This window comes from Heterodontus francisci, chromosome 34 (genome assembly GCF_036365525.1).
Source record: "Heterodontus francisci isolate sHetFra1 chromosome 34, sHetFra1.hap1, whole genome shotgun sequence".
NCBI classification, from domain to species: domain Eukaryota; kingdom Metazoa; phylum Chordata; class Chondrichthyes; order Heterodontiformes; family Heterodontidae; genus Heterodontus; species Heterodontus francisci.
In genome coordinates, this window is record NC_090404.1 from 10158254 (window position 1) to 10230026 (window position 71773).

Genomic DNA, 71773 nt, shown 5'->3' on the forward strand with positions numbered 1-71773 from the left:
TATGGACTAGTGCAGAAATAACAGAGACAGAATCTGGTCAAATATAAACAGAGATATGGATTAGTGCAGTAATAAAAGAGACAGGACCTGGTGTAATGTAAACAGAGATGTGGGCGAGTGCAGAAATAAAAGAGACAGGTCCTGGTGTAATGTAAACAGAGATGTGGGCGAGTGCAGAAATAACAGAGACGGAATCTGGTCAAAAATAAACAGAGATATGGACTAGTGCAGTAATAAAAGAGACAGGTCCTGGTGTAATGTAAACAGAGATGTGGGCGAGTGCAGAAATAACAGAGACGGAATCTGGTCAAAAATAAACAGAGATATGGACTAGTGCAGTAATAAAAGAGACAGGACCTGGTGTAATGTAAACGGAGATATGGACTAGTGCAGAAATAAAAGAGACAGGTCCTGGTGTAATGTAAACAGAGATGTGGGGGAGTGCAGAAATAACAGAGACGGAATCTGGTCAAAAATAAACAGAGATATGGACTAGTGCAGTAATAAAAGAGACAGGACCTGGTGTAATGTTAGCAGAGATATGGACTAGTGCAGTAATAAAAGAGACAGGACCTGGTGTAATGTAAACGGAGATGTGGGCTAGTGCCGTAATAAAAGAGACAGGTCCTGGTGTAATGTAAACGGAGATGTGGGCTAGTGCAGAAATAACAGAGACAGAATCTGGTCAAATATAAACAAAGATATGGACTAGTGCAGTAATAAAAGAGACAGGACCTGGTGTAATGTAAACGGAGATGTGGGCTAGTGCCGTAATAAAAGAGACAGAATCTGGTCAAATATAAACAAAGATATGGACTAGTGCAGTAATAAAAGAGACAGGACCTGGTGTAATGTAAACAGAGATGTGGGCTAGTGCCATAATAAAAGAGACAGGTCCTGGTGTAATGTAAACGGAGATATGGACTAGTGCAGAAATAACAGAGACAGGTCCTAAGGTGAAACTAGAAAAAATATGTCTTTCTTTAATAATATTTGAAACAACATCTGAGGTGATAATAGTGCTTCTCTCAGAGGGACTAAAAATAATCTGTTTCTTCTTCTCCTTCTGCAGCTGTTCGCTATGTCTCAGTTGGTAACACTCTCACCTCTGAGTTATAACCTTTTGGGTTCAAGACCCACTCCATGGCTTGAACATGCAAATGAAGGCTGACACTTTAGTGCAGTAGCGAGGGTGCGCTGCATTGCCGGAGGTGTTGTATTTCAGATGAGATATTAAACCGAGGTCCTATCAGTTGCTCGGGTGGATATAATAGATACCATGGTCCTATTTGGGAGAAGAGCAAGGGAGTTATCCCCAGTGCCCTGGTCAATTTTTATCATTTAAGTGGCTTCTGCGTTTTCTCCATTACAACAGTGACTGCACTTCAAAAGTACTTCATTGGCTGTGAAGCGTTTTGAAACTTCCATTGGTTGTGAAAGTCACTTGCAGTGCAAGTCTTTCTTTTTTTTCTTTTTTGCAGTCGCCGTGTTACACAGAAACATAGGGGCTGGATCTGACAGTTCAAGAACAAAGAACAAAGAACAAAGATAATTACAGCACAGGAACAGGCCCTTCGGCCCTCCAAGCCTGCGCCGATCCAGATCCTCTCTCTAAACATGTTGCCTATTTTCTAAGGTTCTGTATCTCTTTTCTTCCTGCCCATTCATGTATCTGTCTAGATACATCTTAAAAGACGCCATCGTGCCCGCACCTACCACCTCCGCTGGCAACGCATTCCAGGCACCCACCACCCTCTGCGTAAAGAACTTTCCACGCATATCCCCCCTAAACTTTTCCCCTTTCACTTTGAACTCGTGTCCTCTAGTAATTGAATCCCCCACTCTGGGAAAAAGCCTCTTGCTATCCACCCTGTCTATACCTCTCATGATTTTGTACACCTCAATCAGGTCCCCCCTCAACCTCCGTCTTTCTAATGAAAATAATCCTAATCTACTCAACCTCTCTTCATAGCTAGCGCCCTCCATACCAGGCAACATCCTGGTGAACCTCCTCTGCACCCTCTCCAAAGCATCTCCAAAGTTCATCGAAACCAATGTTTTAAATCTTCTGTTTAAGGCACATTATGACTGAAAAGATAAAACTCCAAAACCTCACCAGAGGATAATTCAATGTTCACAAAAATGAGCGATCTGTCCAATTAATCACATTCCTCATAACGCTGCCAATTTGCTCCCCGCCAGGTATTTATCCAATTCCCCCTGAAAGTTACTGTTCAAACTGCTTCCAGCCTCCTTTCAGTGTGTGCATTCCAGATCACAACAAATCGCTGCGTTAAAACAAAATATCTTCTCATCTCCCCCTTGGGTTCTGTTGCCAAATATCTTCAATCTCTGTGTGCTCTGGTTACAAACTCTCCTGCTATTGGAAACAGTTTATTTACTGTATTAAAAATCCTTCCTGATTTTGCACACCTCTATTAAATCACCCCTTCGCCTTGTCTGCTCTAAGGAGGACAACCCCTGTTTCTCCTTACATAATGGATCAAAATCCTTCATTGTTTTGTACTTTTCTATTAAATAGGAACACACAAATGGAGAGAGATACACGAGAACGAGAGAAAGACTGAGAGAAAAACAGAGAGACTTTTAAAAAGGCAGAAACAGGAGGCGGTGAGCAATAAAAGCTGAGAAATAGAGGGAACAAGGAACACACAGAGAGAATGATATAAAATGAAAGGGAGCAAACCACCAGCTCCCGGCTTCAGAGAGCAGAGGGAGCTCAGTGGCTGATCCACAGACACTGCCAGTTATGTCCGAGAATGGAGACTCGAAATAGAAACAAAGGGTTAATTTGCAAATGTAACCACAATGTGATCTGTGTGACTCTGCACCGACTCTGTGGACAGATATAGGCCGCCTTGGCCAATGTTTCCACCAGATTGTGGCCCCTGGATTTATTTTCTGCTCAGAAGTGAAATGTGCGGTTTAGAACCGGCAGCAGAAAAACAGGAAGTTGTTTTGCCTGAGAATGAAATAGCAGCTGTCAGTTTCATGTTATCACCATGAACAGTCTTCCTGCCTGTGAGGATGGATTCACTCTGACAGCACCAAGAACCAGCACAAAGATTACTTCTGGTCTTAACATTGCATTTGTGATGAAACATAGGTATAATAAGGTTAATTAGATAGAATTTAGATTTAATTAATACATTATACCTTTTAGATTTAAAGATTGAATAAACGGTCAGTTTTCAAGACTCACTGAAATTCCCTTTAAAGGACAGAGTTACAAATCCACAAACATCCCTGTTCTGATAAAATGTGAACCGGAAACACCTTTTAAGTTGAAAATCTATTCCAAGGACTTCCAAGGTCTCTGCTACAATGAAACACACTGAGACATCTTATGTGAGGTCAGTACTGACAACTATAAACTTAATTAATTGATAGAGTTAGTGATATAGACAAACTGACTCAAGAGGATGGTACAAGGTACCATAAAAAGGCAATTACAGATGGTAAGTTACAAAATGAAATAGTACTTACAAAAACAGATACCAAGTAAACACAATTACAAACATTTTGACCAGATAAAAGCTCACAACTTCAAGAAAAGGTAATTTCCAGCAAATAAACTAAATGGGAATGGTAGCTAATGATATTACCATATATGGATATCAAAAGCAGGAAAAACACACAGAGAAAGGTCACACCTACATTCTAAAAGGCGCAGTGGTTAGCACCGCAGCCTCACAGCTCCAGCGACCCGGGTTCAATTCTGGGTACTGCCTGTGCGGAGTTTGCAAATTCTCCTTGTGTCTGCCGGGTGCTCTGGTTTCCTCCTACTTCCACTTGCAGGTTGATAGGTAAATTGACCATTGCAAATTGCCCCTAGTGTAGGTAGGTGGTAGGAGAATGGTGGGGATGTGGTAGAGAATATGGGGTTGATGTAGGATTAGTATAAATGGGTGGTTGTTGGTCGGCACAGACTTGGTGGGCCGAAGGACCTGTTTCAGTGCTGTATCTCAAAATAAAATAAATGGGATGATAGATTAGAAACAGTATAAGCATGAGAGTTTTGAATCAAAAACCCAGAAATATTGAATTCCGCATCTATGCTTCTCAACCTATGGCTGACTACATGACAAGAGAATTCTGCTCTTAACTGAGAATGTTTTGTCTTGTTAAGCAGGAAGGCTTACTCGAGGAATTCAAGGTAAAGGTTAACTTTAAATGTTGATGGATATTCTAGGATACTTTGTTGTAATATTGTCAAGGTGGAACTTTTGGATTCTATTTTAGAAATAAGATTATGTTTGATATCTCTGAATAATCTTTGATGTTGTAATATATTTAGCTGCTTAAAATGTATTGTATGTTCAACTTTTTAAAAGTTAATAAATCGTCTCATGTAGCATTCGGTATACAACTACAAGAACCCCCTCTCTGGGTCTCCTTAAGTGGGGAGATAATTATTGAAGAGAGTTTCCCAGACCCTATAATATCTGGGATATTTATAACTTGGCTATAATTATTTTAAAATATATAGCCTTTCCGAAAGATAGCAATATTCTCTGTTAGTTTTCTTTCTTTGAGGGAAGACTAGTTCAATTCTTCAGACCCAAACAAGTGGCTGTAGGAATATGTCTACTGTACTTAATTAAAGGAGACTCATAGGGATGTACGTTTGATTTGGTTCAGTCCCTATAAGGGGTTAAAGTTAGAAATCACTTCACATTCACCTCCATCTACATTTTACAGAGTAAAACACATGAATTTATTTAGGTTTTAACACATTTCCTGAAGGGGAGATGGATTGAGGAGAAATGAGGAGAAATTAACAAAATGGATTTTCCCCAAAGACAATTATTAGAAAATAGGAGATTTTAAGAGAGTCAGAGTCTGTCTGAGAGAGAGAGAGAGAGAGAGAGAGAGAGAGAGAGAGAGAAAAGAGTTTCAGTGAGCAAAGTCGGCGAGAGCAGAGAAAGGTTCAATAAGTTTGGGTGCTGAGAGAGGAGAGAAGTTCAGTGAGTTCAGCCTGAGAGAGAGGAGAGAGGTTCAGTGAGTTCAGTCTGAGAGAGAGGAGAGAGGTTCAGTGAGTTCAGTCTGGGAGAGATAAGTGAGTTTGGTGACAGACCTGCTCACCTGGGTAACGGAATGTTATGAGATCAGTTTTCTAACCAAGAGTACACAAAAGAATGGATTGTGAATATTTTTTATAGTTATTAAACGAGATGCAATGTTATTACGTCTTGAATAAATTGAAATTGAATAAAATGCTGAAAAACACTTAGTGGACATAATCACTTATCTTTGTGCAATGCATTGCAAGCATTAAGAATTATGTGTTCGAGGCATGCTGTACCCACACACGAACACACACTACATACACACACTACACACACACAAACATACACACACGCACATACCTTACACACAGCAACCCACAGAGCACACACACACACAAACACACATAACCCCCACACACAGCAACCCACAAGCACACCCAGACGCATACACAAACACATACACATACACGCAAAGCCCCACACACACGCAAACGCAGGCACACACATAGAAAGCATTTTGTGGGAGATGGTTTCAGTTGCACCTCTTAACCAGTTGAGAGATATATAATTGGGTGTACATTAGGACCTTACGGTAGCCAATCTGGTGGTGCTGTGAGGACACGGTTCCAGATCTAGACTCTGCCCAACATAAGCAGTGGGTCAGGCGAAAGTTAAATAAAAAATCCTGCAGAAAAAATCCTCAACATTAAAAAACTGTCAGCAAAGAACACAGTATAAAACAAGTATGAATTAGTAAATTTTAACATAACAGAGCTTGAAACTAAGTCGTGTAAAATGCAGTGCACTATTGCTCACCTTTAGTCCTGTCCCTCAATTTCTGGGAGATGGTTACAAGATTCATTCCATCCTTTCAACACAAATATTACCCACATAATACCGGAGTAATTATAAATTGCAGACAGCAGCCTTTCAATCAAAATGATTACATCCTCACACTCAAATGTGTATATTTAGTTAATATTAGTATGTACGACTCTCACTGGCTGTCTATCTATCTATTTGTCGATTAATTTGTTTGTTTATCTATTTGTCTGTTTATCAATCTATCTATCTGTCTGTATGTCTTCTGTCTGTCTGACTATTTAGCGAGCTGTCTTTCTATCTATCCATCTATCTATCTATCTATCTATCTATCTGTCTGTCTATCTATCTGTCTGTCTGACTGTCTATAATAAAATAAGAAATAGGAGCAGGAGTAGGCCATTTGGCACCTCGAGATAGCTCTGTCATTCAATTAGAATATGGCTGATCTGATCGTGGCCTTAACTCCACTTTCCTGCCTTACCCCCATAACCATTGACTCTCTTGCAGATCAAAAAAATTGTCTAACTTAACTTTGAATGACTCAGCCTCCACTGCCCTCTGGGGAAGAGAATTGCAAACACTAACGACCCTCTGAGAGAAGAAATTCCTCTTCACCTTCGTCTTAAATAGGAGACCCCTTATTTTGAAAATGTGTCCCCTAGTTCTAGATTCCTCCATGAGGGTAATATCCTCTCATCATCTACCCTGTTAAATTCCCTCAGCATCGTATATGTTTCAATAAGATCACCTCTCATTCTTCTAAACTCCAATGAGTTTAGGTCCAACCTGTTCGAACTTTCCTCATAAGACAACCCCTTCATCCCAGGAATCAGCCTAGTGCAACTTCTCTGAACTGCTTCCAATGCAAGTAAGGAGATCAGAACTGTATGGAGTACAGCAGGTGCGATCTCACCAATGCTCTGTAAAGTTGTAGCAATACGTCCCTACTTTTATACTCTCTCCCCCTTGCAATAAACACCAACGTTCCATTTGCCTTCCTTATTACTTGCTGTATCTGCATGCTAACTTTTTGTGATTCATGTACAAGGACACTCGGATCCCTCTGTACCGCAGTATTCTGCAGTATGTCTCTATTTAAGTAATATTCTGCTTTTCTATTCTTCCTGCCAAAGTGGAAAACCTCGCATTTTCCCACATTATACTCGATCTGCCAATTTTTTCCCACTCAATTAACCTATCTATATCTCTTTACAGACAGTTTGTGTCCTCTTCACAACTTGCTTTCCTACCTATCTTGGTATTGCCCGCAAGTGTGGCTATGATACACTTGGTCCCTTCATCCAAGTCATTAACTGTAAATAGTTGAGGTTCCAGCACTGATCCCTGTGGCACTCCACTAGTTACGGTTTGGCAACCTGAAAATGCCCATTTCTCACGGCTCTCTGTTTCCTGTTAGTTAGCCAATCCTCTATCTACGCTAATATATTACCCCCAATGCGGTGAGGTCTCACCTTGTGTAGTAACCTTTTGTGTGGCACCTTATCGAATGCCTTTTGGAAATCCAAATACGCCACATCTATTGGTTCCCTTTTATCCACTCTGCTTGTTATATCCTAAAAGAACTCGAATAAATTTGTCAAACACGATTTCCTTTCATAAAACCAGGTTGACTCTGCCTAATTGCATTATGGGGTCATAGAGTCATAACGACACAGAAGGAGACAATTAGACCCATCGAGTCCATACTGGTTTTCTGTAGACAAATCCAATCAGTCCCGTTTACTAGCTCTACCAATGTAGCCCTGCAAATTTAGTTCCCTCCAGTGCCCATCCAATTTCATTTTGAAATCATTCATCATCTCTGCTTCCACCACTCTCATAGGCAGTAGATTCCAGGTCATTACCACTCGATGTGTAAAGAAGTTCTTCTTCATACATCCCCTGCATCTCTTGCCCAAAACCTTAAATCTGTATCCCCTAGTCCTTGTACCATCAGCTAATGGGAACAGATTTTTCTTTGTCTGCTCTATCCAAACCTGTCATAATCTTGTACACCTCTATCAAATCTCCCCTCAATCTTCTTTGCTCCAAGGAGAACAACCCCAGATTCTCCAAACTAACCTTGTAGCTAAAATTTATCCTTTGTGGTAAATCTCCTCTGCACCCTCTCAAGGATCATTAGATCATAAGAAATAGGAGCAGGAGTAGGCCATTCGGCCCGTCGAGACTGCCCCACCATTCAAACTGATCATCTACCTCTATGCCATTTCCCCCCACTATCTCCATAACCCACTGATGCCGTCAGTATTCAAAAATCTATCGATTTCTGCCTTGAACATGCTCAATGATTGACCCTCACATCCTTCACATCTTTCGTAAAATGTGGTGACCAGAACCGGACGCAATACTCCAGTTGGGGCCTAACCAGAGCTTTATAAAAGCTCAGCAAAACTTCCCTGCCTTTGTACTCAATACCTCTGTTTATGAAGCCCACGATCCCAAAGGTTTTGCGAATTGTTCTCTCAATATGTCCTGCCACCTTTAAAGATCTATGCACATGAACTCCAGGTCCCTCTTCCCCGTACACTCTTTAACAATGTAGCATTTAGTCGATATTGTCTCTCCTTATCCCTTTGCCAAAATTTATTGCCTCTCATTTCTCTGTATTAAATTCCATCTGCCACTGTCCATCCGTTCTGCTCACCTATCTATGTCCTGTTGTAGTTGATTGATATCATCCTCACTGTCTGCCAAATGACTTTCTAAATGTCCTGCTACTACTTCCTTAATAATGGTTTCTAGCATTTTCCTAGTGACAAATAATAGGCTAAGTAGCCTATAGTTTTCTGCTTTCTGTTGCCACACCCCCTTCCACTTTCTTGAATGGAGGTGTTACAATTGCTGTTTTCTTATATCTATCTATCTATCTATCTATCTATCTATCTATCTATCTATCTATCTATCTATCTATCTATCCATCTATCTATCTATCTATCCGTCTGTCTGCCTGCCTGTCTGTTTGTCTGTCTAGTTATTTATCTACCTACCGGTTTTTCTAGCTCGCTGTCCGCCTAGCTATCAATATGAGATGTTTTACAGTGCAGCAATGAACAAGATAGGACCTAGTGTAATATAAAAAGAGACAGGATAGAGTGCACTCATGACTGAGACAGGGCTGCGTGTAAGATAACTTGAGTCTGGGTCTTGTGCAGTAATAACTGAGACATTGCCGAGTGTAAAACAAACAGAGACATGGTCTAGTCCATTAGTAATCTAGACATGTTTTAGTGTAATATGGACTCGCACTGGGGTGGCCTAGTGCAATATAAAACGAAACATGGCCGTGTCAATATGAAGTGAGTGAGGGCCGACTGTAATATAAACAGAGACATCTTCCAGAGTAATGGAAACACGAATGGTCTATTTTATGATAAACAGAGGCACCGGCTAGTGCAGCAAATACTGAGACAGGGCTAAGTGAAGCTAAGAGAGCTCCAGGACCTGGAATAAAAGAAACTGAGACAGGGCATAGTGCAGAGATTACTGAGACATAGTCTAGATTAATATAAACTGAGACAGGGTCTAGAGCAGGAATTACTGATACAGTGTCGAGATTAATATAAACTGAGAGAGGGTCTAGAGCAGGAATTACTATTACAGGGCTTGATTAATATAAACTGAGAGAGGAGCTAGAGCAGGGATTGCTGATACAAGGTCTAGATTACAATAAATTAAGTCAGGGTCTTGCATAATATAAAGAGAAACATGGTCTAGATTAATATAAACAGAAACGGGATCAAGTGTAATATAAACAGAGACATGGTAAAGAGTACTGAAGACTTGTGCTCCAGAACTAGCTGCACCCCTAGCTAAACTGCTCTAATACAGGTATAACACTGGCATCTACCCGGCATTGTGGAAAATTGCCCAGTTATGTACTGTGCACAATAAGCATGACATATCCAACCCAGCCAATTGCCACCCTATTAGTCTTCTCTCAACCATCAGTAAAGTGATGGAAGGGGTCATCGATACTGATGTCAAGCGGCACTTGCTCAGCAATAACCTCCTCACGGATGCTCACTTTGGGTTCCACCAGGGCCACTCAGCTCCTGATCTCATAACAGCCTTGGTCCAAACATAGGCCAAAGAGCTGATCTCCAGAGGTAACTTTTCCTGATATATATTAATGACCTAGACCTTAGTGTACAGGGCACAATTTCAAAGTTTACAGATGATATGAAATTGGAAGCATTGTGAATTGTGGGGAGGATCTTGTAGAACTTCAAAAGGACATAGACAAGTTGGTGGAATGGGCAGACAGGTGGCAGATCAAGTTCAATGCAGAGAAATGTGAAGTGATTAATTTTGGTAGGAATAACATGGAGAGACAATATAGAATAAAGTATACAATTCTAAAGGGGTTGCAGGAGCAGAGGAACCTGGGTGTATACGTGCATAAGTCATTGAAGGTGACAGGACAGGTTGAGAGAGTTGTTAATAAAGCATACAGTATCCTGGGCTTTGTTAGTAGAGGCGTAGGGTACAAGAGAAAGAAGTTATATTGAACTTGTATAAGACACTAGTTCGGCCTCAGCTGGAGGATTGTATCCAATTCTGGGCGCTGTGAGACTATTGGAGAGAGTACAGAAGAGATTCACGAGAATGGTTCCAGGGATGAGGCATTTCAGTTATGAAGATAGATTGGAGAAATTAGGACTGTTTTCCTTGGTGAAGCGATGGCTGAGAGGTGATTTAATAGAGGTATTCAAAATCATGAGGAGTCTGGACAGAGCAGATAGAGAGAAACTGTTCCCACTTGTGAAAGGATCGAGAACAAGAGGGCAGCGATTTAAAGCCTTTGGTCAGAGAAGCAAAAGTGGCATAAGGAAAATCTTTTTCACATCGCGAGTGGTTAAGGTCTGGAATCGGCTGCCTGAGAACGGTTAGTAAACGGTTATATGAAAAGGAATACAGTGCAGAGTTACGGGGAGAAGGCAGGGGAATGGAACTGAGGGAATTGCTCTTTGAGAGCCGGTGCGGATATGATGGGCCGAATGGCCTCCTTCTGCGCTGTAACAATTCTGTGATTCTGTGAGGTCTTTTTAGTTTAGTGATACAGCACTGAAACAGGCCCTTCAGCCCACCGAGTCTGTGCCGACCATCAACCACCCATTTATACTAATCCTACACTAATCCCATATTCCTACCACATCCCCACCTGTCCCTATATATTTCCCTACCACCTACCTATACTAGGGGCAATTTGTAATGGCCAATTAACCTATCAACCTGCAAGTCTTTGGCGTGTGGGAGGAAACCGACGCAGACACAGGGAGAACTTGCAAACTCCGCACAGGCAGTACCCAGAATCGAACCCGGGTCCCTGGAGCTGTGAGGCTGCGGTGCTAACCACTGCGCCACTGTGCCGTCATAGAGTTATACAGCACAGAAACAGGCCCTTCGGCCCATCGTGTCTGTGCCGGCCATCAAGCACCTAGCTATTCTAATCCCATTTTCCAGCACTTGGCCCGCAGCCTTGTGACCCTAGGTGAGGTGAGAGTGACTGCCCTCGACATCAAGGAAGCATTATACCGAGTATGGCGTCAAGGAACCCTAGCAAAACTGAAGTCAATGGGAATCGAGGGGAAACTCTCCGCTGGTTGAAGTCATACGTAGCAGAAACGAAGATGGTTGTAGTTGTTGGAGGCCAATCCTCTCAGTCCCAGGAAATCATTGCAGGAGTTCCTCAGGGTAGTGCCCTAGGCCCAACCATCTTCAGTTGCTTCATCATAAGGTCAGAAGTGGGGATGTTCACTAATGATTGCACAATGTTCAGCATCATTTGCGACTACTCAGATACTAAAGCAGTCCATGCCCAGTTGCAGCAAGACCTGGACAACATCCAGGCAGGGGCTGATAAGTGGCAAGTAACATTCGCACCACAAAAGTGCCAAACAATGGCCATCTCAAACAAGACAGAATCTAACCATCTCCCCTTGATTCTCAATGGTTTACCATCGCTGAATCTCCCACTATCAACATCCTGGGATGTTACCATTGACTGATGCTGAACTGGAGTAGCCATATAAATACGGTGGCTACAAGAGCAGGTCAGAGGCAGGGAATTCTGCGGCGAGTAACTCACCTCCTGACTCCCCAAAGCCTGTCCACTATCTACAAGGCACAAGTCAGGAGCGTGGTGGAATACTCTCCACTTGGCAGTTCCAACAACACACAAGACGCTCGGCACTATCCAGGGCAAAGCAGCCCGCCTATTGGCAACCCATCCACCACCTTCAATATTAACTCCCTTCACCACTGATGCACAGTGGCAGCAGTGTGTACCATCTACAAGATGCACTGCAGCAACTCAATAAAGCTCCATCAGCAGCATCTTCCAAACCTGCGACCTCTACCACCTAGAAGGACAAGGGCAGCAAATGCATGACAACACTACCATCTGCAAGTTCCCCTTAAAGCCACACATCACTCTGACTTGGAATTAAAGCACCATTCCTTCACTGTCACTGGGTCAAAATCCTGGAACTCAGTTCCTAACAGCACTGTTGGTGTACCCACACCCCAGGGATTACAGCAGTTCAAGAAGGCAGATCACCACCACCTTCTCAAGAACAATTAGGGATGGGCAGTAAATGCTGGCCTAGTCAGCGATGCCCACATCCCATGAATGAATGAAAAAACGGTGTAGTGTCATATAAGCAGAGACAGGGTCTCGTGTGATATAAACAGAAACAGGGTCTCGTGTGATATAAACAGAGACGGGTCTAGTATAATATAAAGGATGTTGTAGGTTACAGAGGGACATAGATAGGCTGCAGAGCTGGGCTGAGAGATGGCAAATTGAGTTCAATGCGGAAAAGTGTGAGGTGATTCACTTCGGAAGGAGTAACAGGATTGCAGAATACTGGGCTAATGGGAAGATTCTTGGTAGTGTAGATGAGCAGAGAGATCTTGGTGTCCAGGTACATAAATCCCTGAAAGTTGCCACCCAGGTTAATAGAGCTGTTAAGAAGGCATATGGTGTGTTAGCTTTTATTAGTAGGGGGATCGAGTTTCGGAGCCACGAGGTCATGCTGCAGCTGTACAGAACTCTGGTGCGGCCGCACCTGGAGTATTGCGTGCAGTTCTGGTCACCGCATTATAGGAAGGATGTGGAAGCTTTGGAAAAGGTGCAGAGGAGATTTACTAGGATGTTGCCTGGTATGGAGGGAAGGTCTTACGAGGAAAGGCTGAGAGACTTGAGGTTGTTTTCGTTAGAGAGAAGGAGGAGAAGAGGTGACTTAATAGAGACATATAAGATAATCAGAGGGTTGGACAGGGTGGATAGTGAGAGCCTTTTTCCTCGGATGGTGATGGCAAACACGAGGGGACATAGCTTTAAGTTGAGGGGTGATAGATATAGGACAGATGTCAGAGGTAGTTTCTTTACACAGAGAGTAGTAGGGGCGTGGAACGCCCTGCCTGCAACAGTAGTAGACTCGCCAACTTTAAGGGCATTTAAGTGGTCATTGGATAGACATATGGATGAAAATGGAATAGTGTAGGTTAGATGGTTTCACAGGTCGGCGCAACATCGAGGGCTGAAGGGCCTGTACTGCGCTGTAATGTTCTATGTTCTATGTTCTATAAACAGAGAAACGGTCTAGTCCGATATAAACAATGTCAGGATCTTGTGTATTATAAACAGAAACACGATCCAATGTAAAATATACCAGTAACAGTGTCTAAGCATGATATAAAAACAGAGACAGTGTCCAGTGCAATTTAAACAGACACCAGGAATAAGCGTAAGACAAACAGAGAAGGAGTCGAGTGTATTATAAACAGATACGGCGTCAATTGTAATATAAACAGAGACAGGGTCTACTTTAATACGAACGGAGGCAAGGTATGATGCAGTAATAACTGAGGCAGCGCCTGGTTCGTGTCAAGAATCAGGCTTTCACTGCCATCTGTTGGCAAGTCGTTGCCATTGCTCCTATTGTGAAAAAGTCGATGTTTGTTCCTGTTTCTCAGAGCAATGTATCAAGAAACAACTTGCACACTGATGTACCAGCTCATTAACCTCTCCGGGAGGTCCCAAAGGATTTAAAGTATAACTAATTCCAGATGAACGTGACCGATTTGTGCACAGAAACATCAGGAATGGAGCAAAGTGGTTCAATTCCTGTTAATGTATTTTTGTTGATCTTGGTTCAAGGGAGGAATGTTGACCAGGACACAGTGTGGAACCATGGGAGCGTTAATGTCCACCTCAACAGAAAAGGAGCGGGGAGAGATTATTGTTTCAAATTGTCCCTGGAAAGATAGTGTCCTTTCAGCACTGCATTAATTGGAAGTCTGGTTAATATATTCAGTTTCTGAAGCGATTTACTGATTCTGAAATCAGAGTCAAGTTACTTTAGCGAAGCTGCTACTGAAATATGTAATGTGACATTTTATATCTACATTGGTTAATAGCACTACTGTTAAGTTTCCGTATACTGATATCACAAATAGTAACTTCAGGATTACAATTACAAAACTGCTGAATTGAAATTCATTGAAATATGGAATCTGACAGCATAGAAGGAGGTCATTCAGCCCATCGTGGCAGATGTTCGAAAGAGCTATCCAATCAGTTCCACTCTCCTGGTCTTTCTCCAAAGTCCTGAAAATCTTACCTTTTCCAGTAATTATCCAATTCCCTTTTGAAGGTTACTATCGAATGTGTTTACACCGACCTTTCAGGTAATTCATTCCAGCTCATAACAACTCACAGCAATAAATAAAAAATCTCCTCATCTTCCCCCTTCTTCGTTTACCAATTATCTTAAATCTGTGTCCTCTGGTTACTGACATTCCTGCTCGTGGAAACAGTATCTCACTATCAACACTATCAAAATCATTCATAATCCATTAGTTCAATCAATTCACCCTTTAGACTCCTCTGTTCTAAGGGAAACTATCCCAGCTTCTGCAATCTCTCTACAGAACTGAAGACCCTCATCCCTGTCCCAATTCTATTAAATCCCCCTCTATCCCCTCTCCAAGGCCTTAAAATCCTCTCTGAAGTGTGTATTGAAATAAATTCAACCATTATTTCACCTTCAGATTATTTATAAAGCCACCTGGTCTCTTAGCATTAAGCTGTGCAGTAATCTGAGTATTATTAATATTGATACCAATAATCTTCCTTGCTCTGGCAGTGCAGACAGTGACTTACGTGCTCAACAACATCAAACTCTGTATCAGTGATCTTTCAGTAAGATCACTGTTGTTACCTGCTGATGGGACATTTCATTGTTTTAAAGGCTCTTTATAAATACATGTTTTTTATTCGTTCAGTCGATGTAGGCATCACTGGCTAGGCCAGCAACTATTGTCCATCAGTAATTTCCCTTAACAAGGTGGTGGTGAGCTGCCTTCTTGAACCGCTGCAGTCCTAGGGGTGTAGGTATACCCACAGTGCTGTTAGGAAAGTAGTTCCAGGATTTTGGCCCAGGGACAGTGAAGGAACGGCGATATAGTTCCGAGTCAGGATGGTGTGTGGCTTGGAGGGGAACTTGCAGGTGGTGATATTCCCTTGCATCTGCTGCCCTTGTCCTTCTAGGTAGTAGAGGGCGCGGGTTTGGAAGGTGCTGTCTGAGGAGCCTTGCTGAGTTGCTGCAGTGCATCTTGTAGATGGTACGCACTGCTGCCACTGTGCATCTGTGATGGAGAGGGCGAATGTTGAAGTAGGTGGATGGGGTGCCAGTCAAGCAGGCTGCTTTGTCCTGGATGGTGTCGAACTTCCTGAGTGTTGTTGGAGTTGCACCCATCCAGGCAAGTGGAGAGTATTCCATCACACTCCTGACATGTGCCTTGTAGATGGTGGACATGCTTTGGGAGTCAGGAGGTGAGTTACTAGCCGCAGCACTTCCAGCTTCTGACCTTCTCCTGTTGCCACAGCATTTATGTGGCTGTTCCAGTTCAGTTCCTGGTCTATGGTGACCCCAGGATGTTGATAGTGGGAGATTCAGCAATGGTAATGCTATTGAACTTTAGGGAAAGATGTTAGATTCTCTATTGTTTGATATGGTCGTTGCCTGTTCTTGTTCTTGTTGGAGACATGTCTCTGTTTATATTACAGTAGGACGTGTACTTGTTATTCGGAATGCAGAACATCTCTCTGTTTGTATTACACAAGGCTCTGCCTCAGTTATTACTCCAGACAATGCCTCTATTTATATTGCATTTAGCTCTATCTTTGTTGTTACTGGGCTAGACGTTGTCTTTGCTAATGTTACATTAGGCTTACTCTTAATTACACTGTAATAGACCAGGTCTCTCTTTATATTACACCAGGCCATGTTTCTGATTATATTACACTGCACCCTACCTCTGTTTATATTACACTGCACCCGACCTCTGTTTATATTACACTGCACCCGACCTCTGTTTATATTACACTAGACCCTGCCTCTGTTTACATTAATGTGCACCCTACCTCTGTTTATATTACACTGCACCCTACCTCTGTTTACATTACAGTGCACCCTACCTCTGTTTACATTACACTGCACCCTACCTCTGTTTACATTACACTAGACCCTGCCTCTGTTTACATTACAGTGCACCCTACCTCTGTTTATATTACACTGCACCCTACCTCTGTTTACATTACACTGCACCCTACCTCTGTTTACATTACACTAGACCCTGTCTCTGTTTATATTACACTGCACCCTACTTCTGTTTACATTACACTAGACCATGTCGTTGTTTACATTACACTGGGCCCTGCCTCAAAGAACAAAGAACAAAGAATAATACAGCACAGGAACAGGCCATTCGGCCCTCCAAGCCTGCGCCGATCTTGATGCCTGCCTAAACTAACACCTTCTGCACTTCCGGGGCCCATATCCCTCCATTTCCTTCCTATTCATATATTTGTCAAGATGTCTCTTAAACGTCGCTATCGTATCTGCTTCCACCACCTCCCCTGGCAGCAAGTTCCAGGCACTCACCACCCTCTGTGTAAAAAACTTGCCTCGCACATCCCCTCTAAACTTTGCCCCTCGCATCTTAAACCTATGTCCCCTGGTAACTGACTCTTCCACCCTGGGAAAAAGCTTCTGACTATCCACTCTGTCCATGCCGCTCATAACTTTGTAAACCTCTATCATGTCGCCCCTCCACCTCCGTCGTTCCAGTGAAAACAATCCGAGTTTTTCCAACCTCTCCTCATAGCTAATGCCCTCCAGACCAGGCAACATCCTGGTAAACCTCCTCTGTACCCTCTCCAAAGCTTCCACGTCCTTCTGGTAGTGCGGCGACCAGAATTGCACGCAATATTCTAAGTGTGGCCTAACTAAGGTTCCGTACAGCTGCAACATGACTTGCCAATTTTTATACGCTATGCCCCGACCGATGAAGGCAAGCATGCCGTATGCCTTCTTGACCACCTTATCCACCTGCGTTGCCACTTTCAGTGACCTGTGGACCTGTACGCCCAGATCTCTCTGCCTGTCAATACTCCTAAGGGTTCTGCCATTTACTGTATACCTCCCACCTTCATTAGACCTTCCAAAATGCATTACTTCACATTTGTCCGGATTAAACTCCATCTGCCATTTCTCCGCCCAAGTCTCCAACTGATCTATATCCTGCTGTATCCTCTGACAATCCTCATCATTATCCGCAACTCCACCAACTTTTGTGTCGTCCGCAAACTTACTAATCAGACCAGCTACATTTCCCTCCAAATCATTTATATATACTACAAACAGCAAAGGTCCCAGCACTGATCCCTGCGGAACACCACTAGTCACATCCCTCCATTCAGAAAAACACCCATCCACTGATACCCTCTGACTTCTGTGACTGAGCCAGTTCTGTATCCATCTTGCCAGCTCACCTCTGATCCCGTGTGACTTCACCTTTTGTACCAGTATGCCATGCGGGACCTTGTCAAAGGCTTTACTAAAGTCCATATAGACAACATCCACCGCCCTTCCCTCATCAATCATCTTCATCACTTCCTCAAAAAACTCAATCAAATTAGTAAGACACGACCTCCCCTTCACAAAACCATGCTGTCTCTCGCTAATAAGTTCATTTGTTTCCAAATGGGAATAAATCCTGTCCCGAATAATCCTCTCTAATAGTTTCCCTACCACTGACGTAAGGCTCACCGGCCTATAATTTCCTGGATTATCCTTACCACCCTTCTTAAACAAAGGCACAACATTGGCTATTCTCCAGTCCTCTGGGACCTCACCTGCAGCCAATGAGGATGCAAAGATTTCTGTCAAGGCCCCAGCAATTTCTTCCCTGCCTCCCTCAGTATTCTAGGGTAGATCCCATCAGGCCCTGGGGACTTATCTACCTTAATGCTTTGCAAGACACCCAACACCTCCTCCTTTTCGATAATGAGATGACTGAGACTATCTGCACTCTCTTCCCTAGGCTCATCATCCACCAAGTCCTTCTCCTTGGTGAATACTGATGCAAAGTACTAATTTAGCACCTCACCCATTTCCTCTGTCTCCACGCATAGATTCCCATCTCTGTCCTTGAGTGGGCCAACCCTTTCCCTGGTTACCCTCTTGCTCTTTATATATGTATAAAAAGCCTTGGGATTTTCCTTAATCCTGTTTGCCAATGTTTATATTACACAGCATCCTATCTCTGTTAACATTACACTAGACCATGTCTCTGTTTATATTACACTATACTCTGTCTCTTTATATACACTAGGTCCTGCCTCTGTTTATATTACACTAGACTGTTTGGTATCATATTTTGTTTCATAATGCTCTTGTAAAGCACCTCATAACGTTTTGTTCAAGTTGTTGTTGAACAGAACATCACACCTGAAAACCCGATTTAAATTTAATCTTAAATCTTCTGAGCAAATGTATTTAACAACAGACGAACACTTCAAAATAACCGGCAAAATACTCAGCGAGTTGCTGTGATCTGGAACGCACGGCCTGAAAGGACGGTGGAAGTAGATTCAATATTAACTTTCCAAAGGGAATTGGATAAATATTTAAAAGGAAGAGTTTGCAGGGCTCTGGGGAAAGGCCAGGAGAGTGGGACTAATTGGCAGCTCTTTCAAAGATGCTGCAGGCCCTACACTGCTGCTCTATATTGACAGGAGACAGTCTGATGTCTAACTCCCCGAGAATAAAGATCCAAACTCTCTAATAAATCAGCTTTATTTCAAACCATTTGCAGTAGGTTGGGCTCCAGTTGCTCTGCTCCCCTGTTCCCGGGGTACAAACACTGTGAGCTGCTGTGCCCTCTAATTGTGGCCCTAAGGCCACGCTCCCTGTTCAAAGCACTGCGGCTCTGCCTCCCTGCAGTTCAATCCTCTGCTGTCCCCGCACTCGCTTCCCTCCGTTCTGGAGATCTAACAGCTGTATAATTGCACCAGATTCCTGTGAAATCCTCCATCTGCTCTGCTCATGCAGACTTCAGCCAATTTATTTGAAACAGGCTTCAATTAAATGAATCAACACCTGCCTAAAAATGGTCATCTCAGGACTGTCACACTAAAACGTTAACATTTTTGTAGAATTATTAAGAATCATTTTCAGATTGGAAACCCTAAACCTGCCGTTTCACTTTCAGTCAGGAACCGATCACAGTTTTACACCAAGCTCTGATTTGACAGCACGTTTCCAGCATTCACCGTTGTTCTTCCTGACTCGAAACACAGTTGTAAAGGAGCCTTCTGTTCCGTGCCCAGGACCGCTGAACCATGGAAGAGAGCGGCTGGGACACATTTCTTACACGCCTCAGGATTAACACGGGGACTTTACTCTGAGTGAAGAGAGAAGAGTAAGACCAAAGTGCCGTTTGTCCCTCTCAGTGTGATCCTGAAGGACTGTGTCCAGGCTGAAGTTCTGTTCCTGCCGTACGATCCTCCCCCCAGATTGTCCTTTCTGAGCTCTAGCCGGGTGATGTTAAACACTCAGGTGGGAAAGACAAAAATCTACAACAATGTGTTTAAAACAAAGCTGATTTATTTCACATTCATCCAGAATGTTAAAGCTCAGCAAAAAATAACAACCGCTAAAATGAACATGGTTCAGTTCTGGATGTGATTAACAGCAGCAATAACAGCAGAATCCAACCCTTCCAGTCACTTGTGAACTCGCTGGTGTGTTAGCAGGTGGGATGAACAGGTGAATCCCTTCCCACAGATGAAGCAGGTGAACAGCCTCTCCCCAGTGTGAAGTTGCTGATGTATCAGAAGGCTGGATGAATTGATGAATCCCTTCACACACACATAGCACGTGAAATGTCTCTCCTCAGTGTGTGAATATTGGTGTGGTAGTAGTTTGTTTTTGAAGCTTTTCTCACAGTCAGAACAATTAAAAAGTTTGGTATTAGAGTGAACAAGTTGATGTGTCAGAAGGTGGGATAACTGAGTGAATCCCATGGAGCAGCTAAACGGCCTCTCCCCAGTGTGAATAGGTTGGTGTGTCGCAATTTGGATGACCAAGTAAATCCCGTCCCACACACAAAGCAGGTGAATGGCCTCTCCCCACTGTGAATCTTCTGGTGTGTCAGTAGATTATATGAATGGCTGAATCCCTTCCCACACACAGCAGGTGAACAGCTTGTTAATAACCCCAATAACTGGGCTGGAGTTTAATATTTTGGGTAAATGCCAAATAAATCAGCTTTGGTTTAAACATATTGTTGCAGACTTTTGTCTTTCCCACCTGAGTGTTTAACATCACTTGGCTGGAGCTCAGAAAGGACAATCTGGGGGGGGAGGATCGTATGGTAGGTACAGAACTTCAGCCTGGACACAGTCCTTCAGGGTAACGCTGAGAGGGACAAACAGCAGTTTGGTCTTTCTCATCTCTCTTCACTGACAGCAAAGTCCCCGTGTGGGTTAATCCTGAAGCGTGTAAGAAATGTGTCCCAGCCGCTCTGTTCCATGGTTCAGAGCTCCTGGGCATGGAACAGAAGGCTCCTTTACAACTGTGTTTAGAGTCAGGAAGAACAACAGTGAATGCTGGAAACATGCTGTTAAATCAGAGCTTGGTGTAAAACTGTGATCTGTTCCTGACTGAACGTGAAAGGGCAGGTTTAAGTTTCCAGTCTGAAAATCTCTATTGTAATTGTTTTGTGAAGATTTAAGATGTTTGTGTGACAGTCCTGAGTCCACCATTTTAGCACAGGTGTTACTTCATCTCAAATAAACCTTTGGAAACTGAATAAAAGAAAGTGTGGATTAAAGTAGCAGGTAGAGGAGTTTACAGGAGGCTGTTAACTGCTGGTACAATTATCAAACAGACATTTGATCTCCAGACGAAGAAGGACCTGCAGTGTGTTTCCAGGGATTCCTTGTTTGATTGATGTGTGTGTGTTAGTCACCAGATAACTAAAATTACACGGAACATCCACAGGCGTGCGATCCCAGCAGTTACTCTGGGATCACTCCCACTGTGGAACTCCACGACTGAACCTGCTGAAGCTTGTAGGCTCAGGGAGTGGGACCTCCAGGAGTGAGCTGTAAGAAAGCTTGGTTTCAGTATCCTTAAATATTGTTAAAGTAACTATATGTGTGAGCTCAGTTAAACATGGTTTGAGGCGGAGAAGCAGAACCTGATGCTGAGCCAAGGTTATGTTAAACAAAACTGGCAGGGCAGCAAAATAGAAACCTTGAGTTAAATATGAAAAGAATGTAGTGGCAAGTTTGAAATTAACAGATAATGAAAAACAGAACATTAATTAAGTTAAAATTAAAACAGAAGGTTGAAAGTTTCTAAGATCTGTGATGACTGAATAAAAGACGTTGCTGTAACTCATGTAAGAACTGTTTGTGTGAAGTTTCTAGATAAGGAAAAACTAAGTTGCAAGAAAATGGAACAAAGTGATACCAGAAAATTAAGCATAAATTTAATGTTAACATTTTTTTAAATGATTAAACAGAATGAGTGAGATAGCCCGGGCGATTTAGTTGCCACATAGACTCAAAGCAGAAAAAGGGTATAAAAAAAAGCTATTGAAAATGAGAAGCAGCACAAAAAACCCAGAAGAAGAAAGAAGAGAATTTTCAGTCAACAGAGCACAGCAAGAGAGAGACTGTGCCACAGTGACTCGGAGGGCTACCAGCAAGGTTCTGAGGAACAAACTGTGACTATTGTCTTTCTTAAGTATTTCACTGAATGTAAACTACTTAATAAATCTGTTATACTGATAACCAACATATACCTGTACCCATACTGGTTTGCTGTAGTCACGCACAAGTCAGCCCTGTTGGATTAAACTGCATCCTGAAAGTAGCAAGAAAGTTATAATGTGATTGACTCTTAACTGCCCTCTGAAATGGACTAACAAGTCAATCAGTTCAAGGGCAGTCAGGGATGGGCAACAAATGCTGATCTGCCAGCGGCACCCACATTCCGTGAAAGAAGATATAAAAAGGACTGTGATGTGTTACCTTGTTAACTCTAAATATTGAATCTTGTGGATTCAGTCACCAGATAATCAAGCTCACAACAACAGATTGGCTTTTACTGACTTTATTAACAGCACTGCACTAATACAGACAGAGTATAGTTACCCGATCCAGAGAACAGAGATAGTACAGTGGATTCTGAGCTCTCTTCTCCACAGCTCTGATCTAACAAGCAGCGACTGCACTGTCAATATTTATATTTAACTTGTTCACTACATTCATGCTCAGCCCCTGTTCAAACCATAACCACAAGGATATCTGTGCATTGCTCTGACTATGAGCACCAGACTGTGTCACTATCACACACAGATACCATTTCCTTGTTTCACATCTCTGTAAAATGACTATCTCTTTACACATCCCCTTTCTACACAATTGCAGCAGACATGAGCAAGGATGTGAGGCTCATTAATCTACACCTGCATTTCAGAACAGCAAAGGTTACACTGGGGCAAAGGTTCAGTCATTTTCCATTACAGGTAAAATACAGAGCAGTACAGCAGAACACTGGCAGCTTAACCGAGTCTCCTCAGTCTGCAGGCTCCTGATAAATATATTTCCTGAGTGGATTTAAATTTAAACCAGGTTTGCAGGCATGATGCTCTAGTCACACATCGAAGTTGAGAGAGATGCTGTGGGACACAGGCTAAGTCCAGTCGCTGAAAGTAATTAACAGACTGGGTTTTGTGTTTAGTGTTCCCAGGCATGTTACTGATATCTACCATAGATCCCAGGGCTAGGAGGGGCACTCTGGAAGGTATGGGGAGCTGGGTCTTGTCTCTTAGAGTAACCAAAGGTATGAGAACTGAAATAATCGAGAGTTAGAAAGGAGGAAAGGCCCAAAAATGGAGCAGTCACTAACAGGACATCAATTAGACTCCTCTTATCCTGGAGAAATATAGAACACAACGCACTGCATTTCCACGAAAACTGATACATTTGACAGAGATCCAGAATATTAAACTCCAGCCCAGTTAGAGGGATTATTAACATCTGCAGAAACAAAGGATGTGATTAACGGCAACCCCTGCAGTCACCTGTGAACTCGCTGGTGTCTCAGCAAGAGATGATCGAGCCAATCCTTTCCCACACATGGAGCAGGTGAATGGCCTCTCCTCGGTGTGACTGCGCTGATGAGTTTCCAGCTGGGATGGAGAACTGAATCCCTTCCCACAGTCCCCACATTTCCATGGTTTCTCCGTGGTGCAGGTGTCCTTGTACCTCTCCAGGTTGAATGATCTTCATGCCTCGTCTGCACACAAAACACGTGTACAGTTTCTTCCTGCTGTGAATGGTGCGATGTTTTTTCAGACTGTGGAATTGGTTCAAGCTCTTTCCACAGTCAGTGCACTGGAACACTCTCACTCAGGTGTGTGTGTTTTGGTGCTTTTCCAGTCACAGTGATGTTTGAAATCTTTTCCCACAGACAGTAGAGACAAATGTTTCTCCTTCCACATTCAAAGGCCGATGATATGCAGGTCCTGATGAATCGAGTGACCCTGTTCACTCTTGATGTGATCTTTGGTTTGAGTTTTCTGTCTGCAAATCTTCCCCTTCTAATCCTCTGTAAAAGGAGTTTACAAAAGTCATGACTGTCAGTACAGGTTAGAAATTCAGAACAGAGAATTCTAGTTTAATCGAACATTCTTTCTTCTCTCATTTCCTAAAGATGTAAATCCCCATCCCACACACTCTCTCCCTCTTTCTTGTGCTGAAATCCAAACCTATCACACCAACTCCAACATTTTACCTGTCAGACAACTTTTCTATCCTCCCCTGAGATGCTGACTCTGGCTGGGTTGAGTTCTACACTCACTGGTTCTCCTCTGTCTCGTCTCCTGAAGGTGCTGACTCTGTCTGGGTGTATGTGCTCTCTCCCCCTCCTCCAACACTCTGGTCCTCCCTTTCCATTGTAATATCTCCCAGTTATGGGAATGGTCTCTGACCGCTCTCCGTTCTCCTTCTTATACAGACACTCCTCACTGTCACTATTTTGATAGAATTGTACAGCACAGAAGGAGGCTGTTCGGTCCATCCCACCTGTGCTGGTTCTTTGAAACAGCAATCCAATTCTTCACATTCCTCTACGCTTTCCCCATAGCCTTGTAAAGTTCCACTTTGAATTTCTTTTTATCTAGTTCTCTTTTGAAAGTTATTATTGAATCTGTTTCCTCTGCCCTTTCAGGCAGTGCATTCCAGATCAGAACAACTCACTGCCTAAAATCATTTCTCCTCACCTTCTCCCTGGCGCTTTTGGCCAATTATTTTAAATGTGTCCTCTGGTTACTGACCTTCCTGTCACTGGGAAGTTTCTCTCTCTCTGCTCTGTGAAAACCACTCAGAATTTTGAACACCTCTATTAAATCTCCCGTTAACCTTCTCTGCTCTCAGGAGAACAATCCCAGCTTCTCCAGAGAACTGAAACCCCTCATCCCTGGTATCATTCTAATAAATCTCCTCTGCATCCTCTCCAAGGCCTTGATGTACTTTCTAAAGTCTTGTGCCCAGAACTGGACACAGAATCACAGAATTGTTACAGTAGAGAAGGAGGCCATTCAGCCCATTGTGTCTGCACTGGCTTTCTGGAAGAGAAATTCCTTCAGTCCCGTTCCCCTGCCTTCTCCCCATAACCCTGCACATTCTTCCTTTTCATATAACTGTCTAGTTCCCTTTTGAATGTTTCAATTGAACCTGCCTCCACCATATTATCAGGCAGCGTATTCCAGACCGTAACCACTCGCTGTGTGAAAAAGTTTTTCCTCATGTCACTTTTGCTTCTCTTATCAAATACTTCAAATCTGTGCCCTCTTGTTTTCGATCCTTTCATGAGTGGGAACAGTTTCTCTCTATCGACTCTGCTCACGAATGGGAACAGTTTCTCCCCATCTACTCTAGCTGAGATCTAACTAGTGATTTATAAAGGTTTACCATAACCTCCTTGCCTTTGTACGCACATGTGAATTGGGAGCAGCAGTAGGTCACTCGGCACTTCGAGCCTGCTCCGCTATTCAATAAGTTCATGGCTGAACTGATTACTCCACATTTCCACCTACCCCCGATCGCCTTCCACCCCCTTGCTCATCAAGAATCTATCTACCTCTGCCTTAAAAATGTTCAAAGACTCTGCTGCCACTGCCTTTTGAGGTAGAGAATTCCAAAGACTCACGAAACTCTGAGAGAAAATATTTCTCCTCATCTCTGTCTTAAATGGGTGAGCCCTTATTTTTAAACAGTGACCCCTAGTTCTAGATTCTCCCAGAGGGCGAAACATCCTTTCCACATCCACCCTGTCAAGACCCCTCATGATATTACATGTTTCAATCAAGTTGCCTCTTAAATTCCAGCGGCTACAAGCCTAGCCTGTCCAATCTTTCCTCGTAAGACGGCCCGCCCATTCCAGTTATTAGGGTAGTAAACCTTCTCTGTACTGCCCCCAAAGCAGTTACAGCCTTCCTGAAATAAGGAGACCAGTACTGTACACAGTACTGCAGATGTAGTCTCACCAATGCCTCCATTGTTCTCTCTGCTTCTGTTTATAAAGACAAGGATGGGGTCTGCTTTTCAAGCAGATACATCACGACACAGAATCACAACAGCGCAAAAGCAGGCTATTCGGCCCATCGTGTCTGCAACGACTCTCCGAAAGAGCAATGCACTCAGTTCCATTGCCCCCTTGCATAAAATACACTTCCCTGACCGGGAATCGAACCCGGGCCGCGGCGGTGAGAGCGCCGAATCCTAACCACTAGACCACCAGGGACTTACTGCGAACTGAAATACGTTCATATATAGCTCCAGTTCTGCCTGATCCCATAGGCCATTGAAAAATTGTGCCATTTCGTTTATTTTGCCTCTGCTCAATCTTCCTTCCACAATACATCTTGGTTTGATTAACCCACCTGCTGGAACCGCGCTCTCTGCCTCAGCCCCTGCCGGCCGCGCATGCTCAGCTTCCACCGCCTGCCCGGTTGATTGACAACCGCTCCGGACCAATTGGCGGAGCAGGGGCGGGGCAGAAGGCCCCCTCCAACCAATCGAAGTGGTCGAGGGGCGTGGCTTGCGGCATGGAACAAGGTGGGTCCCCTGTTGGTCCTCCAGCTCCACACCCTCTTTCTATTGGTCCGGATCCTCCGTCGATCACCCGGGCATTGTGAGCTGACAGGTGAGAGGTCGCTGGTGGGAGCGGGCAATAAAAAAAAGAACCCGGTGGGGGGGGGGGGGGCGAGGTTTACAATGGCCCAGGCCTGAATATGAAACAATGAATATTCTCCACTCTCACAAATGCAGCCCAGACAGGATGGGCCAAATGGCCTCTTTCTCTTCGGTGCCAATTCTGTGATGGGCCGGGTGGATTGCTTTGGTTTGGTTCAGGATGCGGCCGGAGAGAAGCTGGAAGCGGCGAATATTCATTGTTGCATATTCAGGCCTGGGGCCGCGCTCTCTGTTTATGCTGAGAGGAAATGCTCGGCTGCATTTGCTAACGACGCAAACCACGAGGTGGCGCAGTATTTGCACATGCGCATATGCAGGCTCTGCAACTGGAACGTCACTGTCTGTGACGCTCAGGCAGCTGCCGGGATTAAATAAAAGCAAGAAATGCTGGAAATACTCAGCAGGTCTGGCAGCATCTGTGGAGAGAGAAGCAGAAACGTTAACTCTCCTTCTCTCTCCACAGATGCTGAGTATTTCCAGCATTTTTTGTTTTATTACAGATTTCCAGTATCTGCAGTATTTTGCTTTTATTATTTTGCTACGATTAAAGATAGCGCTGCTCAATTGTGGAAAGATCCTTCACTAGTTACACAGACTGAAAAGACATCGCACCATTCACGGTGGGAAGAAACAGTGCATGTGTTCTGTGTGGACAAGGCTTCAACTGATCGTCCTCGTGTCTCTCTGGGTTGGACATCCGCACCACAGAGAAGCAGTGGAAATGCGGGAACTGTGGGAAGGGATTCAGTTGCCCGTCCCTTCGGGAAATTCATCGGCGCAGTCACACTGGGAAGAGGCTGTTCACCTGCTCTGTGTATGGGAAGGGATTCATTCAGTCATCCCACCTCACTGAGCACCAACTTGTTCACACTGATCAGAGACTTTTTATATGTTCTGACTGTGAGAAGAGATTTAAAAGTAAAAGCAATCTGCTGAGCCACCAGCGTGTTCACATTGGGGAGAGGCCATTTACCTGCTGTGTGTGTGGGAAGAGATTTGCTAATTCACACAAAATGCTGAGACACCAGCGAGTTCACAAGTGACTGCAGGGACTGGATTCTGCTGTTAATCACATCCAGACTGAATCCTGATTGGAAGTCTTTTACACAGGGTTCAACACTAGGCCGCTTGCTTTTCATTTTAGATTTAGAGATACAGCACTGAAACAGGCCCTTCGGCCCACCGGGTTTGTGCCGAACATCAACCACCCATTTATACTAATCCTACACTAATCCCATATTCCTACCAAACATCCCCACCTGTCCCTATATTTCCCTACCACCTACCTATACTAGTGACAATTTATAATGGCCAATTTACCTATCAGCCTACAAGTCTTGTGGGAGGAAACCGGAACACCCGGAGAAAACCCACACAGACACAGGGAGAACTTGCAAACTCCACACAGGCAGTACCCGGAATCAAACCCAGGTCCCTGGAGCTGTGAGGCTGCGGTGCTAACCACTGCGCCGCTGTGCCATTTATGAATAATTTAGACTTAAATGTAGGGGCCATGATTAAGAAGTTTTCAGATGATACAAAAATTGAATCTGCGGACTGCAGGAAGATATCAGTGGACTGGTCAGGTGGGCAGAAAAGAGGCAGATGGAATTCAACCTGGAGAAATGTGGGGAAGGCTGACAAGGCAAGGGAATACAATATTACTGGTAGAATACTGAGAAGTGTGGAAGAACAGAGAGACCTTGGAGTGCGTAGGTACAAATCCCTAAAGATCACAAGACAGGTAGGTAAGGTGGTTAAGAATGCATACAGGATACTTCCCTTTATTAGCCGAGGCATAGAATATAAGAGCAGGGATTATTTCCAGAATTTTCTGTTGATGAAAGGTTACAAACCTGAAACGTTAACTCTGTTTGTGTCACTACAGATGCTGCCAGAGCAGCCACGTATTCCCAGCATTTTCTGCTTTTATTACAAGAGCAGGGAGGTTATGCCAGTTCTGAAAAAAACACCAGTTTGACCACAGCTAGAGTACTGCATATAGTTCTGATCACAACATTACAGGATAGGTTTTTATTTGATGGGATGTGAGCATTGCTGTCAAGGCCAGCATTTATTGCCCATCCCTAACTGCCCTTGAGAAGGTGGTGGTGAACTGCCTTCCTAAACTGCTGCAGTCCATCTGGTGTAGGTGTAGCCACAGTGCTGTTAGGAAGGGAGTTCCAGGATTTTGATCCAGTGACAGTGCAGATTTCCGACATTGGGGTTATTGGAAATCCATCTTTGGCTTCTTCTGACCAGCCAAAGCTTTCAATGCAGCCCTGTCTGTGATTGGTCAGTGTCTGTGACTGACAACGGGCTGCCTGGGGCTGGGTGAGCATTGATTGGCTGTTTGGAGCACAAGCGCTCTGGGATTGGCCGCCCCTGCTGTTTTCGGGCGGTTTGGTGAGTGACCGAGTCAATGGGAATGGCTGCTGTGGAGCTCTCAGAGAGAGAGGAAGGCCGAGGGGAGAGGAGGAAGCAGGCTAGCATGTAGCCAGAGGCGTGGGAATGACTGGCGTTGAGGGAGCAAAGGTGGAGAGAGAGAATTGGGAGGGAGCAAAGACAGAGAAATGGACTCGGTGGGGGGGGGGGGGGAGGGAGGTGGTTTGATCACAGAGAGGGAGGGGGGAGAGGCATAGTGACACAGACAGAGAGAGGGAGATACACAAAGAGGAGAGACAGACAGAAACAGGGGGAGAGAGAGAGAGAGAGGGAAACAAAGCGAGGGCGAGAGATAGACACAGATAGAAGTAGATAAAGAGACACAGAAAGAGAGGGATGGGGAAATGGGGGGTGGGTGAGAGAGACCCACAGAGAAAGAGGAGACACAGAGAGGGGGTGTCAGAGAGAGTAAGGGGAGAGAGACACACAGACATGGGGAGAGAGAGTCACAGTGATACAGATGGAGGCGAAAGAGAGACAGACACAGAGAGGGAGAAACAGAGACACATTGAGAGGGAGAGAGACACAGATTGAGAGACAGACACAGAGAGAAGTAGAGAGAGAGAGAGATGGGAAAGAGGGAGAGAGAGACCAAGACAGAGGGGACATACAGAGAGAGTCACGGAGAGGCAGACAGAGATAAAGAGGGGGTAGTGAGAGCGATCAAGATCACTCCCGAAAGATAGACATCTATCCAGAATACTCTGCATTGCTGATTCAAGTGTGTGGACAGACATTGACAACTTATGCAAGCAAATACAATATCAGGTATCTCACGAAATCAGTGTTCAACATAGTGACGAGAAATAAGTTAATAAATTAGTCTTCTCATTTAAAGCTTGTTCACAAAAATGCACATTTTTTGTTGTTTTGCTCACCCCTATGTAGGACAAAAATTTTAATGTGGCCCGTCACATGAAAAGGTTGGACACCCCTGCAGTTTCTGACCTTCAGACTCAAAAGACCAGCTTTTTAAAAAACGGAGCTGTCAATTTCACTGACAGTTGCTGCGAGTAGGAACTGCTGCTTCTGACCTTCGGGACAGCTTCATTGTTTTTTGGACGGCTTAAAAAAAAAATCAGAACTGACAGTCTGGTGTTTAAAATTTACTTCATCCTTCATAATTACATGTACTAACTGAATTAAATGTTGGAATGCTGAGGTCATTTTGGTAATTTTATACAAATGCATTGGTTCACTGTCTTGATGGTAATTGAAGGTAAACAAAGGGAAAATTAATGTTTCTACACATCTGAAGTTGTCTGGAAGCATTTGTATTCATTGCAGATTATTTATAGTGCTACATGATTCCTTATCAAAAAAGAAAATTCAGATTTTTGTCTTCTGCCACTAATTTTCAGTCCTTTTGGTCTTTGGCCACTCTCATCCCGGAAAATAAACCCACTTAAAATAAATAAAGTCTGCATTAAAATAGCAGTCAGAGGAGTTCACAGGAGCGGGGTTTTAACTGATGGTACAATTACACAACAGACATTTACTCTCCAGATAAAGAAGGTCCTGCAGCGTGATTCCAGGAATTCCCTGTTTTATTGATGTGCATGTTAGATATCAGGATAACTAAAAATACACGACCCAGAAGGGTAATAGGCAGTTATTCTGGGACCAAATTAAATTTTTGTTTTTCACTCCGGGGGTCAGTTAGTTTCTTTAGAGTTGGATTATCATTAAAGTGACAACATGCACGGTGTTCACCCATTGATCTCCCTGGATTCATCATCACCTCACAGTTGGTGTCACCTTTCTATGAAGTGGAGGTTGTTGTACTGTCTAGAACAGGGCTGTTCAACATACAGCCCCCAGGCCAGAATCTGTCTCTCTGTCTGTCCCTCCCTCCCCCTTGCTCGCTCTCTCTCTCTCCCCCCTCTGTCTCTCTCTCCCCTCATCTCCCACACTCTCTGTATCTCTCTCCCTCCCCCTCTCTGTCTGTCTCTCTCACCCACCTCTGTCTATTTCTTTCTCCCTGTGTCTTTCACCCACTCTCTCTCCACCACGTTCTGTCTCTCCCCCGTCTCTCTTTCTCTCCCTCCCTCTCCGCGTCCCCTGCTCCGCACACCCCGCTCCGTGTTCCCCATGCTCCGTGTTCCCTGCCAGCTGCTCCACATTCCCTGTACCATGCTCCCTGCTCAGTGTTCCCCACTCTGTGTTCTTTGCTTCATGTTCCCTGCTACCTGCTCCCAACAGCAGCTATTCCCAATACCAAATATTTACCATGCCTGGTTTATTTAAGTTGGGGTAAGCAGAGGCGGGAATATGCCCAGTGTGCAGGATATAGGATATTTACTGAATAGTGCAAAAGCAACATGGGCGGTCAATCCCAGTGTGCCTTGCCGCATTCCACCAGTGCTAATGCTGCTCAGGCAATCCCTGTCAGTCACATGGAGTGACCAATGATAGACAAGGGTCCCCTGCCTGTCAGACATTTGGGCGAGCCGTCAATCAGAGCCAAGCCGGGCAGACTGGTGGGCCAGATGGAGTCCTTCAGCAGGCTGGATTCTGGCCCACCCTGATCCAGATTCAGCAGAAACAGACCCCAATGGAAAATGGTGTGGCTTGTTTTCACTTTTCACCACAGACAGTGTTTTTTGTATTACGAGTATTTCAGCCCGTGTTTCATTTGCCAAACAAACAGAGTGACATGTTTTCTCGTAGGTTTAAAAACAGAAGGTTAAATATTTTTTGAATGATATTCACCCAAAATGTTCACAATACCACCCATGCATACATTCACTGTCACATGCACATTCAACAGAAGATTGATAGAAGGGAAGGATAGAGGTGTTAAGTGTTCAAGGTGTAAAAGTCTGTTGTTTCAGGGAAAACCTGTGGGATCCTCTTGCAAGTAAAGTTTTAAAGTTGCAGGCCTATTGCCGGTTGACTTGTGTTTGCTGGATCGCTGAAGGCTTCAGTTTGAAGACAGTGCTGGTTTCTTAGTTCAGTTTTCACAGGTGAAGGAGTTGGTTAAAAGCATGCTCTTTTCCCTGCTGCAGTTGGCGTCCAACTGGTCTCAGCAGGATTGAACAATGTTAGCTGGAATGGATCTCTCTCTCAGCCTTGTGCTGGAATTCAAGATCTCTGTTCATGTTGACCGTGTAGCTAGAGAGCCCAGACTGATGACTGATCTTCGGAACTGGAAAGTCTTCTTTGATCTTCAAAATTACCTTGAAAAGGTAAACTCACAAGTGTTAGTTTCGCCCATGTGACTTTAGGTTTCAGATCTTGATAGGCTGGTACAATAGCTTTTGATGGCCCCATTTTGATAATGTGAGGGCTGTTCATGCTCTATTGTGGTGAAGGGTAGCTGGAGATATAGAGTCTGGGGTGTGCCTTCGATTTAGCTATTTGCGTATAGCTCACATCCATGTGTGATAAGCTGTCTCATGTCCACGAAAACTGAGTTAATTGGTTTCAGTTCTGGTAGACATGGATGTGGATTTTAATGTGGGATATGGTATGGGTCATGTGACTTGTCCTCCATTTTGTTGACAGCAAATGTAGCAGTTTTGTAAAATTGTTATAATTTTTATAACTCTTCAGTTTGATTCTGTATTTTCTTCGCTGCACTTCTTGTGAGTGTGATAACATGGTTCAGTCCTGGATGTGATTAACAGCAGAATCCAATCACTGTAGTTATTTGTGAAATCGTTCATGTGTCAGCAAGTGGCATGAATGAGCAAATCTCTTCCCACACATGAAGCAGATGAATGGTTTCTCCCCAGTGTGAACCCGCTGGTGTTTCAGCAGGTTGGATGAATCAATGAATCCCTTCCCACACACAGAGCAGGTGAATGGTCTCTCCCCAGTATGAACTCTCTGGTGTGTCAGCAGGGTGGATGAACAAGCAAATCCTTTCCCACATGTGCAGCATATGTACGGCCTCTCCCCAGTGTGAATTCGCTGGTGTCTCACCAGGTGGGATGACCGTGTGAATCCCTGTCCACACTCGGAGCAGATGAATGGCCTCTCTCCAGTGTGAATGCGCTGGTGTACAGTGAGATCGCTTGATTGCTTGAATCCAGTTCCACATTGAGAGCACTTGAATGGTCTCTCGTCAGAGTGAACACGTTGATGGGACCTCAATTGAGCAGAACGTTTATAGCAATTCCCACAGTCAGGACATTTAAAAGGTTTCTTCCCAGTGTGAACTCTCCGGTGCTTCTGGAGGTTGGATGGCTCAATGAATCCCTTCCCACATACGGAGCAGATAAAGAGCTTCTCCAGGGTGTGACTGCTTGGATGAGTTTCCAGCTCAACTGGATAATTGAATCCCTTTCCACAGCCCCCATATTTACACGGTTCCTCCCCGGTGTGACTGTGCTTGTGTCTCAATAGGCCACATGATCGGCTGAAACCTCGTCCACACACAGAACACGTGTATGGTTTGTCTCCATTGTGATCGGTGCTTTTTCCTTCCATGCTCAAAATCTGATGATATTCAGGTTGTGATAAATTGGGCGACTCCATCAGATCATGATGTGATGTTTGGTTTGAGTTTCCTGACTGCAAATCCTCCCCTTCTAATACCCTGTGAAATTGATTTAAAACAGAAAAAAGGGAGTGTGAGAAAACCCACAGAAACACAAAGGGCAGGTTGTGAAATTGAGCTGAATGAATCTGTGGGGTAATTTATGGGCTGGGGACCCAGTACTGAGCCCTGCAGATCACCACTGGAAACAGCCCCCAGTCGCTAAAACAGCCATCAGCAATTACCCTTTGTTTCCTGCCACTGAGCCAATTTTGTATCCACCTTGCTGCATTTCCCTGGATCCCATGGGATTTTATTTCTTTAACCATACTGCCATGTGGGATCTTGTCAAAAGCCTTGTTAAAATCCATGTAGACCACATCAACTGCACTACCCTCATCTATCTTCCTTGTTACTTCTTCACAAAATTCGATCAAACAAGATCTTCCCTTAACAAAGCCATGCTGACTATCCTTGATTAACCTGTGCCTTTCTAAGTGACAGTTTATCCTGTCTCTCAAAATAGATTCCAATAATTTGCCCACTACTGGGGTTAGACTGACTGGCCTGTAATTATTCGATCTATCCTTCGCTCCCTTTTTAAAGAGAGGTACAACGTTAGTAATTTTCCAATCTTACGGCATTCAGGACAGACAAGAGATTATTTGAGGGAATAACAGAGTAGTGAGAAAGGAAATGCAGATGGATTGTCAACAGGTGTTTGACAAGGTGCCGGACAGGAGGCTTGTTGATAAAATTAAGGCTCATGGTATGATTGAAGAAGTTCATTTTAGATGGAGTTTACAAAAGGTGTTGGACATGGACACAATGCATTTACTGGTGAAGCCTATTCACACACAACAGGAGCCCAGTCCGCAGGCGCGGGGCGGGTCTGTATCTGGAGCATGCGCAATGTCACTTTGATCAGAGCTATGCGAGTGCTGGAGACGCTTTTGCAGCGGGTGAGAGTCGGCGGGGCACAGGGGAGGAATTGAGCCGTCGGGTGGGTGGGGAGGCTTTTTAAACAGCCGGTGTAGACCGCAAGCCCCGAATAAGAACCTCTACATCCTGCGTTTGCAGCTCCGGGGCTTTGTTCCGGGAACAGGCCCAAGTTAATGGCCACCATCTTGGCTGAACGGGATGAGAACGCATGCGCGGCCATCTTGGTGCCGACATGGAGCAAGCAGGGCTTCAGGGTCCCAGTGACCAGGAGAGACAATCATTGACTTGATTCTCACTCTGCACACAGGGGCTGGAGAACTGAACCCAGTCAGAGTAGAGGGAGGGAGAAAACTGGCAGTGGAGGAAAGAAATGGTGCCGATGGTGCGATGGGTTTGGATTTCAGCAGAGGGCGGAGGGAGAGTGTGTGGGACGGGGATTTACAGCTTTGGGGAACAGGAGAGGAAAAAATGTTCCATAGAAACTAGAATTGTCTGTTCTCAATTTCTGTCCTATACTGACAGTGATGATTTTTGTAAACGCATTTTATCGGGTATTAGAAAGGGACGATTTACAGACATGGATTTTATTCTTACTCTGCACACAGCAACTTTCCCACCTTCTCTCCTGAAGTTACTTGACTGACCTTCCAGGAGAGGAGTGGACCTACGGGGAGAACACAGAGTGGGTAGCCGATAGATAGAGCCCAAGGATCATGGCCTGGAGCACTCACCTTCCGTGAGATCAGCAGACCTGCGGGGAGAACATGGAGCGGCGAGCCGATAAATAGAGCCCGAGGATCACGGCCTAGAGCACTTACCTCTAGGAAGAGCAGCGGAGAGGAGTCCAGGCACGCTAGAGTTTGAAAACAAAGTGAGCAGTGATGTCACAGGAAAGCTGTAAGATGATTGGTTGTTGAGTAACTGCTGTTAAGGAAGAACTCTAAATAGCTGGGTTATTACACTACTGTTAGGGTCGTGTCTAAATAGCTTAATAATAAGGAACAAGTGAGTAGCTTTTTTTTGAGTAAGGTTTATTTTAACGAGTGAACTGTATTGATTTTTAGTAGGATTTATCAGTACTAATAAGGTTTTATTAATAATTCTAAGCTGTTGTCGTATTGGTAAGGTTTTTTTTAGCAGTAGCAAAGGATCAACTAATAAAGGAATGGCAGGGTTGCTTCAACCTCGAGAATGCACCTCCTGTGCTATGTGGGAGCTCCAGGATGCTTCCCATATCCTGGAGAACCATTTGTGCAACAAGTGTTGTCAACTGAAGCAGCTTGAGCTCTGGGTTTTGGAACTTGAGCGGCAGTAGGCAACACTGCAGTGCATTCATGAGGATGAGAGCTACGTGGATAGCACGTTTATAGATGTGGTCGCCCCACAAATGAAGAATATGCAGTGAGAGAGGGAATGGGTGACCACCAGGCAATTAAAAAGAATCAGGCAGGTAGTGCAGGAGACCCCTGAGTGCATCTCACTCTCCAACAGGTATTCAGTTCTCAATACTGAGTAAAGTGATGCTTCACCTGGGGAGTGCAGCTAAGAGCCAAGTCCATGGCACCTCGGGTGGCTCAGCTGCACAGTGGGGTACAAGGAAGACTGGAAAAGCCAGAATGATAGGCGATTAAATAGTCATGGGAACAGTCAGGCGTTTCTGTGGCTGCTGACATGAATCCAGGATGGTGTGTTGCCTCCGTGGTGCCAGGGTCAAGGATGTCACTGAGCGGCTGCAGAGCATCCTGATGGGGGAGGATGAACAGCCAGCAGTTGTGGTCCACATTGGAACCAACGACATAAGTAGAAAGAGGGATGTGATCTTGCAGTCAGAATTTAGGGAGCTAAGTAAGAAATTAACAAGCAGGACCTCCAGATTGCTCCCAGTGCCACACGTAAGTGAGTATAGAAATAGAAGGATAAGACAGATGAATGTGTGGCTGGAAAGATGGTGCAGGAGGGAGGGCTTCAGATTCCTGGGACATTGGGACCAGCTCTGGGGGAGATTGGACCTGTACAGGCCAGAGGGGTTGCACTTGAACAGAGCTGAGACTGAGTTCCTTGCAGGACGTTTTGCTAGTGCTGTTGGGGAGGGTTCAAACTAGTTTGGCAAGGGGATGGGGACCTGAGGGTAGTCACAGTTGGGACAAAATCAGAAATGAAAATGCAAGGTGGAAAATTAATGGATGTGACTGGAAGACAGAGGAAACGAGAGATAGAAAATAAATAAAAGAGTTTGGCAGTGCTCAAGCGTATCTATTTCAATGGAAGGATTATACCAAATAAAGTAGATGAGCTGAGGGCACAGATAGACACGTGGCAATATGATATCATAGCTATTACAGAAACATGGCTTAAGGAGGGACAGGAATGGCAGCTCAACGTTCCTGGTTACAGGTTTTCAGATGCGATAGGGAGGGGATAAGAAAGGATGAGGAGTGGCAATTTTGGTCAAGGAAACTATTACAGCTGTGAGGAGGGATGATATGTCGGAAGGTTCATCAAATGAGGCCATATGGATTGAGCTAAGGAACAAAAAAGGGGCACTCACACTGCTGGGAGTGTACTGTAGACCCCCAAACAGTCAGAGGGAGATAGAGGAGCAGATATGTAGGCCAATCTCTGAGAAGTGCAAGAACAAAAGGGAAGTAATAGTAGGGGATTTTAATTATCCCAATATTAACTGGGATAGATCAGTGTGAAAGGATTTGAGGGAGCAGAATTCTTGAGGTGCATTCAGGAGAAAGTTTTTGCCCAGTTTGTAGCAAGTCCAACAAGAGAGGGTGCAGTTTTAGACTTAGTTTTAGGAAATGAAGATGCGCAGGTGGAAGGAGTGGCAGTGGGAGAGCATTTTGGTGGTAGTGATCATTATTCAGTCAGTTTTAACATAATTATGGAAAAGGACAGAGATAGAACAGGAGTTAGAGTTCTCAATTGGGGCAAGGCTAATTTTACCGAACTCAGGAGTGATTTAGTGAAAGTGGATGGGAAACAGCTACTTGAAGGTAAATCAGTGTCAGAACAGTGGGAGGCATTCAAAGGGGAGATTCAAGGGTTTCCCACAAAGAAAAAGGGTGAGTTGGCCAAATCTAGTGCCCCATGGATGTAAAGGAGCATACACGGTAAGATAAGGCAGAAAAGGAAAGCTCATGTCCAACACCGAGAACTCAATACTACAGAAAGCCGATGGAGTATAGAAAGTGGAGGGGTGAAATCAAAAAGGAAATTTGGAAAGCAAAGAGAGAGCATGAAAGAATATTGGCAAGAAAAATCAAGGTGAACCCAAGATGTTTTATCAATACATTAAGAGTAAGAGGATAACTAAGGAGAGAGTAGGACCCATAAAAGACCAAAAAGGTAACCTATGTATCAGAGCGGAAGACACTGGTATGGTTCTTAATGAATACTTTGTGTCTGTCTTCACAAAAGAGGGGGACAATGCAGATATTGTAGTTAAGGAGGAAGAGTGTGAAGTATTGGGTATGATAAACATAGGGGAAGAGAAAGTATTAATGGGATTAGCATCCTTGAAAGTTGATAAATCACCAAGGCCAGATGAAATTTATCCGAGACTGTTATAAGAAGCAAGAGAGGAAATAGCAGAGGGTCTGACCATCATTTTCCAGTCCTCACTGGGTACAGGTATGGTGCCGGAGGATTGGAGAACTGTTAACTTTGTACCTCTGTTTAAAAAGGGAGCAAAGGATAGACTGAATGATTACAGGCCAGTCAGTCTAACCTCAGTAGTGGGCAAATTATTGGAATCTATTCTGAGAGACAGGATAAACTGTCACTTAGAAAGGCACAGGTTAATCAGCATGGCTTTGTTAAGGGAAGATCTTATTTGATCAAGTTGATCGAATTTTTTGAAGAAGTAACGAGAAAGATAGATGAGGACCAGAAAGAGGCCACTTGGCTCATCATGTCTGTGCTGGCCGAAAAATGATCCACCTATTCTTATCCCATCTTCAAGCATTTGGTCCGTAGCCCTGCAGCTAACGGCACTTGAGGTGCATATCCAGATTCCTTTTGAATGAGTTGAGGGTCTCTGCCTCAACTACCCTTTCAATCAGTGAGTTCCAGACCATCACCATCCTCTGGGTGACAAGGTTTTTCCTCATCTCCCCTCTAATTTTTATACCAACCATTTTAAATCTATGCACCCTCATCACTGACCTCTCTGCTAAGGCAAATAGACCTTTCACCTCCACTCTATCCAGGCCCCTCAAACCTTTTTACATTTCAATCAGATCTCCCCTCAGCCTTCTCTGTTCCAAGGAGAACAATCCCAGTCTATCCAATCTTTCCTCATAGCTGCATTTTTCCAGTCCTGGCAACATCCTCGTAAATCTCCTCTGTACCTTCTCTCATGCAATTACATACTTTCTGTAATGAGATGACCAGAACTGCAAACAGTACTCAAGTTGTGGTCTAACTAATCAGTTCGACAGTTCCAGTATAACCTCCCTGCTCTTGTATTCTATACCTCGGCTAATAAAGGAAAGGATTCCATATGCCTTCTTAAATAACCTTATCAACCTGTCCTGCTACCTTCAGGGATCTGTGGGCATTCACTCCAAGGTCCTTACTTCCTCTACACTTCTCAGTATTTTCCCATTAATCGTGTATTCTTTTGCCTTGTTTGACCTCCCCAAATGCATAACCTCACACTTTTCCATGTTAAATTCCATTTGCCACTTTTCTGCCCATCTGACCAGACCATCAATATCTTTTTGCAGCCTACAGCTATCTTCCTCGCTATCTACCACACAGCCAATCTTTGTGTTGTCCGCAAACTTCTTGATCATGCCCCTACATTTACGTCCAAATCGTTAATAAATGATGGTGGATGATGTGTTGAATGTGGCGGCTGGTGGGATAGAAGGTGAGAATGAGGGGAACCCTATTGTGCTTCGGCTAGAGGGGGAAAGCGTGCAAACAGAAGTGCAGGAAATCAAATGGAACAGGAAGGAGGAGGTTGGAGGCAGCGGGTTAATAAACCCTGGGACAATGCGGGTTTCACACACCGAGTGCAGCCCCAGGTCCCCATGATAAACCAGGGAACATTATTCAGTTTACAAACACCCGGTGTAGGCCTCAAACCCTGACTAAGAATCTACTGGTCCTGCATTTGCACCAAGCAGGACCTCAGCTGCAGGTCTTCTCCCAGTGACAGGCGCGCGTTGAGGGCTGCCATCTTTATAGGGGACAGAGTGCAGCAGGGCGCCTGCACAGCCATCCTGGGCCAGGAAGCAGGAGGAGAGAATGTTGTGAATTTCTATCCTGAACTGATAGTGATGGCTTTTGTGATCTTCTTTTACAGGGGCTTAGAAGGGGAGGATTTAAAGACGGGAAACACAAACCAAGCAGCAGATCAAGATCTGACAGTCACACGATTCATCAGGACCTGAATATCATCCTTTGAATGTGGAAAGAGAAATGTTTATCAGTTCTGTCTGTGGGAAAAGATTTCAAACGTCAGTGTGACTGGAAAAGCACCGAGACACACACACCCAAGTGAGATTGTCCTGGTGCACTGACTGTGGAAAGAGCTTAAACCAATTACAGCCTGAACAAACATCACACCATTCACACAGGGAGACGCTGTACACCTGTTTTGTGTGTGGCCAAGGCTTCAAGTGAGCGCCCAAGCTGGAGAGACAAAAGGATACCCGCACCACGGACAAACCGTGGAAATGTAGGGACTGCGGGAAGGGATTCAGTTGCCCATTGCAGCTGGAAATTCATCAGCTCAGTCACACTGCGGAGGGGTCGTTCATCTCCTCTGTGTGTGGGCAAGGATTCACTCGGTCTTCTGACCTTCTGAGACAGCAACTTGTTCACTCCAATCCGAGAGCTTTTCAATGTTCTGACTGTGAGAAGACATTTCAAAGCAAAAGGAATCTACTGATACACCAGCGAGTTCACACTGGGGAGAGGCCATTCCTATGCTCCGTGTGTGGGAAGGAATTCACCCGTTTATCCACCGTGCTGACACACGAGCAAGTTCACACTGGGGAGAAGCCGTTCATCTGCTCTGACTGTGGAAAGGGATTCACGCTGTCATCGAACCTGCTGAAACATCAACACATTCACACCGGAGAGAGACCGTTTACCTGCTCTGACTGTGGGAAGGGATTCACTAATTCATCAAATCTGCTGACACACCAGCGAGTTCACACTGGGGAGAGGCCGTTCACCTGCTCCGTGTGTGGGAGAAGATTCACTCAGTCATCTGATCTGCGGAGACACCAGCGAATGAGACACCAGCGAGTTCACACCGATGAAAGACCTTTTAAATGTTCGGACTGTGAGAAGAGCTTTAAAAGCAGAAATGAGCTGCTGATACACCAGCGAGTTCACACTGGGGAGAGGCCATTTACCTGCTCCTTATGTGGGAAAGGATTCATTCTGTTATCCACCCTGCTGGAACACCAGCGAGTTCACACTGATGAAAGACCTTTCAAATGTTCTGGCTGTGAGAAGAGCTTTAAAAGGAGAAATGAGCTGCTGAGACACCAACGCACTCAGACTGGGGAGAGACCATTCACCTGCTCCGTGTGTGGGAAAGGATTCACTCAGTCATCAAGCCTGCTGACACACCAACGCACTCACACCGGAGAGAGGCCGTTTACCTGCTCTGACTGTGGGAAGGGATTCATTGATTCATCAAGCCTGCTGAAACACCAGCGAGTTCACACTGGGGAGAGGCCGTTCACCTGCTCCGTGTGTTGGAAAAGATTCACTCGGTCATCCTCTCTGCTGACACACCAACTTGTTCACACTGATAACAGACCTTTTAAATGTTCTGAATGTGAGAAGAGCTTTAAGAGTAGAAATGAACTGCTGAGACACCAATACACTCACACTGGGGAGAGACCGTTCACCTGCTCAGTGTGTGGGAAAGGATTCACTCGGTCATCCCTCCTGCTGACACACCAGCGAGTTCACACAGATAACAGACCTTTTAAATGTTCTGACTGTGACAAGAGCTTTAAAAGAAGAGATGATCTGCTGAAACACCAACGCACTCACACTGGGGAGAGACCGTTCAGCTGCTCCGAGTGTGGGAAGGGATTCACTCTGTCATCCTCTCTGCTTAAACACCAACTTGTTCACACTGATCAGAGACCTTTTAAATGTTCTGACTGTGTCAAGAGCTTTAAAAGTAGGTATGAACTGCTGAGACATCAACGCGCTCACACTGGGGAGAGGCCGTTCACCTGCTCTGTGTGTGGCAAAGGATTCACTCGGTCATTCCTCCTGCTAACACACCAACTTGTTCACACTGATCAGAGACCTTTTAAATGTTCTGACTGTGACAAGAGCTTTAAAAGTAGAAATGTTCTGCTAAGACACCAACGCACTCACACTGGGGAGAGGCCGTTCACCTGCTCCGAGTGTGGGAAGGGATTCACTCGATCATCCTCTCTGCTGAAACACCAACTTGTTCACACTGATCAGACCTTTTAAATGTTCTGACTGTGACAAGAGCTTTAAAAGTAGAAATGTTCTGCTGAAACACCAACGCACACACACTGGGGAGAGACCGTTCACCTGCTCTGTCTGTGGGAAGGGATTCGCTAAATCATCAAACCTGCTGAGACACCAGCGAGTTCATAAGTGTGCAGTGGGACCAGAAGGGTAACATTAGTAGAATTAGTATTAGAATGTATTAATAAGTTTAGAAGAATCACTGTGGTTGTGAGCAGCCCGTTGAATGATGGGATACTTTCTTGACCACTATGCTTTAACTGCATAACTCTATTTAATTGCCTCCACAGTCTGTGTAAACTCCTTGCTTCACTAATCAAAGAGATAAGGGGAAAGGCAGGAGACGATACAAGCAGTAAACGATGGGAGCTGGCAGCTTCAAGGTTTGGGAGGAGATAGCAGGAGAATGTTAGTGGGACAATACAATCCAGGTTATTGATCAAGCTGCAGTCCTGGAATGTGTTGGGGTGGTGTGAACAAATGAGTAATGGTTATTGTATTCTATAAATGTGTGCTACAGACTCTGTTTCACTGAGAAGCTCTTTGGGTGACCAGAGAATCTCTCCCCTGCACCGTGCTTGATTAAAAACCTTTATTTGCTTTAATCCCGTGGACTCCAGAGTGGCTATATTTTCTCCACAACAATTTGATGTCGTCGACAGGATCCTCAGGGCTCAGTCACTGTTGCCCAGTCAAACGTAAGCCTCAGAGAGTGGGTGAGTACATTTACTTTACCACCCATTAGATAGGGAGGTAGGCGTTCGGGATGGGATGCTGGTGGGCCGATTTGAGGATCCAAACTAAAGAATGGATCCATGGGTGAAGTAACTAAAGATGGCGCAGAACCAGGATCGCAGTTCCTTGGGTAAAGGAGGAGGTAATATCGTTCTCTGGGTTAACCAGGCGAAGTAAGAACGATCGGAGAGGAAACGAGAGGTCCTTTTCCCACGCAGGAACGATCGTAGGGTAGTGAGAGGTCGATGCCCACACAAATAGTGACAATATTCAGACTATAAAACATCAGCCATAGAAAATAAGGATGTGGAGTGGGGACCCAAAGGGTCACTTACCAAATTTTTGGCAGTCAATAACTTTCGATAAAATGATCAGGAAGGTTGGGATCCCTTGTGGACCCCAGATAAGCATAAAGAATGATGGAAAGAACAGACAAAAGGGAATCATTATATTTTGCAAGTGCTATCTTACCATGTGTCAGTCTGGAAAGTCTGAATTAGCCAGGCTAACTCAGGAAAAGAGACAGGTTAGAAGGGCAAGAGCTGGAGTGGGAAAGTGAGAGGTATCAAGTTAAGGTAAGAGGGATAATTTAAATAAGATTCTTTAGAGAAATTTAAAAGTTGAGTGAAAGCAAGTTACTGTGCCTTTGTTCGAGTCTGCATGAATGTTGGAAGCTTCCACGACTTTATGTCCTTGTCTGTGCAGCTTGTGTGCTGCAGAGCTAACAGTTGTTAACCCTTTGTTGTCTGGCTTTAATGTTGAAAGTATGAGTCGGTTACTTGTTCTATTCTTGCACTTGTATATTTCTGTGGGAACCTCAAGTCATGTTTTGGGTGTGAACTAGTTGAACCTGTGTGTGTTCCTTGGGCTTGGGACTGGGAATTTAATGCAGATTTTTGGTACTTTAAATTCATAACCCATTACAGGAATCAATATTTCTAAGTTGTTTGAAATTAAGAATGTGATTACTGAGTGTGTTCATTTCAATTTAAGATTGTGCACCCAGAAATGGGATATAAAAATGAATTGCATTTTAAATTAAAAATGGTGGTGTAGTGTTTTATTTTTATTTTAGAATTATTTAGTTTAACATTTATTTTAAAAGTCGGTTTTGAAACTATGAAAAGGCAATGCCCAGTTTTGTAAAAGATAAGCTTCAGCCTTGAAAATGCCAGGTAGAAACCCAGTTTGAAGTTTTTAAATGCTTTGCTTTAACTGGACCAAAGTTTAAAATTTACTATTGCTTTTTGCAGTTTAAATTTCAAGATGTATCTTACTGACTGTTAAAGAATAAATAAAGGAGATATTGGAAAGATGTTAGTTATTTTAAGAGCTGGTGTTAAGTCTTCATTGTATGAATGTTAAATAACGTTTTCTTTAGTTTTTGGTTTATTACCGTCATTTGAAAAGGCACCGGAGGAAAGAACATGAAAATTACGTAATTTACCTTTTCTTTTAAAAGAGCACGTGTTATTCTGTTCTATGTCTCCTTAATATGCATCGGTTTAAATTAAGTTTAACTTATTAAGGTTAACTGACCTGTCAAGTTGGGAAAACTGGAATTTCATTAGTGACCACAACAAACTTCGAAGTTATCTCATGGTATGAGAGAGTATTTAATTCCAGGTATAAGGCTCGCTCATTGGCAGTTTTGACTTTTAAATGTTTAGTGCTGTGAATTGGAATCATCTTTGTTTTAATCCTTGAGTTAGGAACCTCTTATGGCACAGTGGCGCAGTGGTTAGCACCGCAGCCTCACAGCTCCAGCGACCCGGGTTCAATTCTGGGTACTGCCTGTGTGGAGTTTGCAAGTTCTCCCTGTGTCTGCGTGGTTTTTCGCCGGGTACTCCGGTTTCCTTCCACCACCAAAGACTTGCAGGTTGATAGGTAAATGGGCCATTATAAATTGCCCCTAGTATAGGTAGGTGGTAGGGGAATATAGGGACAGGTGGGGATGTGGTAGGAATATGGGATTAGTGTAGGATTAGTATAAATGGGTGATTGATGGTCAGCACAGACTCGGTGGGCTGAAGGGCCTGTTTCAGTGCTGTATCTCTAAATAAAATAAATAAAAAATAAATATTAAAAGTTTGGGAACAATTGGGAGTTTAATCTAAAATGCTGTCTTCCCTGAAGGCGGTGTTTTGAGGTTTTAGGGGAAAATCACTAAGTGTTACAATGAATATAGAGAAATGTTTCTTTTGGGAAGAATGCAATAGAACATTAACAAAACCTGTCATTCCAGCAACACTGTTTTTGAATTTGGGATAATTTTGAGATGCAAAAAGTCCAGTGTAATTTAGCAAGTTACTTTTAAGAAACTAAAATATCATCTAAGATAAAGAACAAACAAATAAACAAAGGATAAAACAAAAAAGGGAATTGTAGCTCTGCGTCATGGGCACATAAGGACAAGAGAGTGGGAGCGTAGCAGTCTTGAGGATAGATAAATGATCTAAGAAGGTGAGCAGTAAATAACTTGGGGTTGTTTTACCATTTTAGGGAACTATCCTGAACAGACTTAGGCAAGAGTCAGGAAGAAAACTCTTGTGCATAAGTTTCTGTTTGTGTATTATATTAGTATCCTGTGCTTTCCTTTCTGTGTTAGCTCTGTTTGTGTCACTGAACTAATGGCTTATTAACCCTCAGTGGCCTGGTCCTGCATGATGTTTTAAAGTTTTGATAGCTGTATGAAATGGATGAGAAGCTGTTAAAGCACACGCTTTGTTTTGCCAAGGGAACAAGAGAAGGGCTCCTTTAAGGGGAATGATAGGTAATGATACTCAGCACTGTCAATTTGATCGTTCCTGTGGGTGAAGAACTCAAAGACCACCCTTTCCTTTCCCCCATGCTTGAGAGGCCGCTGTTTGAAGTTTGGCCGATTTAAATGAAGGACCAAGACCACTGATGCACTTTATTTCCTTTATTTTCTTTCCTTAATCTTGAGTTAAGTGGAATGAGTGTTGCAGAAATTGTGTGAATAACGTATGTGTGGAAGTTTCATGTGCTTTCTTCCCTGAAGGGTGGTTGCGCAAAAGGGGCTTCAGCACATTTTAAAAAAAAGTTTCACAATGAGGAATATGAGTTGGATCAAAAGGTGTAAACAAACTAAATGTTTAAGTTATAAGATGCGAGTTGCAATTTCTGGCCAAACCAACTGTATTTTGATAAACATATGGAAATGTTAATTTAGATATAAATTCACACGTGAGAATAGGGCAGTTTTTAATGTTGGATACTGCTATTTGGAACTTGGAAAATAGTTTGAGTCTGAAACAGTCCCTGTGTTCAAATTGTTAAAAGGAAGAGTTTTGACAAAGGGATCTAAAAAGCTTGGAATTTTGAAATAATGTCAGAGAAAAGTGTTCTGAAATACATATTTCTCATCTGTTTGAAATGTAGCTCGTGGTTTGTTCTGTCTTCGTAGGAAAAGGGATGGTGACATCACTAGTCTATCTCAGAACGTTCGCCCCTCCCCCTTTCAGACTCACAAAGTTAACCCTTTCCGCTAGCAGTTTAAGCTAAACATACAACTTTCAAAATTTATCGCAAGATTGATGACAGCTTCAGGAATTTGATCAGACATATACAATGAACTGAAGATTATGAATTAAATTAAATTAATTTGAGTTGGTATTCTAACCTGAAATTTGAAGAGATTCTAGGAAAACAATAAAACCACACACGCAGTCTTGGTGGTTTCTGTTTGAACAACAGTAAATATTGAACTAAATATGAAAACTCATTGTGTGTCAGCTCAGAGGTTTGGTATATCCTGTACAGCTAGATTGTAACAGGAAAAATCTTAGTGATTGGATTGGTACTGTATTTTCCAGGAATGCCGCATGGGATGACACCACTCCCAAAGGTCTCAAGTCAAACTATATAACTCACATTATGTTTCTGCCAACAGGAGAGCCAATAGCAGATCTCTTAACTATTTTGTTTCAGGTAAACCACTAAAGCAACGGCAGAGCGGTGGGTAGCAGTAATGGTGATCACCCTCCTGGTAACCATGGCAACATGGGAGGCACCTACTGTAAATATCAACAGAACCACATGTCTGCATCCAGGACAGTACGTGCAACTACCAAAAGGAGGGAGCACCTCAAGGGCATCCAACACTGAGTGAACATCACGGCGGGATGGGCTAATCTGTCTCCATTTGTTTGAGAACTCAAAGGGAAGGGCCTGTGACATGTTGGCTCGGGACTGGGTAGATCACGTTGTTTCAGGTATTGAAGAAAGATTTGGTACGTGCCCCCGACACATACATCAGTCTGTAAGATTAGATCTTATTAATATACAGGAGGACAGACAGGAACTGGTAGTTACATGACCTATAACTGGGGGAGTGGAGAATACAGTCAAGTTCCTGATGATTGTACCTCAAGAACATGCAAATGGTACTTATTCAGTTGGTTATAAATTCATATCTCTGGGGGTGGTGAGGGTTGAGTTGGTGTATCAAGTAGGAACCTAGGGGTATATAGCTCCAGGTTTAAATGGTACCCTTTTGATGACAACATGAGAATGTTGTACTGAGTTGCAGCATTACATCATCTGCTTTTGTAATACTCTGAGACCCATCAGTAATGAGTCTGCCACAGTGATATCGGTCAGCCCTCTTGAAAAGCCTTTGAAGCAGTCCAAACTACCCCTACACAGAGGTGCTTTTTGATGGACAGGACGGAGGATTGGAGTGTGATCATAACCACACCTTCTGCTTACAAATCACTGACTCCTTTACGGTAGGGAATTTCCACCTTGGTTGTTGCTACCAAAGGCTGACAGTATCCCAAGCGGTGCAGGTGGTGATGCTGGCCAACAAAGGGTATACCCCGGTATCTGAAGTTGAAGCCCCTCTCCCAGGGAATATTTATAAGGATTCTGCTATCTAATGGGAGGATGGTTCCAAGTCCAGCCTAGGTCAATAGGACTTTGGTGACGCTGTGAGAGAACAGTAGACTAAGAGATCCAAAAACCACTGCACTCCAGAAGGATCCCTGGAGCAATTGGCGAGTGGAGGATTTCAGGAATGTCCCGCCTGGGTCAGGTGGTATGCCTGACCAGGAGTACAAAAGGAGGGAGAGGGACCAGAAGGGTAACATTAGTAGAATTTGTATTAAAATGTATTAAGTTTAGAAGAATCATTGTAGTTGTGAAGGCCCATTGAATGATGGGATACTTGACTGCTGTTCTGGGAAGTTGTACAACTCAGTACCTAATTGCCTCTACATCTGTGTAAACATGCTGTTCTTGCTTCACTAATCAAAGAGTTAATGGTGAGGCTGGAGACGAGACAGGATGCTATGAACTATGGGAGCTAGCACATTCAAGGTTTGGGAGGAGATAGCAGGAGAATGTTAGTGGGACAATACAATCCAAGTTATTGATCAAGCTGCAGACATGGAATGTGTAGGGATCATGAGAACAAATGTGGAATGGTTATTGTATTCTATAAATGTGTGCTACAGACTCTGTTTCACTGAGAAACTCTTTGGGTGAACCAGAGGACTTCTCCCTTGCATATGCTTGACAAAATAAAGTCCTTATTTGCTTTAACCCATGGACTCAAGAGTGGTTATATTTTCCCGACAACAATAGGAACTGAAGTAGGCCATTCAGCTCATCGAGCCTGCTGTACCCTTCAGTTAGATCCTGGCTGATCAGTTAGTCATCACTCCCTTGAAGATATCAAGATTTATTGATATCCACAATCGTAACAACCCCTATACCTAGGCTGGAGTTTATTAGCAGAAACAAAGCCCGACCATCAGAATGAATAATTTCAGTACTGGATGTGATTAACAGCAGCAATAACAGCAGAATTCAACCCCTGCTGTCCTTTGTGAACTCACTGTGTCTCGGCAGGGTGGCAGACTGAGTGAATCCCTTCCCACACACGGAGCTGGTGAACACCCTCTCTCCAGAGTGAGAGGTGGGAGGACTGAATGAATCCCTTCCCAAACACGGAGCAGGTGACGGCCTCTCCCCAGTGTGAAGTTGCTGGTGTGTCAGCAGGTGGGATGACTAATTGAATCCCTTCCCACAAACGGAGCAGGTGAATGGCCTCTCTCCAATGTGAATGTACTGGTGTCTCAGCAGGTGAGATAACTGAGTGAATCCCTTCACATACAGAGAAGGTAAACGGTCTCTCCCCAGTGTGGCTGCGCCGATCAGTTTCCAGCTTGAATGGCCAACTGAATCCCCTCCCACAATCCCCACATTTCCACAGTTTTTCCATGGTGCGGGTGTCCTTGTGTCTCTCCAGGTTGGACGAACAGTTGAAACCTTGTCCACTCACAGAACATGTGGATAGTTTCTCCCTGCTGTGAATGGTGCAATGTTTTTTCAGGCTATGCAACTGGTTGAAGTTCTTTCCAGTCAGTGCACTGGAACACTCTCACTCAGGTGTGTGTGTCTCAGTGCTTTTCCAGTCACAATGATGTTTGAAATCTATCACAGACAGAACAAACATTTCTCCTTCCACATTCAAAGGCCAATGATCTTTTCAGTCCTGACAAATCAACTGACTCTGTCAGATCTTCACGTGATGTTTGGTTTGAGTTACTTGACTGCAAACCATTCGCTTCTAATACCCTGTAAAAGCAGTTTCCAAAAGTCATCACTAAGTACAGGACAGAAATTCAGAACAGACAATTCTAGTTTCTATGGAACATTTTTTCCTCTCTTGTTCCCCCAAAGCTGTAAATCCCCGTCCCACACACTCTCCCCCCTCCCTGCACTGAAATCCAAACCCATCGCACCATCTCTTTCCTCCACTGCCAGTTTTCTCCCTCCCTCTACTCTGACTGGGTTCAGTTCTCCAGCCCGTGTGCAGAGTGAGAATCAAATCACTGAGTCAATGATTTTCTCTCCTGGTCACCGGGAACCTGAAGCCCCGCCCACTCTGTCATCACCAAAATGGTGGCCGTTTACCTGGGCCTGTTCCCGGGAAAAAACCCCGCTGCAAACGCGGGACCTGGAAGTTCGTATTCGGGGCTTGCGGCCTACACCAGGTGTTTCTGAAGCCTCCCCACCCACCAGCTCCATTCCTCCCCTGCACCTCGCCGACTCTCACCCGCTACTAAAGTGTCTCCAGCGCTCTCACAGTTCTGATCACAGTGACACTACGCATGCTCCAGAAACAGTCCAGCACTGTACCTGCGCTTTTGTTCTGTTCCTTTCATTTTTTCTCACACCCTCCACGGTGCTTTAATGGCAAAGACAGATGCAAAATATTCATTTAATACCTCAGCTATGCCTCCATGTGTAAATCTCCCCTTTTTGGTCCTTAGTTGGCCCCATTCCTCCTTTTACCACCCTTATACCATTTATATGTCTATAGAAAATTTTTGGATTCCCTTGCATATTAGCTGCCAGTCTCTTTTCATACTCTTTCTTTGTTTCCATTTGCTTTTTCACTTCCCCTCTGAACTTTCGAGATGCAGCCTGGCTCTCCATTGTATTATCCACCTGACCTCTGTCAAAAGCACACTTTTTCTTCATCTTAATCTCTATCTTTTTCATCAACCGGGAAGGTCTGGATTTGTTTTCCTTACCTTTTCCCTTCATGGGAATATACCTTGACGATGCCCAAACTAGCTCTTCTTTAAAGGTAGCCCATTGTTCAGCTACCATTTTGCCTGCCAACCTTTAGAACATAGAACATTACAGCGCAGTACAGGCCCTTCAGCCCTCGATGTTGCGCCGACCTGTGAAACCATCTGACCTACACGATACCATTTTCATCCATATGTCTATCCAATGACCACTTAAATGCCCTTAAAGTTGGCGAGTCTACTACTGTTGCAGGCAGGGCGTTCCACGCCCCTACTACTCTCTGTGTAAAGAAACTACCTCTGACATCTGTCCTATATCTATCACCCCTCAACTTAAAGCTGTCCCCTCGTGTTTGCCATCACCATCCGAGGAAAAAGACTCTCACTATCCACCCTGTCCAACCCTCTGATTATCTTATATGTCTCAATTAAGTCACCTCTTCTCCTCCTTCTCTCTAACGAAAACAACCTCAAGTCCCTCAGCCTTTCCTCGTAAGATCTTCCCTCCATACCAGGCAACATCCTAGTAAATCTCCTCTGCACCCTTTCCAAAGCTTCCACATCCTTCCTATAATGCGGTGACCAGAACTGCACGCAATACTCCAGGTGCGGCCGCACCAGAGTTCTGTACAGCTGCAGCATGACCTCGTGGCTCCTAAACTCGATCCCCCTACTAATAAAAGCTAACACGCCATATGCCTTCTTAACAGCTCTATTAACCTGGGTGGCAACTTTCAGGGATTTATGTACCTGGACACCAAGATCTCTCTGCTCATCTACACTACCAAGAATCTACCCATTAGCCCAGTATTCTGCAATCCTGTTACTCCTTCCGAAGTGAATCACCTCACACTTTTCCGCATTAAACTCCATTTGCCATCTCTCAGCCCAGCTCTGCAGCCTATCTATGTCCCTCTGTACCCTACAACATCCTTCGGCACTATCCACAACTCCACCGACCTTCGTGTCATCCGCAAATTTACTAACCCACCCTTCTACACCCTCATCCAGGTCATTTATAAAAATGACAAACAGCAGTGGCCCCAAAACAGATCCTTGCGGTACACCACTAGAAACTATACTCCAGGATGAACATTTACCATCAACCACCACCCTCTGTCTTCTTTCAGCTAGCCAATTTCTGATCCAAAGCACTAATTCACCTTCAATCCCATACTTCTGTATTTTCTGCAATAGCCTACCGTGGGGAACTTTATCAAACGCCTTACTGAAATCCATATAGACCACATCCACGGCTTTACCCTCATCCACCTGTTTGGTCACCTTGTCAAAAAACTCAATAAGGTTTGTGAGGCACGACCTACCCTTCACAAAACCGTGCTGACTATCTCTAATGAACTTATTCTTTTCAAGATGATTATAAATCCTATCTCTTATAACCTTTTCCAACATTTTACCCACAACCGAAGTAAGGCTCACAGGTCTATAATTACCAGGGCTGTCTCTACTCCCCTTCTTGAACAAGGGGACAACATTTGCTATCCTCCAGTCTTCCGGCACTATTCCTGTCGACAATGACGACATAAAAATCAAGGACAAAGGCTCTGCAATCTCCTCCCTGGCTTCCCAGAGAATCCTAGGATAAATCCCATCTGGCCCAGGGGACTTATCTATTTTCACACTTTCCAAAATTGCTAACACCTCCTCCTTGTGACCCTCAATCCCATCTAGCCTAGTAGTCTGTATCTCAGTATTCTCCTCGACAACATTTTCTTTCTCCACTGTAAATACTGACAAAAAATATTCATTTAACACTTCCCCTATCTCCTCCGATTCCACACACAACTTCCCACTACTATCCTTGATTGGCCCTAACCTATCTCTAGTCATTCTTTTATTCCTGATATACCTATAGAAAGCCTTAGGGTTTTCTTCGATCCTATCCGCCAATGACTTCTTGTGTCCGCTCCTTGCTCTTCTTATCTCTCCCTTTAGATCCTTCCTGGCTAGCTTGTAACTCTCAAGCGCCCTAACTGAGCCTTCACGTCTCATCCTAACATAAGCCTTCTTCTTCCTCTTGACAAGCTCTTCAACTTCTTTAGTAAACCACGGCTCCCTCGCTCGACAACTTCCTCCCTGCCTGACAGGTACATACTTATCAAGGACATGCAGTAGCTGCTCCTTGAATAAGCTCGACATTTCGATTGTGCCCATCCCCTGCAGTTTCCTTCCCCATCCTACGCATCCTAAATCTTGCCTAATCGCATCATAATTTCCTTTCCCCCAGCTATAATTCTTGCACTGCTGTATATGCCTGTCCCTGCCCATCGCTAAGGTAAACCTAACCGAATTGTGATCACTATCACCAAAGTGCTCACCAACTTCTAAATCTAACACCTGGCCGGGTTCATTACCCAGTACCAAATCCAATGTGGCATCGCCCCTGGTTGGCCTGTCTACATACTGTGTCAGAAAACCCTCCTGCACACACTGGACAAAAACAGACCCATCTAAAGTACTCGAACTATAGTATTTCCAGTCAATATTTGGAAAGTTAAAGTACCCCATAACCACTACCCTGTTACTCTCGCTCCTGTCAAGAATCATCTTTGCTATCCTTTCCTCTACATCTCTGCAACTATTTGGAGGTCTATAGAAAACTCCCAACAGGGTGACCTCACCTCTCCTGTTTCTAACCTCGGCCCAGACTACCTCAGTAGACGAGTCCTCAAACGTCCTTTCTGCCGCTGTAATACTTTCCTTGATTAACAATGCCACACCCCCCCCCCCCCTCTTTTACCATCTTCTCTGTTCCTAGTGAAACATCTAAATCCAGGAACCCGCAACATCCATTCCTGTCCCTGCTCTACCCATGTCTCTGAAATGGCCACAACATCGAGATCCCAGGTACCAACCCATGCTGCAAGCTCACCCACCTTATTCCGGATGCTCCTGGCGTTGAAGTAGACACATTTTAAACCAAGCTCTTGCTTGCCAGTGCCCTCTTGTGTCCTTATAACCTTATCCCTGACCTCACTACTCTCAACATCCTGCACACTAGAACTACAATTTAGGTTCCCATCCCCCTGCTGAATTAGTTTAAACCCCTCCGAAGAGCACTAGCAAATCTCCCCCCCAGGATATTGGTACCCCTCTGGTTCAGGTGAAGACCATCCTGTTTGTAGAGGTCCCACCTACCCCAGAAAGAGCCCCAATTATCCAGGAAACCAAAACCCTCCCTCCTACACCATCCCTGATTCCTATTTATATGGCTTTGCCCCAGTTAATTATTCTTACTCTGGATTGTTCTTTACCGGTTCCATAGCCAACCTAAACGTTATGATACAATGATCACTGTCCCCTAATTGTTCCCCTACTGACACTTGATCCACTTAGCCAACTTCATTCCCAAGAACCAGGTCCAGCAGTGCTCCTTTCTCATTGGACTGGAATCATACTGCTGTAGAAAATTCTCCAGAACAGACTCTCGGAACTCTTGCCCCTCTATGCCCTTTGCACTGCTGCTAATCCAGTCTATATTTAAATTATTAAAGTCACCCGTTATAACTATTCTATCATTCCTTGCAAATTTGTCCCCTACATTGTTCCCGCTAGTTGGTGGCCTATAGACAACATCGAGCAATGTAACTGCACCTGTTTTCTTTCTCAGCTCTAGCCAAATAGATTCTGTCCTTAACCCCTCTGGGACACCCTCTCTCTCCAGCACTGCAATGTTCGTCTTAACCAAAACTGCCATCCCTCCCCCTTTCCTATCTTTCCTGAACATCCTGTATCCAGGAATATTTAGTACCCTTCTTAGAGCCAGGTCCCATTATCGCCACAACCTCATACTTTCACGTGGCTATCTGGCCTGCAGCTCACCAACCTTATTTGCCACACTCCACGCATTCACATACATGCAGTGACCCTAATTTAGACTTTATTGCTTTCCCTCTTACTCCGACCCTACCTTTTTCTTTACAATTTCATACTCTAGAGCAATCTGTCTCTCCCAATTTTCTGTGCACCATAGTGTTCCTCTCTTCTATTATCTCCTGGTTCCCAAGCCCCTGCCAAGTTAGTTTAAAACCTCCCCAATAGGAACAGCAAATTGCCCCGCAAGGAAATTTGTCCCAGCTCTGTTCAGGTGCAACCTGTCTGGCCTGGACAAGTCCCATCTCCTCCAAACCTGGCCTCAGTGTCCCATGAATCTAAAGCCCTCCCTCCTACACCATCTTTCCAGCTACGCATTCATCTGCTCTGATCTCCTATTTCTACACTCAGATGCGGGTGGTACTGGGAGTAATCTGGAGATGACAACATTTGAGGTGCTGATTGCTAATGTCTTACCCAGCACCCTAAACTCTGATTGCATGACCACATTCCTCTTTCCACCTGTGTCACTGGGACCAACGTGGACCATGACTGCTGTATGTTCACTCTCCCCCGCTCAGGGTGCTCTGCAGCCGTTCAATTACATCCTTGACCATGGCACCAGGAAAGCAACACACCATGCTGGACTCACACCTGTGGACACAGAAACGCCTGTCTATTCCCCTGTCAATTCTCCTATCACTAGTGCTCTTCCAGTCTTCTTTGTGCCCCCCTGTGCAGTTGAGCCAGCTGTGGTACCATGGACTTGGCTCTGGCTGCACTCCCCAGAAGAACCATCACTTTCCTCAGTATTCAGAACTGGATACTGATTGGAAATTGACAGGCACTCAGGGGACTCCTGCACTACCTGCCTGTTTCTTCTTGGCTGCCTGGCAGTCACCTATTCACTCTCTCCCTGCATATTCTTAAGCTGCCAGGGTGACCACATCTACAAACGTGCTATTCGCAAAGCACTCATCCTCATGGATATGCCACAGTGATGCCAGCTGACATCCAAATTCAGAAACCCGGAGCTCGAACTGCTGCAAGTGACCACACTTGCTGCACATATGGCTATCCAGGACACGGGAAGTGTCCAGGAGTTCTCACAGAGCACAGAATGTGCACTCCAGAGGTCTGAGAAGCCCTGCCATTCCTCTATCCACTTACCTGCTTCCCAGTGACGTCACATTTGATTTTCTTTAGAACGCTGTTGGTCAGCTCTGAACCCACAAAATATCCATGCTGTGACTCTGCCCCCTCACCAGCCCCGCTCTTTTCTAATCCACCGCTTTGACTCTGCTCCCTCACCAACCCCGCTCTTTTCTAATCCACCGCTCTGAACCTGCTCCCTCAGCGAGGCCCCTCTTCTTTAATCTGCTCTGACTCTGCTTGTTCACCGGCTCCACTCTTTTCTAATCCGCTCTGACTCTGCTTGCTCACCGGCTCCACTCTTTCCAAATCCGCTCTGACTCTGCTCGCTCACCGGCTCCACTCTTTTCTAATCTGCTCTGACTCTGCTCCCACACTGGCCCCCCTCTCTTCTAATCCGTTCTGACTCTGCTCCCACACCGGCCCCCCTAATCCGTTCTGACTCTGCTCCCTCACCGGCCCCCCTCTCTTCTAATCCGTTCTGACTCTGCTCCCACACCGGCCCCCCTAATCCGTTCTGACTCTGCTCCCTCACCGGCCCCCCTCTCTTCTAATCCGTTCTGACTCTGCTCCCTCACCGGCTCCACTCTTTTCTAATCCGCTCTGACTCTGCTCCCTCACTGGCTCCACTCTTTTCTAATCCGCTCTGACTCTGCTCCCTCACCCGCCCCAATCTTTTCTAATCCGCTCTGACTCTGCTCCCACACCGGCCCCACTCTTCTCTAATCCGCTCTGACTCTGCTCCCTCACCGGCCCCACTCTTTTCTAATCCACTCTGACTCTGCTCCCTCACCCGCCCCAATCTTTTCTAATCCGCTCGGACTCTGCTTCCTCACCGGCCCCACTCTCTTCTCATCCGTTCTGACTCTGCTCCCTCACCCGCCCCCCTCTCTTCTAATCCGTTCTGACTCTGCTCCCTCACCCGCCCCACTCTCTTCTAATCCGCTCTGACTCTGCTCCCTCACCCGCCCCACTCTCTTCTAATCCGCTCTGACTCTGCTCCCTCATCGGCTCGACTCTTTTCTAATCCGCTCTGACTCTGCTCCCTCACCCGCCCCAATCTTTTCTAATCCGCTCGGACTCTGCTCCCTCACCCGTCCCACTCTCTTCTAATCCGTTCTGACTCTGCTCCCTCACCCGCCCCACTCTCTTCTAATCCGCTCTGACTCTGCTCCCTCACCGGCTCCACTCTTTTCTAATCCGCTCTGACTCTGCTCCCTCACCCGCCCCAATCTTTTCTAATCCGCTCGGACTCTGCTCCCTCACCCGCCCCACTCTCTTCTAATCCGTTCTGACTCTGCTCCCTCACCGGCTCCACTCTTTTCTAATCCTCTCTGACTCTGCTCCCTCACCGGCCCCACTCTTTTCGAATCCGTTCTGACTCTGCTCCCTCACCGGCCCCCCTCTCTTCTAATCCGTTCTGACTCTGCTCCCTCACCGGCCCCCCTCTCTTCTAATCCGTTCTGACTCTGCTCCCTCACCGGCTCCACTCTTTTCTAATCCGCTCTGACTCTGCTCCCTCACCGGCCCCACTCTTTTCTAATCCGCTCGGACTCTGCTCCCTCATCGGCCCCCCTCTCTTCTAATCCGTTCTGACTCTGCTCCCTCACCGGCTCCACTCTTTTCTAATCCACTCTGACTCTGCTCCCTCACCCGCCCCAATCTTTTCTAATCCGCTCGGACTCTGCTCCCTCACCAGCCCCACTCTTTTCTAATCCGCTCTGACTCTGCTCCCTCACCGGCCCCCCTCTCTTCTAATCCGCTCGGACTCTGCTCCCTCACCAGCCCCAATCTTTTCTAATCCGCTCTGACTCTGCTCCCTCACCGGCTCCACTCTTTTCTAATCTGCTCTGACTCTGCTCCCTCACCCGCCCCAATCTTTTCTAATCCATTCTGACTCTACTCCCTCACCGTCTCCACTCTTTTCTAATCCGCTCTGACCCTGCTCCCTCACCCGCCCCCCTCTCTTCTAATCCGTTCTGACTCTGCTCCCTCACCCGCCCCAATCTTTTCTAATCCGCTCTGACTCTGCTCCCTCACCAGCCGCACTCTTTTCTAATCCGTTCTGACTCTGCTCCCTCACCAGATCCCACTCTTTTCTAATCCGCTCGGACTCTGCTTCCTCACCCGCCCCACTCTCTTCTAATCCGTTCTGACCCTGCTCCCTCACCCGCCCCCCTCTCTTCTAATCCGTTCTGACTCTGCTCCCTCACCAGCCCCACTCCTTTCTAATCCGTTCTGACTCTGCTCCCTCACCGGCCCCACTCTCTTCTAATCCGCTCTGACTCTGCTCCCTCACCAGATCCCACTCTTTTCTAATCTGCTCTGTCTCTGCTCCCTCACCAGCCCCACTCTTTTCCAATCCGTTCTGTCTCTGCTCCCTCACCGGCCCCACTCTCTTCTAATCCGTTCTGACTCTGCTCCCTCACCAGATCCCACTCTTTTCTAATCCGCTCTGACTCTGCTCCCTCACCAGATCCCACTCTTTTCTAATCCGCTCTGACTCTGCTTGCTCACCGCCCGCACTCTTTTCTAATCCGCTCTGACTCTGCTTGCTCACCGGCCCCACTTTCTTCTAATCCGCTCTGACTCTGCTCCCTCATCGACCCCACTCTTTTCTAATCCACTGATCTAGGTATAAATTTAATGCAATACTATATCTCCCAAACCATTCAGACAGAAATGTAAACCATCTAAAACTCACCGACCACTCACCTGCCTGTTCGCCTAATTAATGCTTCTGGGCGTCAGCTCTCTTGTGTCGCTGCTGCTCTCCAGCTCCCTTTCTCAGACCAATCCTTTTTTGCAGAAAGTCGGAGCAGCACGTCCTCCACACCGACCGAGTCCCCAAACTCACTGTCTCCAGCTGCTCTCTCCCTGCCTTTGCACAGTAATTATCAACCAGGTTTTCTCGCACCCATTGCCTCTCCCTCAAAGGCTGTGACATGAAAATCCCGGTGTTTTGGGTGGCCCCGGTCAGAGTGGTGTCCTCACCAGGAGAGAGGCCTGCCGGCTACTGCCGCCTCCCACCTTAGCCCCAGGCTCTCTCCGAGGCCTTGCTCCTGGCCGCTCACCTGCTGCTGCTCAGCTCGAGCACCCACCTGTCCCGGCGCGCGCCGTTACAAAGCCCCGCCCCCGCAGCCATGGCAACGCCGTTAACCGTTTCCCGCTCAAACTTCTCGATGCAGAAAAAAGTCCTCCAACAGTCGCAGATCGCGCACGCGCACCATCTGCAATCGCAGCTGGAACGTCAGACGTCCGCGTCGCCATCTTTGTTAGGGGCAAGACTACTCCAATGCCATTAAGCCAAGCGAAATGAAGCGGCACTGCCCCATAGAAAGATGAATGCCACTCCATTACAAGAACACTTCATAATGTTGCTTGTTTTGTTAAAATAGTATTTATCGTTTGGAAGCTGGGATGCCATTCTTCTCCGGCAAAATATTATGCAAGTATTTTTTAATTGTCATCTTGGTTCACTTGGTCTCCATTTGTCATTCCCCGCGGAAGTGGATCTGCCCGATTCACATTCAGGAGCGGTGTTGACTGATTCTGGGGCATGCGCAATGTCATTTTGATCTCTCTGTGTGTTCGAGATGTTTTTGCAGCGGGTGAGAGTCGGATTGATGCGTAAGGGAAAAATAGAGCCGGTGGGTGGGCTTCAGAAACACTTGGTATAGGCCGCAACCTCCGAATAAGATCCTCCAGGTCCAGTGTTTAAAACTATGGGGCTTTTTCCCGGGGAAAATCTCAGGTCAATGGGCGCCATCTTGGCTGAGCGGGATGAGAGCGCAGACGCCAACATCCAGGTGATGGCACAGAGAGTGGGCGGGGCTTTAGGGTCCCAGTGACCAGGAGAGAAAATCATTGACTTGATTTGATTCTCACTCTGCACACAGGGGCTGGAGAACTGAACCCAATCAGAGTCGAGGGAGGGAGAAAACTGGCAGTGGAGGAAAGAAATGGTGCGATGGGTTTGGATTTCAGCACAGGGAGGAGGGAGAGTGTGTGGGACGAGGATTTTCAGATTTGGGGAAACGAGAAGAAAAAATGTTCCATAGAAACGAGAATTGTCTGTTCAGAATTTCTATCCTGGAATTACAGTGATGAGTTTTGTAAAATCCTTTCACAGGGTATTATAAGGGGAGGATGTGCAGACGGGAAACTCAAACCAAACATTGCATCAAAATCCGACAGTCACTCAATTCGTCAGGATCTGAATATCCTTTAAATGTTGAAGGGGAAATGTCTGTCAGCTCTCTCTCTGGGAAAAGATTTCAAACATCAGTGTGACTGGAAAAGCACCGAGACACACACACCCGAGTGAGTATGGTCCAGTGCACTGACTGTAGAGAGCTTCAGCCAGTTGCACAGCCTGAAAAAATTACACCATTCACAGTGGGATAAATTGTATATGTGTTGTGTGTGGAAGAGGCTCCAGTTGATCGTTCAACTTCGATAGAACTGCACCATGGAGGAACCAAGGAAATGTGGGGACTGTGGGAAGGGTTTCAATTACCCATCCCAGCTGGAAATTCATCAACGCAGTTACACTGGGAGAGGCCATTTACTTGCTCTGACAATGGGAAGGGATTCACCAAGGCATCCCATCTTCTGAGATACCAACTTGTTCACGCTGGTGACAGACCTTTTAAATGTTCTGACTGTGAGAAGAGCTTTAAGAGGAAACAGGATCTGCTGAAACACTGAAGCAGTTATACTGGGGAGAGGCTGTTCACCTGCCCCGTGTGTGGGCAGGGAAGCACCTGTTCATCCACCCGACTCAAACACCAGCGAGTTCATGCTGGGGAGAAGCCTTTCACCTGCTCTGACTGTGGGAAAGGATTCATGAACTCATCCAGCCTTCTGACACACCAGCAGGTTCACACAGGGGATAGACCATTCATCTGCCCCATCTGTGGGAAAGGATTCACTCAGTCCTCAATATTGCGGAGGCACCAACTTTTTCACACTGATAATGGACTGTTCATATAAAAACAAGAAATTCTGGAAGTACTCAGCAGGTCTGGCAGCATCTGTGAAGAGAGAAGCAGAGTTAACGTTTCAGGTCAGTGACCCTTCAACAGTTCTGAAGAAAGGTCATTGAACATGAAACGCAAACTCTGCTTCTCTCTCCACAGATGCTGCCAGACCTGCTGAGTGAATCCAGCATTTCTTGTTTTTGTTTCAGATTTCCAGCATCCGCAGTATTTTGCTTCTAAGATCAAACTAACTACCTACCCTTCATTCTACTATCATCCATGTACCTATCCAAGAGTCGCTTAAATGTACCTAATGTATCTGCTTCTACTACCACCGCTGGCAGTGCATTCCACGCACCCACCACTCTCTGTGTAAAGAACCTACCTCTGACATCTCCCCGAAACCTTCCTCCAATCACCTTAAAATTATGCCCCCTGGTGATAGCCCTTTCCGCCCTGGGAATAAGTCTCTGGCTATCCACTCTATCTATGCCTCTCATCATCTTGTACCCCTCTATCAAGTCACCTCTCATCCTTCTTCGCTCCAATGAGAAAAGCCCTAGCTCCCTCAACCTTTCTTCGTAAGACATGCCCTCCAGTCCAAGCAGTATCCTGGTAAATCTCCTCTGCACCCTCTCTAAAGCTTCCACATCCTTCCTATAATGAGGCGACCAGAACTGAACACAATATTCCAAGTGTGGTCTAACCAGGGCTTTATAGAGCTGCAGCATAACCTCACGGCTCTTAAACTCAATCCCCCTGTTAATGAAAGCCAACACACCATACGCTTTCTTAACAACCCTATCAACTTGGGTGGCAACTTTGAGCGATCTATGGAAATGGACCCCAAGATCCCTCTGTTCCTCCAGACTACCAAGAATCCTGTCTTTAAGCCTGTATTCCGCATTCAAATTTGACCTTCCAAAATGAATTACTTCACACTTTTCCAGGTTGAACTCCATCTGCCACTTCTCAGCCCAGCTCTGCATCCTGTCAATGTCCTGTTGCAACCTCTAACAGCCTTCCACACTATCCACAACTCCAGCAACCTTCGTGTCATCGGCAAACTTGCTAACCCAGCCTTCCACCTCCTCATCCAAGTCATTTATAAACATCACAAAGAGCAGAGGTCCCAGAACAGATCCCTGCGGAACACCACTGGTCACCGAGCTCCAGGCTGAATACTTTCCATCTACTACCACCCTCTGTCTTCTATGGGCCAACCAATTCTGTATCCAGTCAGCCAACTTTCCCTGTATCCCATGCCTCCTTACTTTCTGAATGAGCCTACCATGGGGAACCTTATCAAACGCCTTGCTAAAATCCATATACACCACATCCACTGCTCTTCCTTCATCAATGTGTTTTGTCACATCCTCAAAGAATTCAATAAGGCTTGTGAGGCATGACCTGCCCCTCACAAAGCCATGCTGACTGTCTCTAATCAAACTATGCTTTTCCAAATAATCATAAATCCTGTCTCTCAGAATCCTCTCCAATAATTTGCCCACTACCAACATAAGACTGACTGGTCTATAATTCCCAGGGTTATCCCTATTCCCTTTCTTGAACAAGGGAATAACATTTGCCACACTCCAATCATCTGGTACTACTCCAGTGGACAGTGAGGACGCAAAGATCATCGTCAAAGGCGCGGCAATCTCTTCCCGCGCTTCCCGTAATATCCTTGGGTATATCCCGTCTGGCCCCAGGGACTTATCTGTCCTCATGTCTTTCAAAATTTCCAGCACATCCTCCCTCTTAACATCAACCTGTTCGAGCATATCAGCCTGTTTCACGCTGTCCTCACTAACGACCAGGTCCCTCTCACTAGTGAATACTGAAGCAAAGTATTCATTTAGGACCTCCCCTACCTCCTCCGACTCCAGGCACAAGTTCCCTCCACTATTCCTGATTGGCCCTACCCTCACTCTGGCCATCCTCTTGTTCCTCACATAAGTGTAGAATGCCTTGGGATTTTCCTTAATCCAACCCGCCAAGACTTTTTCATGTCCCCTTCTAGTTCTCCTAAGTCCATTCTTCAGTTCCTTCCTGGCTACCTTGTAACCCTCCAGAGCCCTGTCTGATCCTTGTTTCCTCAACCTTAAGTAAGCTTCCTTCTTCCTCTTGACTAGCTGTTCCACATCTCGTCATCCAAGGTTCCTTCATCCTACCATCCCTTCCTTGCCTCATCGGGACAAACCTATCCAGCAGTGGCAGCAAGTGCTCCCTAAACAACCTCCACATTTCTGTCGTGCATTTCCCTGAGAACATCTGTTCCCAATTTATGCTCCCCAGTTCCTGCCTAATAGCATTGTAATTCCCCCTCCCCCAATTAAATATTTTCCCATCCCGTCTGCTCCTGTCCCTCTCCATGACTATAGTAAAGGTCAGGGAGTTGTGATCACTATCACTGAAATGCTCTCCCACCGAGAGATCTGCCACCTGGCCTCGTTCGTTGCCAAGCACCAAATCCAACATAGCCTCCCCTCTAGTCGGCCTATTTACATATTGAGTCAGGAAACCTTCCTGGACACACCTGACAAAAACTGCTCCATCCAAACTATTTGCACTAAGGAGGTTCCAATCAATATTAGGGAAGTTGAAGTCACCCATGACAACAACCCTGTTACTTCTGCACCTTTCCAAAATCTGCCTCCCAATCTGTTCCTCCGTGTCTCTGTTGCTATTGGGCGGTCTATAGAAAACTCCCAATAAAGTGACTGCTCCTTTCCTGTTTCTGACTTCCACCCATAATGACTCAGTAGACAAACCCTCCTCGACGACCTCCCTTTCTGCAGCTGTGATACTATCCCTGATTAGCAATGCCACTCCCCCACCTCTTTTACCTCCCTCCCTGTTCCTTTTGAAACATCTAAACCCCGGAACATCCAACATCCATTCCTGCCCCTGTGTTATCCAAGTCTCCGTAATGGCCACAACATCGTCGCTCCAAGTACTGATCCATGCTCTAAGTTCATCACCCTTATTCCTGACACTTCTTGCGTTAAAATAGACACACTTCAACCCATCATACTGGCTGCAACTTTGCCCTGTCAACTGTCTAACCTTCCTCACAGACTCTCTGCACTCTGTATCTGCCTGTTCAACAGCTACCCCATCCACTGATCCGTAGCTCCGGTTCCCATCCCCCTGCCAAACTAGCTTAAACCCTCCCGAAGAGCGCTAGCAAACCTCCAGCCCAGGATATTGGTGCCCCTCCAGTTCAGATGCAACCCATCCTTCTTGTACAGGTCCCACCTTCCCCAGAAGGTATCCCAATGATCCACATATCTGAAGCCCTCCCTCCTACACCAGCTCTGTAGCCACATGTTCAGCTGCACTCGTTCTCTGTTTCTAGCCTCACTCGCACGTGGCACCGATATCAAACCTGAGATTACTACTCTGCTCGTCCTGCCTTTTAGCTTCCATCCTAACTCCCTATATTCGCTTTTCAGGTCCTCATCCCTTTTCCTAGCTATGTCATTGGTACCGATGTGTACCACGACTTCTGGCTGCTCCCCCTCCCCCTTAAGTATCCTGTAGACTCGATCCGAGACATCCCTGACCCTGGCACCCGGGAGGCAACATACCATCCGGGAGTCTCGTTCGCCACCACAGAATCTCCTGTCTGTTCCTCTAACCATTGAATCTCCTATCACTATCGCTCTCCTTTTCTCCCCCCTTCCCTTCTGAGCCACAGAGCCAGGCTCAGTGCCAGAGACCTGGCCGCTGTGGCTTTCCCCTGGTAGTTCGTCCCCCCCCCCAACCATATCCAAAATGGTATACTTATTATTGAGGGGAACAGGGGATCCCTGCACTGTGCGACTATTCCCTTTCCCTCCCCTGATGGTCACCCAGCTACCTTTATCCTGTAACTTAGGTGTCACTACTTCCCTATAACTGCTCTCCATCACCCCCTCAGCTGCCTGAATGATCCGAAGTTCATCCAGCTCCAGTTCCCTAACGTGGTCTGTGAGGAGCTGGAGTTGGGTGCACTTCTCACAGGTGAAGTCAGCAGGGACACAAGTGGTGACCCATACCTCCCACATCCTGCAAGAGGAGCATGCAACTGCCCGAGCTTCCATCCCCTCTGCTCTAAATTGACACAGAGATTAAGTAAAAATAAAAGAAAACCTTACCTTACCAAACCCTCCACACAAAGACTCCTTTTTTTTTGGGTAGAGGAGGAGGATGGGTGGGAGACTCTACAAGTGTAGTGTTTCGGGTTTAGCCACTGCCTGAGAAAGACCTGAGAAAGGATGAATTTCCCTCAAAACAGCAAATGCCAACCATTTTCATCCTGTTTTTCCACTCCTCATCTCAAAACTGCCTTGGTGAACTCAGTTTACAAAGTGGCCATGAAAACATGTCAAGAGAGACAAATCCTACACATCCTATCATTTTCGCAAACACCTAACCCACAGGTTCAGTGAAATTGTCCCCTGATACAAGAACAAGAAACAGGAGCAGAGTAGACCATATGGCCCATCGGGTTGGTGGAATGGGTGGACAAGTGGCAGATGAAATTTAATGCAGAGAAGTGTGAAGTGATTCATTTTGGTCAGAAAAACAGAGAGACAATCTAAAATAGTGGGTACAATTCTAAAGGGGTGCAGGAGCAGAGAGACCTGCAAACATATATGCATAAGCCAGCTTATTAGGCCGGCGTGGACACGATTGGCCTCCTTCTCTGCTGTATTTTTCTATGTTCTCTGTTACCCAGAATTCCAAGCGGAAATGAATGTGCCCTATTCACACTACAGGAGTCCAGTGCGCAAGGGCTGGGCGACGAAACGAATCTGGAGCATGCGCAGTGTCATTTGATGAAATCGGTGCGAGCGCTGGAGGCACGTTTGCAGCGGGTGACAGTCGGCGGAGCACAGGGGACGAATGGAACCAGCGGGTGGGCGGGGAGGCTTCAGAAACACCTAGAGTAGGCCGCAAGCCCCTAATAAGAACCTCTATGTCCCACCTCCTGCGTGGTGACGGGCCCGAAGCGTCGGGAACACCGGCCGCCATCTTGCGAGTAGGAGTCTGGGCGGATCAGCGAAGCAGAGCTTCCTCCCCTCTGATAGGCCGGGTTACCCAGGCAACTGGTGGCCATCTTCGTATAGGAATGCGGGTCTCTTGCTCAGGAAACGTAGCGCATGCATCTTGGTGACGGCACGGAGTGGGCGGAACTTCAATGCCCCAGTGACCAGGAGAGAAAAGATCACCACCAAGGCGGAAATCTGGAGAGAAACAGAAAATGCTGGAAATACTCAGCAGGTCAGGGAACATCTGTGGTAACATATTTTAATCAAATATAGAGGCAGGGAAAAAATTAATAGGCACTTGGCCGAATGCGGGTTAGTTAAGGAAAGCCAGCACGGATGTGTTAAGGGAAATCACGTTTAACTAACTTTCTGGAGTTTTTTTTTTGATGAGGTTGCAGATGATGTATACACGGACTTCCAAAAAGCAATTGCTAAAAGTTTCACACAACAGAACTGTGAGCTAAGTTACAGCTCATGGAATAAAAGGAACAGTAGCAACTTGGATACGAAATTGACTGACAGAAAACAAAGAGTAGTGGTGACTAGATGTTTTTTGGACTAGAGGAAGGTTTGTAGTAGAGTTCCTTCGGGGTCCATGTTAGGACGCTTGCTCTTCCTGATATATATTAATGACCTAGACTTTGATGACCTTAATAACCTTGGTGTACAGGGCACAATTTCAAAATTTGTGGATGATACAAAGCTTGGAAGCATTGTGAACAATGAAGAGGATAGTGTAGAACTGCAAACGGATACAGACAAGTTGGCAGAATGGGCGGATAGATGGCAGATGAAATTTAATGTAGAGAAGTGTGAAGTGATTCATTTTGGTAAGAAAAACAGAGAACCAATATAAAATAAAGGGTAAAGTTCTAAAGGGTGCAGGAGCAGAGGGACCTGGATGTAAATGTGCCTAAGTCAGTGAAGGTGGCAGGACAGGTTGTCAGAGCAGTTAATAAAGCACACAGCATCCGAAGCTTTATTAAAAGTGGCATAGAGTACAAAAACAAGGATGTTATGTTAAATTTGCACAAAACACTAGTTCGGCCTCAGCTGGGCGTGACCCTTTAGGAAAGATGTGAAAGCATTATAGTGTCAGTCATTTCTGAAGCACCTCTTACTACCTACTTACTATTTACACACCCAGATGATGATTTTTAGGTTACCTTTTATGTCTATTCTCATGCTCTGTCACTCTTCCTCTTCACCTCCCCCCTCAACTTATTGTATATGACTTGATTCTCACTTGAAGAATTCAATTGACATTCATCATACACCCTCTTGTTTGTTTCATAATAATCTCCATCTCTGTCATCAACCAAGGAGCCCTGTTGTTGGTTCCCCTACTTTTCTACCTTGTTGGAATGTTCCCATCCTGTACCTGAAGCATCTCTTCCTTTGAAGATAACCCATTGTTCCAATACAGCTTCTCCGGTCAATCTTTGGTTCCATTTCACCTTGGCTAGATCCCTTCTCATTGTGTTGAAATCAGCCCACTTCCAATCTAGATGTTCTACCTTATTAGAGACTATGAAAAGATTCACAAGAATGGTTCCAGGAATGAGGAACTTCAGTTATGTGGATAGATTGGATAAGTTGGGACAGTTTTCCTTGGAGAAGATAAGGTTGAGAGGAGATTTGATCGGTATTCAAAATCATGAGGGGGTCTGGATAGAGTAGATAGGGAGAATCTGTTCCCCACTGGTGGTAGGATGGCGAACAGGAGGGCACAGATTTGGTGAAAGAAGCAATGGTGACATGAGGAAAAACTTTTTCATGCAGCGTGTGATTGGGATCTGGAATGCAGTGCCCGAGACTGTGGCAGAGGCAGGTTCAATTGTGGTGTTCAAGAGGGAACTGGACTATTATATGAAAAAGGAAGAATGTACAAGCCTATGTGGAGAAGGCAGGGGAATGGAACTCGGTAAATTGCTCCTTTCGAGATCCAGCACAGGCACAATGGGCCAAATGGCCTCCTTTTGTGCTGTAACAAAAGGGAAGGTCTGTGATAGGGTGGAAGGAAGATGGAGCAAGGCAGAAGGAGATGGTAATGGGACAAGTGAAGGAAAAGATGGGTTTGGAGGAGGTGTAAATGGCAGCAGCAGAATCATTACCAACAGCTGCTGCAGTCTGAAAAACTGGGAACAGTGGTTCTGATCTGCAATTGATGATCTCGGAGTCTGGAAGAGAAGATCATTGACTCATTTCTTTTGTCATTCTGCACTCTGGGGGTTTCTCATCATTTTCTCTCCTCCTGTCCCAAAGATGCTGACTCGCACTGGGGCTGTGGTTCCACAGGCTCTGCTCGAGCTCCAGGACCAGTGAAGTGGCCACTCTTCAGCTGTGAACCAGGACAGCAAGTGTCGGCAGGATGTTTCGAAACAAGGCCCTGGGTCTGCACCTCCATTCAATTAGATCATGGCTGATCTACAACTCAGCTCCATTTACCCACCTTAGCTTCAAATCCCTTAATACCCTCACCTAACAAGAATCCATCCATCCGAGTCTGGAAAGCTCCAGTTGATCCCCAGTATCTGCAGCTTTTCAGGGAGAGAGTTCCAGGTTTCTGCTCCCCTTTCTGTGAAAAACTGCTTCCTGATTCTGTTCCTGAATGGCCGAGTCCCCTTCTTCATTCTCCCAGAGACAATAGTTCCTCCCTATCTACCCTAACACAGAATCATCAGAACAAGATGAGGCCATTTAGCCCCTCGAGCCTGTTCCACCATTCAGTGAGATCAAGGCTAATCTGTGACCTTACTCTATCGACCCGCCTTTCTCCCAAATCCCAAAATACATTTGGTTCACATAAATCTATCAATCTCATTGACTCATTGATTTGATTCTCTGCACACAGGGGCTGGAGAACTGAATCCAGCCAGAGTAGAGGGAGGGAGAAAACTGGCAGTGGAGGAAAGAAATGGTGCAAATAGTGCGATGGACTTAGATTTCCAGTAAATTCAAACCAAGTGAAATGGTTGTCTGTTCTGAATCTCTATCCTGACTGACAGTGATGGATTTTGTAAATTCCTTTGACAGGAGATTAGAACGGGAGGATTTACAAAGGGGAAACTCAAACCAAGGGAAATATTTGTCTGCTCTACCCGTGGGAAAAGATTTCAAACAGCAGTGTGACTGGAAAAGCATTGAGACACACGTGAGTGGGTGTTGCAGTGCACTGACTGGAAAGATTTACCCAGTTACACAGCCTGAAAAAACCATTCACCATTCACAGCAGGGAGAAATCGTACACGTTTTCTGTGCGTGACGGAGTCTTCAACTGACCAACCTGGAGAAATATAAAACAACCTGCACCATGGAGAAACCGTGGAAATGTCAGGACTGTGGGAAGAGATTCAATTACGCATCCAAGCTGGAAACTCATCGGCGCAGTCACACTGGGGAGAGGCCGTTCACCTGTTCCTTGTGTGGGAAGGGATTCACAGAGTTATCCAAGCTCCACGTACATGTGCGAGTTCACACTGGGGAAAAGCCGTTCACCTGCTCCACGTGTGGGAAGGGATTCGCTCAGTTATCCACCCTGTTAACACATCAGCGAGTTCACACTGATAAGCGACCTTTTAAATGTTCTGACTGCGAGAAGAGCTTTAAAAGCACAAGTGAGGTACTGACACACCAACGCATTCACACTGCAGAGAGACCGTTCACCTGCTCTGTGTGTGGGAAGGGATTCACTCAATCACAACAGCTGTTGAGACACCAGCGAGTTCACACTGGGGAGAGACCATTCACCTGCTCTGTGTGTGGGAAAGGATTCACTCAGTCACAGCACCTATTGAGACACCAGCGAGTTCACACTGGGGAGAGACCATTCACCTGCTCAGTCTGTGGGAAAGGATTCACTCAGTCACAACACATGTTGAAACACCAGAGAGTTCACGTGTGATGATAGAGGTTGGATTCTGCTGTTAATCACATCCTTTGTTTCTGATAATAACCCCTATAACTGGGCTGGTGTTTAATATTCTGGATCTGTCAAATAAATCAGTTTTTGTGCAAACACACAGCATGTTGTGTTCTTATTCCTGGAATGGTAGGACTGACGTATGAGGAGAGATCGAGTCGGTTCGGATTATATTTGCTGGAGTTCAGAAGTGTGATGGGGTTTCTCATAGAAACCTATAAAATTCTAAAAGGACTTGACAGGGTAGATGCAGGAAGGATGTTCCCGATGGTGGGGGGAGTCCAGAACCAGGGGTCATAATCTAAGGATATGGGGTAAACCTTTCAGGACTGATAGGAGAAATTTCTTTACCCAGAGAGTGGTGAGCCTGTGGAATTTGCTACCACAGAAAGCAGTGGAGGCCAAAACATTGTATGTTTTCAAGAAGGAGTTAGATATAACTCTTGGGTCTAAAGGGGTCAAAGGATATGGGGCAAAAGCAGGAACAGGCTACTGAGTTGGATGATCAGCCATGATCATAATGAATGGCATAGCAGGCTCGAAGGGCCAAATGGCCTACTCCTGCTGCTATTTTCTATGTTTCTGTGTTTATCTTGGAGAAATTAAGATGAGACTAATTGATGGTCTGTGAGCGACTTCTGCATTTATCTGCCTTTTCTCCTTTCGAACTCTACTTTATTTCAGTTCTCATACCTCTGGTTACTCTGATGGACAAGTACCAGCTTCCCATACCTTCCACAGTGACTCTCCTAGCTTTGGGATCCAGGGAAGGTATCAGTAACACGCCCAGGATCAGTGAACACAAAACCCAGTCTATTAATCACTTTCAGCTACTGGACTTCGGCTGTGTCCCACCGCATCTCTCTCACCTTTGATGTGTGAATAGATCATCACACCTGCAAACCTGGTTTAAATGTAAATCCAGTCAGGAAATATATTTAACAGGAGCCTGCAGGCTGATGAGACTCGGTTAAGCTGCCAGTGTGCTGCTGTACTGCTCTGCATTTTACCTGCAATGGAAAATAACTGAACCTTTGTCCCAGTGTAACCTATGCGGTTATGAAATGAGGGTGTAGATTAATGAGCCTCACATCCTTGTTCATGTCTGCTGCAATTGTATGGAAAGTGGATATGTGAAGAGATGTTCTTTCTATGGAGATGTGAAACAAGGAAACAGTATGTGTGTGTGATAGTGACAGTTTTGTGCTCACAGAGCAATGAACAGGGCCAGAACACAAGTGTAGTGAACAAGTTAAATATAAATATCACCAGCATAGACACTGCTTGTTCGATCAGACCTGTGGAGAAGAGAGCTCTGAATCCACTGTATTATCTCTGTTCTCCGGATCAGGTAACTATACTCTGTCTGTATTATTGCTGTGCTGTTAATAAAGTCAGTAAAAGACAATCTGTTGTTGTGAGCTTGATTATCTGGTGTTTGAAACCACAAGATTCAGTCTTTAGAGTAAACAAGGAAACACAACACGGCCCAATACTCCAGCTCGATATTAACAGGGGAAAGCCTTACCTAAAACCTCGAGTGGACAGAATAGAGAAAGATCCCAAATGTAAGAAACCTTCGAATCATTTGTAAATCTTTCAAATGCTGACAGGTTCCAACTGACAGTTTCCATTACATTGAAATCAATAGAAGATGAGAGAGCGGTTATGCTAAAACAAACAGGGGGCCAAAATTTCAGATAATTGGTTGAAGAATAAAAGGGGAGTTTAGGAATTTTTCACCCAGAGGGTGGTGGGAATCTGAAACTCACTACCTGAAAGGGTGGGAGAGGGAAACCCTCATCACATTAAAAAAAACACTTGGATAAGCACTTGAGGTGCTGTAACTTACAGGGCTATGAACCAAGAGCTGGAAAGCAGCATTTAGACTGAATTTTTTTTTCACTGGCACAGATACGATGGGTTGAATGGCCTCCATATGTGCTGTAAAGTTCTATGATTCTGTGATGACAAGCGGTCCTTGTATTTTATCCAAGACAGGCCTCAGCCCAGTCATTTGCTCCAAGTGTTGATGTGATGGTTCAAGCTAAGAGGTGTCAGGTATCGGGAGCAGCAGTGAATAAAATCTAAATGTCAGTAAGTATTGATATCTGCATCTAGTTCTATTTTAATAACTTCTGCTGAACGTGGCCCTCATCCAGTGCCAGGATATTACTCAGACCCACCGTGGAAAATGAGTTTAACACACCTGAGGTAGACAATGTCAACCAGATCCTCAGTATCTCTGTAACCTCCTTCAGACCCACAACCCTCAATGTAAATACAAGTTGTTATTTGATTACACCGAGATCGACAATGTCAACCAGATTCCCCTCATCCACCACTTCTTCACAAAACACAAAGAAGTTTCTAAGATGCAATCTTTTTTTCTGGAAGCCATGTTGAGTATCTCTAATGGCTCCTTCTCTTCCCCAGTGATCAGAAACAGCATCTCTTAGGATCCCTTCAAGCATCTTCCCTGTGATCGAGCTCACACTGATGGGCCTGTAGTTCCCTGGCTCTGATTTGTCCCCGATTTGGAAAATGGGAACTATGTGAGTTACCTTCCAATCTCGGGGAACGATCCCTGACTCTATTGAGCTGTTGAAGAGGGGCTCACAGAGCACCTGTCCCATCTCTTTAAACACCCTTGGGTGGATATCATCTGGACCTGGAGCACCATC

The 71773-nt window shown here is 45.2% G+C and overlaps 3 protein-coding genes and 1 non-coding gene across 14 annotated transcripts; 2 read left to right on the plus strand and 2 right to left on the minus strand.

The window, feature by feature from the left end:
• Positions 1 to 22335: 22335 nt before the first annotated feature.
• Positions 22336 to 58508, minus strand: LOC137349035 (zinc finger protein 239-like). 9 transcript variants are annotated; one of them, XR_010969206.1, is made up of 2 exons: positions 57862 to 58310; positions 22336 to 23851 (listed from the first exon to the last, which is right to left on the minus strand). XR_010969206.1 is itself a non-coding variant. In XM_068014295.1 (2 exons), the coding sequence occupies exons 1-2, from the start codon at positions 58289 to 58291 to the stop codon at positions 32593 to 32595; spliced, it is 966 nt and encodes a 321-aa protein (XP_067870396.1). In that variant the 5' UTR covers positions 58292 to 58508; the 3' UTR covers positions 30920 to 32592. The 9 variants fall into 9 exon arrangements, 3 of the variants coding, with proteins under 3 accessions (XP_067870396.1, XP_067870398.1, XP_067870399.1); XR_010969208.1 differs by having other exon boundaries at positions 57851 to 58310; XR_010969207.1 differs by lacking the exon at positions 57862 to 58310 and adding an exon at positions 26187 to 26743.
• Positions 25976 to 26047, minus strand: trnae-cuc (transfer RNA glutamic acid (anticodon CUC)). Its single transcript has one exon. It is a non-coding gene; the product is annotated as a tRNA-Glu (tRNA).
• On the plus strand, positions 39209 to 43960 carry LOC137348423 (zinc finger protein 850-like). Its single transcript, XM_068013733.1, has 2 exons — positions 39209 to 39343; positions 40019 to 43960. Exons 1-2 carry the CDS (start codon positions 39209 to 39211, stop codon positions 41837 to 41839), a joined length of 1956 nt encoding a protein of 651 aa, XP_067869834.1. The 3' UTR covers positions 41840 to 43960.
• Positions 58509 to 64955: 6447 nt separating the features above from the next.
• On the plus strand, positions 64956 to 70469 carry LOC137349036 (zinc finger protein 239-like). 3 transcript variants are annotated; one of them, XM_068014301.1, is made up of 2 exons: positions 64956 to 65416; positions 68204 to 70469. In XM_068014301.1, exon 2 carries the CDS (start codon positions 68481 to 68483, stop codon positions 69069 to 69071), a length of 591 nt encoding a protein of 196 aa, XP_067870402.1. In that variant the 5' UTR covers positions 64956 to 65416; positions 68204 to 68480; the 3' UTR covers positions 69072 to 70469. The 3 variants fall into 3 exon arrangements, with proteins under 3 accessions (XP_067870402.1, XP_067870403.1, XP_067870404.1); XM_068014302.1 differs by having other exon boundaries at positions 64956 to 65399; XM_068014303.1 differs by having other exon boundaries at positions 64956 to 65064.
• The last annotated feature ends 1304 nt before the right edge of the window (positions 70470 to 71773 follow it).

Coding starts and splice junctions, on each gene's coding strand:
- LOC137348423 (XM_068013733.1), top strand. CDS start 39,209: ATGGTGGATGATGTGTTGAATGTGGCGGCTGGTGGGATAGAAGGTGAG. Junction 39,344..40,018: donor AATGGAACAGGAAGGAGGAG/GTTGGAGGCAGC, acceptor TGAGCGCCCAAG/CTGGAGAGACAAAAGGATAC.
- LOC137349036 (XM_068014301.1), top strand. CDS start 68,481: ATGGAGAAACCGTGGAAATGTCAGGACTGTGGGAAGAGATTCAATTAC.
- LOC137349035 (XM_068014295.1), bottom strand. CDS start 58,291: ATGGCTGCGGGGGCGGGGCTTTGTAACGGCGCGCGCCGGGACAGGTGG. Junction 33,488..58,220: donor CTCGAGCTGAGCAGCAGCAG/GTGAGCGGCCAG, acceptor TCAATTTCACAG/GGTATTAGAAGGGGAGGATT.